The 60,520-nt window shown below is 51.0% G+C and overlaps 3 protein-coding genes across 13 annotated transcripts; 2 read left to right on the top strand and 1 right to left on the bottom strand.

The window, feature by feature from the left end:
• Positions 1-2,067: 2,067 nt before the first annotated feature.
• LOC147829052 (sperm motility kinase Z-like) lies at positions 2,068-15,816 on the bottom strand. Of its 3 annotated transcripts, none has more exons than XR_015449636.1 (2): positions 15,271-15,816; positions 2,068-2,829 (listed from the first exon to the last, which is right to left on the bottom strand). XR_015449636.1 is itself a non-coding variant. In XM_087207165.1 (2 exons), the coding sequence occupies exons 1-2, from the start codon at positions 4,490-4,492 to the stop codon at positions 2,652-2,654; spliced, it is 1,584 nt and encodes a 527-aa protein (XP_087063291.1). In that variant the 5' UTR covers positions 4,493-4,530; the 3' UTR covers positions 2,450-2,651. The 3 variants fall into 3 exon arrangements, 1 of the variants encoding a protein (XP_087063291.1); XM_087207165.1 differs by lacking the exon at positions 15,271-15,816 and adding an exon at positions 3,087-4,530 and having other exon boundaries at positions 2,450-2,829; XR_015449637.1 differs by lacking the exon at positions 15,271-15,816 and adding an exon at positions 4,537-4,628 and having other exon boundaries at positions 2,643-2,829.
• A 52-nt stretch (positions 15,817-15,868) lies between these two features.
• On the top strand, positions 15,869-40,075 carry LOC101698988 (coat protein complex I subunit gamma 1). Of its 2 annotated transcripts, XM_087207163.1 has the most exons (24): positions 15,869-16,043; positions 16,932-16,984; positions 17,423-17,503; positions 17,741-17,812; positions 17,939-18,018; positions 19,130-19,205; positions 19,374-19,466; positions 19,852-19,938; positions 20,394-20,551; positions 20,657-20,790; positions 23,872-23,939; positions 24,065-24,253; positions 25,244-25,339; positions 27,188-27,431; positions 28,451-28,526; positions 29,740-29,843; positions 30,279-30,404; positions 30,576-30,644; positions 32,580-32,722; positions 32,948-33,119; positions 33,581-33,678; positions 36,089-36,227; positions 36,441-36,539; positions 39,610-40,075. In XM_087207163.1, exons 1-24 carry the CDS (start codon positions 16,007-16,009, stop codon positions 39,738-39,740), a joined length of 2,625 nt encoding a protein of 874 aa, XP_087063289.1. In that variant the 5' UTR covers positions 15,869-16,006; the 3' UTR covers positions 39,741-40,075. The 2 variants fall into 2 exon arrangements, with proteins under 2 accessions (XP_087063289.1, XP_087063290.1); XM_087207164.1 differs by lacking the exon at positions 36,441-36,539.
• A 557-nt stretch (positions 40,076-40,632) lies between these two features.
• Positions 40,633-55,277, top strand: LOC147829051 (abasic site processing protein HMCES-like). Of its 8 annotated transcripts, none has more exons than XR_015449638.1 (8): positions 40,662-40,803; positions 41,314-41,512; positions 44,877-45,005; positions 45,721-45,864; positions 46,951-47,076; positions 50,508-50,787; positions 53,244-53,436; positions 54,678-55,277. XR_015449638.1 is itself a non-coding variant. In XM_087207167.1 (8 exons), the coding sequence occupies exons 2-8, from the start codon at positions 41,330-41,332 to the stop codon at positions 54,912-54,914; spliced, it is 1,194 nt and encodes a 397-aa protein (XP_087063293.1). In that variant the 5' UTR covers positions 40,662-40,803; positions 41,314-41,329; the 3' UTR covers positions 54,915-55,277. The 8 variants fall into 8 exon arrangements, 7 of the variants coding, with proteins under 7 accessions (XP_087063295.1, XP_087063293.1, XP_087063296.1 ...); XM_087207167.1 differs by having other exon boundaries at positions 50,508-50,689; XM_087207169.1 differs by lacking the exon at positions 44,877-45,005 and having other exon boundaries at positions 40,633-40,803; positions 50,508-50,689.
• Positions 55,278-60,520: the final 5,243 nt, after the last annotated feature.

Below are 60,520 nucleotides of genomic sequence, written 5' to 3'. Positions count from 1 at the left end.
TGTAAAAATGGCTACATCTCAGCCAAGTTGAGGTCCACCTAAGGAGTTAAAATCAGGAAAGTCTGACATAGAGGTGGATCTGTAGGAGCTTGTCATTGGCATCGAGGTCTTCCTGCCTCAGCTTCCCGAGTGCTGGGACTACAGATGTGCACCACCACACTTGGCTCTCTGCTGGAGTTTTGTTAAGTAATCTTACAGAGGAGAGAATTTACGAATACTGCCTTTGGGAATAATTCTAGTGAGACCCAGAGTTCTCACTCTGTCAGCTCATACTTAGGGTATGCAGAGAGGATTCTGAACAGGGCAGTGAACTAGCCTCCCTGGACAGTGTCAGGACGGGGCTGTGGGGACTTCCTTTGCTCTGGGGAAGCTTGGCACAGGGCCCCTGGGCCCACGGCATTCCTGGCAGCCCTCTGGAATGGGACTTCACTGCACACGTGCACCGAGGAGCTGTGCAGCTGTGTGCTTGGACCCTAGCTCACGGGGTCTGGATTGGGCTGCGCAGTCCAGCCCAGCAGTGTGTCTCAGGCTGCACCTGCTGCTCCCCCTTTCCTTCTTGCTCCTTCTCCTCTCTGTATCCCTTCGTGTAGTTATCATTACCTTTTGGCTTCCGAGGACCATAATTCAGGAAAACTTATTTAGCAACTGTCTCTCACCCCAGTGCCTCAGCTCTGCTGTGTGTCTTTCTCCGGCCCGAGTGTCCCCATCTGGGAATACAGCTCACTCTGTGAATAACGGCTTATAAGGGTAGTTAATGAAACATGGGCCAATTAAAAGTATTTCTCTCTCACACAAATATGAAGAACAAAAATTTAAACCTTCTGGGCCAGGGATTTAGCTCAGTGGTTCCAGCGCCTGCCTTGCAAGCGCAAGGTCCCCAGTTCGATCCCCGGTACCAAAAAAAAAAAAAAGTAAACCTTCTGCACCTTTTTCAGCAGAAGGCTTGTTCGTAGACACTTACGGTCAAATACTCGAGGTGATCAATGTGCCCACCCACCAGTAAGTAAACCGTGGTGGAGTCCTACAGCTACATGGCACCTGGGGTAAATCCCATATATTGAGCAGAAATTAAACCTATGGACAGGTGATTATATTCCATTCCCATAACATTCAAAAATAGGCTAATCTAAACAAAAGTGTGTAAATAGTTACATATGCAATGAAACTGGAGAAAAGGAAGAGAAAGGAAAATATGAAACTTGCCACAGTGGTTAGTTCTGGGTAGGAGTAGGAAAGGGTACCGGACCGCTATGGGGTGTTGTTCATGTTTGGTTTCTTCAGCTGGATAGAGAATGCAGTTGGCTTTATTATGTTTAGTATACACGTGCATCTGTCATATGATCTTAATTGTATATTTGCTAAGAATTTTTAACTAATTTCACTAGTGAAATGATAATTTATGAAAAATAATGTGCGTCTTGAAGAAGGAAATTGCTAATATCACAGTCAAGATGAAGGTCAAATAGGGAAGTGGAAGATAAAGCAGAACTTGATGCAAAAGACAAGAAGTGCAAATTAAAACCAAATTCTAAAGGCTCCTAACTTCCAGTATCTATGTAAGAGGCTCATTCTGGAAAGAAGAATATAGATGGGAGAAAGAACTAAATAAATAAAAGTTCCCACCTGGACACCTTGAGCTTTACACCTAGAACCAAGAGGAAGTTCTAAACTGGCTGTGGTGGCTCACACTTGTAATCCCAGCACTCTGGGAGGCTGAGGCAGGAGGGCTGCAAGTTTCAGCTCAGTCTGGAGAATTTCGTAATTTAGCAAAACCCTGTCTCAAAGCATAAAGAATGAAAAGGAGGTTGGGGCTGGGGATGTAGCTCAGTGTGAAGGCCCTGGGTTTAATCTTCAGTGCTGTAAAAAAACCCCAAAGAAAGTCTAATACGTTCTAGAAGGCCACAGATTAAAAGGGAATGTAGGGAAAGTTGGACAACAGGCAGGGAAAGTTAAAGGGCCTCAGTGAGGTTTCTGGCAAATAAAGAGTTAAACCCCTACTAGAGAGAGAGAGAGAGAGAGAGAGAGTAGCTAAGAAAAACAGAGAGAGCTGATGAGGCTCACTTCATACCAAGGCTAATGTAATTTGCTTTAATTGTCAAATAAGCAATTGTGTCACCCGAACAGAAAATCAGATAATGGTTTTGCGAATGTGTTCTTAGATTTGGATATTATAGATCCCCAAAATGCAGAACCCCTAAAATTTGATGGAGCCCAGGCTGCACAGGATTTTATTGAGCAAATTAGAAAAGTTCTGCCATCTACATCTGCATTTACGAGGTAACTCATTTCCATAGTAATTGTTGGAGGAGGAGTGCTTCTTAGATACATGATCCTTCCGGCGCTACTACAGATGTTTATGCATTCTTTAATGAAGATGGCTGGAAGTATTCATGGTCTATAATTACATGCTACACCGCCTAAACACATGGTGTAATCCCCTGCAGAGGCTGGTAGTCAATGACGGGTAAGAGGAGTATAGGAAATCACCAACCTAAGACAAAGCAAGAGTACTGTGACGCTCTTGACTCCATGACAGGTAAGGGAGTGGCACAGTCTATCTGCGTGATCAAGGGACCTTGATCATAATATATAAAACAGGGGGAGATGTGGCGAGTGGTGTGTGGAGAGCGGTGTTAGCCAAAGAGGCTCCGTCACAGGGCTTTCAGGCAGCCTCTGCTGCTCCTCTTCAGAGCCTTCCAGCATCGCCTCCCTCTGCTGCTAGGGGTGGAGGTGGGGCTGGAGGTAGAGCAGGAAGCCCCAGGGCCAGGCTTGCAGAACACCCTGGGAGCAGCAGGGATAGGCTGGCAGGACATGCCGGGAGTTGGGGTCCTGGGGATGGAAATGGGTGAACATCAGATGCTATTGTTGGCTGCGGTCACCCCCACCCTCCTCTGCAGTAGACCCCACAGCAAGTCCTCCTGTCCATCTGAGACTCTTCCCTATGACCATGACTCCCCCATCCCTCTGCCTTCCTCTCCTCCCTGACAATTGAAAAGACATCATCAGGACACAGCCCACTCACAGGAAGCTCTTGAACCTCCCTCCCTCCTTGAGGGTTGTCTGGGTCTCTGCTGGGTACTACTTACATTGGGGCCACCTTGTTTTGGTGGCACCCTGAGGGTGGAAGGCAGCAGCAGCACAGGGCTGTCAGGCAGCCTCTGCTGCTCCTCTTCAGAGCCTTCCAGCATCGCCTCCCTCTGCTGCTAGGGGTGGAGGTGGGGCTGGAGCTAGAGCAGGAAGCCCCAGGGCCAGGCTGGCAGAACACCCTGGGCACGGCAGGGATAGGCTGGCAGGACATGCCAGGAGTTGGGGTCCTGGGGATGGGAATGGGTGGCTGGGAGCCTCCACCACCCTGCCTTCCTGTGGGCTTCACCCCAGGAAATAAGAGGCCCATGCAGGTGACAAGTGCGCTGGCACTCCTCCGGGGGATGTGAGATGAGGGTGCAGGAGCTGTTGAGGGTGATGCTATTTCCTGTTCAGGGGCATCCTCATCCTCAGGTGCCCACACAGGCCTCACGCATATCCTTAAGGGCACCCCCTGGAGTGCCAGCCTCTGCAACAGCAGGAATGTGGCCATCTCGTTGTTGTACGCCTTTCTATTCACTGAGTGAAGGACCTTCGGCGGGTCAAATCCCATCCTGTCCATCAGGTGGAGGATATGAGTTTTTACGGGGATAGGGAGCTCAGGAGGACTGAGGGGTGGGACACCTTGGAGCCACTCGTGCTGCAGCACCTCCTGCACTGTGGGCCGCATCCTGGGGTTGGAGTGCAGGAGGTTCCGGATGAGATCTTGTGCATCCCGGGAGATGGACTGGGGGCAAGAGTACCTCCCAGATAGCATAGTTCGGACCATCTCTATTTTAGCCCCATTAAACGGGAGCTGCCCCGTGAGGATTTCATATAATAAAACTCCAAGGGACCAAACATCCAGGGGAGGGTCTTCATACCTCCTATGCAAGAACCGCTCTGGGGCACAGAATTTCTCAGTGCCATAAGCCATGGCCACCTCCTGCCCAGGGAGGAACCGGCATCCCGCCCCAAAGTCACAGATTTTGGTGTGACCTTTGGAATCTATGAGAACATTTTGGGGTTTGAGGTCCCCGTGTACAATTCCCTGGGCATGACAATAATCCACGGCTCCCACGATATCCCGAAATATCCCTCGGGCCTCCTCCTCCGGCAGCCTGTGGTTTTCAGTCCTGAGGATCCGTTGCTGCAGGTTTCCCCCCGTCACATACTCTAGGACCAGGTATACTTCGTTCTTGGTTTTGATGACCTCCAGTAGCTGTACAAGGTTAGGGTGCTCAAGGTCCTGCAGGATCTCTACCTCCGATGTAATGCAGGCTGCTGGCACCTTTGCCTTCTCTAACTCCTTCACAGCGACCAGCATCCCTGTGCCCCAGTGTTTGGCCAGGAAGATCCTACCAAAGCCGCCTTTGTCAAAGCGGGCCAGCACCTCACAGTTTTCCTGGTGGCTGTGACTGCTGGACATGTCGGTGAAGTCCAGCCAAGATGTTCCCTCATGACACTACCCACCCTGTAGATCTCGATGGAAACAGAAGCTCCACTCTCCACACCACCAACCCGATCACCAAATCACCACCAACACTCGCCGTCCAACTCCTAGGTCACCCACAAGCGATCCACCTGAGCCTCGGCCTTATATAGCTAACAACTGTGACCTCACACTGGGTTCTGTGAGGTAGCAGAACCAATGGGCCCAGGCAGATCTGGCCACACGCCCTAGGGCCACCTCACTCTTGCCCACAAGGACCCTTTGTTTGTCATAAAAAAGGTTACACAGTCCTTGCTTGTGTGGGTTATGGAGATCGACACGTAAGTTTTGAAAAATGAAAATCCGTAGGATGCTCCAAAATCCTTTTCCTTTCTGCTCTGAGAATCTGTGATACCTTTTGTTTTTAGAGATCTCATGATGTCTATGCTCAACATATCCAATTCCTTTTTCTTTAAATTCTTACTGGTCTCAGAGTGATGCTACAATTTCATTGCCATTAGAATAATGTAGTGTTCTGTTTATGAAACCTGTCGAGGCACATTAATGCCTATGAAGCTGACAGGAAGATACCTATCATAATCACTTCCCCCCAAAGACAAGAGCGAGAGACTGGGATGCAGGGTCAAAAGCTGATTCCAGCCAGCTTCTGCACAGAGCAGCATGCCACAGGGTGCATGAGGCTCAGGTCAAACCAAGGTTTCCTTTGACTCCCAGTGTGAATGGTGTCACCCACAGGTGCTTTGGGGGAAAGTGGTCACCTCAGGACAGCTGGGAAGCAAAGAGAAAGAAAGCGGGGGCTGGGGTCCCATTGTCTCCCCCAAGGACGTGCCCCCATTGACCTGCTTCCCCTAGCTAGGCTCCACCTCCTAAAGGCTCTCCCACCTCCCATCAGCTGGGATTTTACCAAGCTTTGGCCACCTGGGGCCCTTTGGGATCCAAATTTGGGTTGGCAGGCTGGGGAGATTTGGCTAGGGAGGGACATTAGGTGGGTTGGGGGCACAAACCCCAGGGATCACAGGCAGTCTTGGGGAGCTAACAGGCAGAAAGGGGCAGTGTCTCTTCTCAGCCCCCTCTGAACCTCCAAACACCCCAGGGGCTGGTCAGAAAGCGATTTCCAGCTCTCAGGGCACCATACCCCCCCACCCCCCCGAGCACCAAGGAGCAGAGCCCCACCCCCACCCCCGCACCAAGGAAGTGAGCCACTTGGGCTCCAGCAGCACCCCCCACCACAGCTGTGCCATTACTTGGATCCACACTGCAGAGTTGCAGGGGTCATAAAGAACATTGTTTTGAGCTCCAGATGACAGAGCAGAAGTGAACATCAGAGAGGGCCTCTCTGAGGCTCCTTGATGAAAGTTAAGGCCCACTGGAAAAGTGAGTCCGAAAGAATATCCCTGCAATATGGGCACACCAGACCACCTTAGTTGGGGGAGCAGTGGTGTGGACCAGAGCAGTGTGACTGCAAGCAGATCCCAGCCAGGGCTCCGCCCCGCCCCCATAGGCTGGGGCACACTGGCCCAAGCCAAGCGCACCTGGAAAAGACCTGCACAGGTGCACAAGCAACAGCCAGAGGCTCGCCCTAATACCACTGATATGTGCATGAGACCCTAGCCAGAAGCCTGCTCACACAGCAGGAACTGGGGTACAAAGCCCCCAGCCAAAGGCCCTCCCAGACAACAGGTACATAGGGGCCTTAGCCAGAGGCACACCTAGATACCACCCCAAGTGTACACAGGCCCCAGCCAGAAGCCCACCCAGATAACAGGTCAGCTCAGAGATCCAGAAGGCCGCCACTGAACCCAGGAATTAGTGTGCTGGTGGGCAGCCAGGAAAAGGCAGCTCAGTGGCTTGCTGAGAATTGAAAACCACTGGGTGAGCAAAAAGTTGCCTCAACAAGGGCACAGCAGGCTGCATCTGTTGAAATGAGAAGACTCGTAAATAAGTCTCAAAACCAGACTTCCAGATCACCTAAGGCAACCCCAAAGGGCAACAAGATGGAACAATCTGATACTCAACCACCTGGACTCCCTGAACTGGCAACAAAAGAGAATCTGGAAGAAAAAAAAACAGAGAGAGAGAGAGAGAGATTTCCAGGCCAGACCCCTGCAACTGTGATTCAGACAACTTGGGGTGCCTAGCAGTGCACACTGAAGGGGTTCTGGTTTGGGGCTGCATGGCGTGTTGCTAGGCCATAGCAGTTACCTCTAGAATCCTGGCTGGCCCTCTGGCCCATGGGCTGCTGGTAGCCTATTGTCTGTTCCCACAGGCATCGAGGGCCACGGATGGCACAGTAGCCTGGCAGCAGAACACTGGGCACATTGCCCCTCAGTGGCAACTGTGAGTCACTGAGCCTGTCACAGGGCTGGCTGGGGACTTGGTCTCAGTCTCTAGCCTGGGCCTATCTTTGTGCAGGGACCCCTGCCCACCAGGGCTCTCCTGGCTCCTCAGCACCTCTGACCTTCTGCCAACACAGCACCGATGGCCGAGGGGTGTGTCTGTGTTCCCTAGAGGCTTGGGCAGGGGGACCCTGGGGACAGGGCAGGCCATGCAGACAGGACACTGAGCCCCAACAAGCTGTGAAGAGTCTTTAAGACAGAGCGGAGTGGCCGCTGGGCCAGGACTGTGGGACTGCATAACTCTGTAATCATAAAACTCCCCTAGCCCCAACTGTGATTGAATGTGAGTAAATAGATAAAGATGCTTGTTAGTTCTGGGACACTAGATAAGATCTGTATCAGCCATAAGGTCCCAAAGTAAATTATTCAACTCTTTGTTCGAAAACTGATGTTCCAGGACACCACTATCTATAGAACAATCTACAAAACATCTGCTGACCATCAGTACATATCAGGCTAATTAACATACAAATGTAAGACCACCAACCTTTGTTCCCTCTTCTGTAAATTTCACCTGTTAACTTCCCTGCAACCCCCTATAAAAAGAGCGGTCGGACTCTGGGCTTGCTGTCTCTCTCAGCTACTTTGCTTTGGGAGTGCCGTCTGGCCAGACTAAGGTCTGTTTTACTTTCCAACTTGTCCGCAGTCAGTTCCTCGGAGCGTTTGGTAGGGCCCTTGGTCTTACATTTTGGAGGCACCGCTGGGATCCCTGGGTGTGCTTCACTACAGTCAGCTCCTCGGAGCATTTGGTAAGGCCCCTGGTCTTACAATGGTAAATTCCAGCCCAGCCTGGGCTACACAGGGAGTTCAAGGCAAGACTGTACCACAGAGCAAGACTCTGTCTCAAAACAAACAGGCCAGGCACAGTGGAACGAGCCTGTAATAGCAGCATTCAAGAGGCTGATGCAGGATTACCATGAGTTCGAGGCCAATCTGGGCTACTTAGTGAGTTCAAGGGCAGCCTGAACTACATGGTGAGAACTTGGCTCAAAAAAACCAAACCAAACTAAAAATCAAAAAACAAACACAGAAAGAGTGATGGGGTCTTGCTCTGTTGTCCAGGTTGGCCTCAAACTCCTGTGCTCAAGCGATCCTCCTACCTCAGCCTTCTGAGCAGCTGGAACTACGGGTATGTGTCACTCCACAAGCCACCAGCAACTCTGGGTCAGTTATCATCCAAGCCAAGTGGCACATACAATAGGTGCCTAAGGATGGTTTGTGTTTTGTTTTGCAGTGCTAGGGATTGACCCGGGTCCTGTGCTAGGCAAGTGCTCTACCTTCTGAGCTATGTTTCCAGCCCACTAGTGATGCTTCTGAACAAGAAATCAAGGTCACCCCAGTGGCCAGGTGTGGCGATGCACACCTGTAATCCCAGCACTCAAGAGGCTGAGGTAGGTGGATTGCCAGGAGTTTGAGGCCAGCCTGGGCTACATAATGAGTTCCAGGACAGCCTAAACTGCATAGTGAGACCCTGTCTCAAAAAATTGAAAAACTTCATTTTTAAACTATTTCTTTCCTTTGAGATAGGGTCCCACTGTGTAGTCAAGGCTGGTCCTGAACTCAATATGTAGCCCAGGCTGACCTCGAACTCACAGCAATCCTCCTGCCTCAGCCTCCTGAGTGCTGGGATTACAGGCGTGTAACACCCCAGGCAGCAAATTTTTAAAAAAGAAAAATTTAAACCCAGAAAGCTAGGTGTGAAGACAGTCTGTCCCTCCACAGCCATATGTCCTTTAGCAGTGGACACAGCCTTCCAGAGGGTCAGTTTTTGTGAAGTAAACAGCACAAAGATATTTCCCTGGCTTTTTCTCTGGGTAAGGTAGGGATAAAGTACATGCAGAGTCCTGTCCCCTCTGAGTCCCTGAGAAACACCAGCACTTGCATCACGACCTCCTTGCTCCAAATGGTCACAACTATTACAACCACCTCAACTATTACAATCCCAGCACTCCTGAGTGTGCATCACCACACCTGCCCACTGGGTGACTGATTTCTTGTTTAGAGAAACAAGTGGGCTGGGGACATAGCTCAAAGGTAGAGCACTTGTCTAGCACTGACACAGGGTGGGGTTATATTCATTACCTGTTTCCTTTTTGAGTCAGGGTCCTAGAATGTAGTTTAGGGAGGTCTTGAACTCACTATGTAGCCCAGGGCCTTGAACTCACAGTGATCCTCCTCTTCTCCTCCCTCAGCCCCCAGAGGGCTGGGATTGCAGGCGTGTGCCACCATGCCCAGCCCACATTTACTATTTTATCCTAAAGAAAAAAAAGTCTGAGATATTTATTGCTAGGGATGGAACCCAGGACTTCTCACACGCTAGGCAAGTGCTCTACCACTGAGCCACATCCCAGTCCTAATTTTTACTCATAGCTTCCACTGCATGGGCTCTGTTTCCCATGCTGTGTTTTCCACATGTTACACAACAGTGGTGTTCAGTAAGTTGAGTGGCTTCTAAAGTGGGTATGAGCCTGGAATCTCATTTTATGAGACTGGAAACTGCGCCGAAAGCTAGAGTGGTCCTGAGTCTCCCTGTTACATCCAGGGGCACCTAGGTTAGGCCCTGGGTCACTCATGGACAGCCAGACAAGAGGGCTTCGGGCATCTTCACGCTCCGCTGCTGCAAAACTAGACGTAAAAAGAGAGTTGGTGCCCCCCTAGTGGGCACAAGGGGACATCGCAGGGAAGGACAGGGAAATTCTCAGTATACGCCTAAATTCTTTTCCCTCCGGAAGGGAATAGGAGGTAGTTTAAAATAATCTACACTAATTTTTAACGCTACATTTTTATAGAGATGCTCATAGATCTAGATGCAGTTATAAGAAGTAATGCGGAAAGATCTTGGTACCCTTTGCTCAGTTTCCTCTGATGACAACATCTTTCAAAACTAGAGTATGTACTGGGGGAGATGGCTCATCCAGCACTCCTGAGGTCTCGGGTTTGACTGCCAGTGCTGAAGGGAACAGAAAGGTCTAATTCTTTCTTTGGGGGGTTTCTTTGAGATAAGGTTTCACTATGTAGTCCAGGCTGGCCTCAAACTCATAGTGATCCTCCTGCCTCAGCCTCTGAGTGCTGGGACCACATGCCCTGTGCCCTTTCTTCCTTTCTTTTTTCTTTTTTTGGAGACAAGGTCTTGCTGTGTAACCCAGGCTGGCCTTGAACTCATGGAAATCCTCCTGCCTCAGCCTCCCGAGTGCTGGGGTTGCAGGCATGCACCACCACACCTGGCCATCTTTTTCTTTCTTTCTTAAAGAAAAGTCTAATTTCATGTTTTAATTCCAATGAACATGTCAATAACTCTCCCCCCTGGCATCTCCTTTCTATTTTTTTTTCTCTGCAGTGTTGGGGTGAACCCAGGACCTCCTGTGTGACAGGCAAGCATTCTACCACTGAGCTGCATCTCCAGCCCTGAATTCCACTTTTCTGTTCCCTGTACTGGGGATGAACCCAGGGCCTTTGCATTGAGCTGTATCCCCAGCCCTTTTAAAAATTTTTATTTTCAGATGTGATCTCACTAAATCCCTAATGCTAAAGTTGCCCGGGCTGGGTTTAAACTCGGGGTCTTGCCTCAGCCTCCCAGAGTGCTGGGGTTACAGGCATGTGCACCACGCCCAGCTTGAACTATACTTTTATTTTTATTTATTTATTTACACCCTCCCACACACACATGGGATCAAACTTAGGATCTTGCACCTTTGAGGCAGGCGTTGCACTACTGAGCTAAATCCCTGGTGGGTTGAACTCTATTTTGAAATGGACACATGTGACCAAAGGGTCCCAGGACTGTCACCAGATGAGATACGGTGCTGCTCCCCTTGCTGTAATTCTGTGGTGTCTCCTGGAGTTTCTATACCTGGGGCCCACCAGGCCCCCAGCCCCTCTGCTTGTTGAAAGTACGATTATAAGGGAACTGGGAAGGGTGGAGAGAGACCCTTCTGGGCAGATACAAGGCCCAGCACAGCGATTATAGAAACAGCACAGGAGGCTAGGAAATCTGGAGGTGTTTTCTCAGGGCTCCACCTGCACGGGGGCACCTGCATCACAGGCACCAGGAGGCCTCTCCTCTGGGGCTGAGCCACCCACAGGGCTCAGACTGGCCGGCTCTGGCAGTGGGGACAGCTGATGCCCAGGAAAAAAATCAGTTCTCAGGAGACAGCCTTGAAGGCAGGGCCAACCAGGGGCTCAGTGTGGGGCTTACAGAAGCAGAAGCAAAAAGGCTGAGACAAAATGGGAGAGGCTGTGAGGAAGGAAGACTATAGTTGGGAAAGATGTTCAATAACATCAAATGCCAAGGAGACCAAGGAAGAACAAAGCATCCCTGAATGTCCCAATACAGGCGCTGTGAACTGGCCCAGTGCTACTCAGCAGACATGGGGACCCGGGGGTGCAGCTTCCCAGGAAGGGGTGGGGGACAGAGCAGCCACATGGATGTGATTAGTGGCCACAACAGGAGACCTCTATCTGTGTGTGTTCCACGGAGCAGAAAAAGAGCCGAGTATTTGAGAAAGGGCTCTTCCCTAAGACTGCAGCCAAAGACAGACGAGGACATTGACAGAAAGGACCACGGTCATGTTCCCAGCCCGGGGTCAGGGCCGAGGCTTGGAAGGACAGCAGCAGTGGGCCAAAGCAGGCTTCACTGGGCTGGAGGAAAAGAGCCCACCACGGGGGTCTCGAGCTAGAGCCAGCTCTCTCCTGGGAAACTGGGGGCACACCTGTGATCCCAGCAATTGGGAGACTGAGGCAGGAGGATCGACACAAGTCAGAGGTCAGCCTATGAGTTTAAGACCAGCCTGCACTCCAAAGCGAGACCCTGTCTCAAAAAAGAAAAAAAAAGAAAAGAAAACAAAAGAATTGGCTGAAGCTCATCTCAAAAACCAAAAGCTCTAGACCGTGGCGCGGTCACTTGCTCGGGACAACCCTAGATGTCCACACGCAAGGCCTCTCTGGGTGCAGACACCCACTCCTCGTGTTCTGTTCTGGAGACTGAACCTAGGGCCTCTGCAGTGAGCTACACTCCCAGCTCCTCTTTCATTCTGGGACAGGGTCTTGCCGACTCAGCTGCAGAGGCTAGGCTTCAATTTAAGGTCTTCCTGCCTCAGCCTCCCAGACTGTGGGGATGATAAGCATGTGCAACCAGGCCTGGCTTAGCTGCCTGCTCTTCCAATCCAATGTTACAGACCCGGAAACGAGACTGACAGACTGGGGATCCAGAGCACTTGGGTAGCTATACAAGGTCCTGGGTTCGTTTCCCAACACATCAATAAGTAAACAGGAATTTTAAAAAGGACTGCTTTTAAATATGGCTGATTTGTGTTTTGTTTTGTTTTCTGAGACAGGGTCTCGCTATGTAGTTCAGGTGGCCTGGAACTCATGGGGATCCTCCTGCCTCTCCCAAGTGCTGGGATTATAGACCGATGAGTCAGGCAGGGATATTAGAGGTGGTCAGATAGGCCAGGCCCTATCTGAAACACCACAGCTGCACCGGAGGGAGACATATCGGTTGGAAACTGGGCCTCAGGATAAAGACAAGCTGACCCAACCTGCACACTTGGTCAAAGAGCAAGCACTGGGCCTAGTGAAGCCGAGACAGACATCGGCCACCCCGGTGGGTGACCAGAGACCTCTGGACCCAGCACTTCCTAGGAGAATCTTTGTCTTTCCATCCACACTTGTCACGTGACTTGTCTCCCTATTGGACACCATTGGCTAAGCGACTGCACTTGTAACCTTATTGGATGGTCAGGGCTGTGGCCCACATTGTACCCTCTGTAAAGTGGGGTCCCCGGATATCCACTCAGGACCCCTCCTGCCCCTCAGGAGCCTTCCTATCATTAAATATCTTCTTACTTTAAAACAAAAACAAAAAACTAGAGTATGGGGCTAGGGATTTAGCTCAGTGGTTTCACAGCCTGCTGTGCAAGCACAAGGACCCGAGTTCGATCCCCAGTACCAAAAAACAAAACAAAAAAACTAGAGTATGTAGAGCATGGGAAAAGAATGGAAAGTCCAGGAATAACCCAGACATTGATGGACAATTGATTTCAACAAGAACAACACACAAGGGCCAGGGATGTAACTCAGTAGTTTCACTGCCTGCTGCGCAGGTGCAAGGACCTGAGTTCAAACCCAAGTAACAAAAAAAAAAAAAAAAAAAAGAATGACACACAGTTCAATGCAGAAAGGAATAACCTTTTCTTTTTGGGGGGAATAATCTTTTCAACAAATAGTGCAAGGACAGCTGAAGTTGGACCCCTACCTCACACTATATAAAAACCCCAAAGCAAAATAAGAGCTAAAAAGCATAAATCTCTCAGAAGACAACATAAGGTAAAACTTAATGACCTTGGCTAAAGCAGTGATTTCTTAGGTATGACACCAAAAGCCCAAGCAACAAAAGACAAAACAGACAAATGGAATTTCATCAAAATTAAAAGCATTTGTACTTCTGAGGACACTATCCAGAAAGTGAAGCATGTGGGTAAACACACACACACACACACACACACACACACACACACACACACACATGCACACCGGGCATGGTGGCACATGCCGGTAATCCCAGCTATTCGGGAGGCTGAGACAGGAGAATCACAATTCCAGGCCAGCCTGACTCCATAGCAAGTTCAAAGCCAGGCTAGACTACATAGTGAGACACTATCTCAAGAAACTCAAACCTGAACTAAACAAAAAAACTTGTATATGAACATTTACAGCAACATTATTCACAAAGAGCCCCAAAATGGAAATAACGCTATGTCCATCAATGGATAAACTATGATGTAGCCATAAAATGGAATATTATTCAGTTGTAAAAATGAAATATAGAGTCATGCTACAGCAGTAGATGGATCTTTTTCCCTCAGTACTGGGGACTGAACTCAGGGCCTTTGCGCTGAGGGACATCTCCAACCCTTTTCCTTTCATTTTTTTTTCAGGGTTTGGGTGCTTTAATGATTGGATAAAAGTGTCAGGATTATAATGGAAAAAAATAAAGGAGGTTTCAGTCCTCGTTTCTACCCTGTCACAGCCCAAAGGGGACTGGCACCATTAGAGACCATGGCCACAAAGTGAGGAAGGGCTCTGAAGGGGCTAGCTGGAGGACTGGAGGGACTTCCACTCCTCGCAGTACATCCTTTCATTTTTTAATGTAGAGATAGGGTCTCATTAAGTTGCTAAGTTGCCTGGCTGGGCTCAAACTTGCAATCCTCCTGGCTCAGCTTCCCAGAGTGCTGGGGTCACAGTCATGCCCCACCACGCCTAGCTTTTTCTTGCCCTTTCTGTAACCTGTGTTTCTACAAAGGACATAGGAATTATAATGAAGAATGCATACTGCATTTAAAAATAATAAAACCCTTATAATTATTGGGTAGGCCATATTCAGAGCCAGAGCAACAGCCCACTATTCTCACGGTCAGAAGTATGGAGTAAAAATTGCTCTTGGTAGTCTTACAGAATTAATAGAATCCTATAAAAGGATATTTTGACCCAACACAATCATCTGTATGTCATCATCTTAACACAATTCAAATATTCAGTGTTCTTTTTCTTTTTGGTACCAGGGATCAAACTTGGGTCCTTGAGCTTGTGCAGCAGGTGGCAAAACCACTGAGCTAAATTCCCCTCCGCTTTTTTTTTGATAGCCTCCTGCTAGGTAGGCCAGCCTGGCCTTGACCTCACTATGTAGCCCACATTGGCCTGGAATTCAGGGGCAATCCTCCTGCCTCAGCCTCCTGAGTGCTGGTATTACAAGGATGTGCCACCACTCCCTGCCTAACATCCCTTTATTTATTTATTTATTTATTTATTTATTTATTTATTTATTTATTTATTTATTGGTACTGGGGATTGAACTCGGGTCCTTGTGCTTGCAGAGCAGGCGGGGGAACTACTGAGCTAAATCCCCAGCCCCTAACATCCCTTTTAAAGGGTCTGGAATATTTAGTCCGATGTCTATGCCATAATTTTCTTAATTATACCCTTTCGATGGACATTTAGGGTTTTTCCAACCACCTTGCTGCCAATCTTGGCAGCCGCAATTCTGTTTCATTCTGTTGAATAATTTCCTTCTTCTGAGGTGTGGGGTTATGGATGATCGGTTTTGGTCATTTCTGGCTCTTGACAAGTTCCCGCTGGGACAAGATCCACTCGCTCCCAGCCTCAGGCTCTATCAAGCCAGACCCCTAAAGGCTGTCGCTCCTCCGTCGCGGCTGTCACCTGGGATCCCCGATCCAGCCCCGCCTCTGCACACCTAGCTCACCAGTTTTGCCAGTTGTCCCCTCCCCAGGCAAGCTAGTGTTTGCGCATCGCAGCGCCAGGCTATCCCGACTCGGCCCCGCCGTCGCCCTGCGCCGCGCTTACCTCAGCCTCAGCAGTCCCGCGTGGGTCCCCAGGTGGACAACCCGGGGCGACGCGTTATTGCCCCGTGGCCGCCGGCTCGCCCCGACGCGAGGCTGATCCTTTCCTTCAGGAAGCTTCTTGGACATTAATAAATAGGAAGCATGTGCACCAGGAGCAGGTGTGACAGAGGCTGGGCAGAAACGAATTAGTACAGCAGTGCACTGCATTCGTTCACTCACTGAGCAACTATTACAAGCCAACATTACCCACGGCAGAGAACAAAAGACAGCGGAAGCAAGAAAGTAAAAACATAGGGTGTTGATGGTGACCCAAGCTTGGAACGAAAATCAGGCCGAGGAAAGGGACTGAAAGTGAGGCGCTGCCAGGAAGGCCTCCTGGATAAGTGACAGTAACGACAGGTGACATTATCTGAGTGTCCAATGTGGGTCAGGGGACTGTGTCCCTCACGTTGGAGAGCCCTTGCATCAGGAGTGCATGAGAAGTGGAGATGAGTCTCAGGTCACTGCGGGGTCCGAGCCGCGGAACACCATCCGCCTCAGGGCCGACAGGGTTAACGGAGACGCTAGCTGCAGCGGCCTCTTGTGCGCAGGCGCGGGGCTTGAAGGGTGCAGGCGCAGAGCGCAGGGCGACGTGGCCGCCAGAACCCGGAAGTAGCCCGGGTGGGACGGGAGCCGGAGTGTTATCCGCCGCGTAGCTAGGTCTCCGTGCCGCTGCTTGCGCCCCTGCCGGCATCACGATGTTGAAGAAATTCGACAAGAAGGACGAAGAGTCCGGTGAGGGGCCCGGGAGCCCTGGGGGAGGCAGGCCGGTGGCGCAGGTTCTCCAGCCCTCCCCCGGAGCCCTCCTTCGTGGTCTTTGTCCGAACGCGGGCGCTGAGGCCCAGCGACGGCCAGAGACTTGGTTCGCAGCTGGCCTAGTAGGCTTCTGGGAGCCCCAGAGAGCCCCGCTGCCTCCCACTCGTGAGCTCCAACCGGGATTTGCTGCGTGGCCTTGTGCGGGGCATGCGCCTGTGTGGGCCTCAGTTTACTCATCTGTCAGGAGGGGCCCGGGCTGGATGCTCCTTGTTCTTTTTCTGTCCGACCTTTTGGTGTCTGCCCGGCCTGCGTTGGTGCTGGCCACACTGGGGCGTAATCTGTGCTGTGGGTGACAAGCGTGGCTCTTCATTCATTAGATCAGAAAATAGGTTGCGCGCCTGCTGAATGCCAGGCTCTGTAGGTGTCCAGATCCTGCAGCAGGACAAGAGAGACACAGGGTTAGAATGGCCACTAGTGCAGGAGACAGATATCAACCAGGTAATTGCACAGGTAATTAGTTACAAATTGGTGTCTGCAGTAAGGGAAATTTGGTCACAGGCAGTTGGTTGGTACCCAGGGACTCAAGTATGGGTTGCATGAATGACTGCAGAACACGGCACTTGAGAGATACAGAGGTCTGTGCCAGGACTTACGGTTGAGTGTGAGTGGTTTGGGGCAGAGTGGAGGCCCCTGGCAAGAGTGTGGTAGGATCCGTAGTCAGACTGTAGATCCTTGAGTGCCATTCAGGAGGAGTTTGAACTTTCTTGGGTAGAGAATGTGGACAGCTTTCCCTTCCCTGTGTCTGGGGAGTTTGGAAATTCAGGGTCACCACCTGAAATCAGTCTCCTTGGTTCTCCTTGACTGCAGGTGGAAGTTCCAATCCATTCCAGCACCTGGAGAAAAGTGCAGTACTCCAGGAGGTAAGTGACCTTTGCTCCTCTGTCCCCACCGTGGATGTTCACCAACAGTGCAGGCAGAATATTGACAGCTTCCTAGTGCTGGTCTCCAGAGCAACTGGGGAGAAAGCCTTGCCAGAAAACACAGGAAAGCTTGGTTCCAGCAGAGAGTTTATTAAGCTTGTTTTTGTTCTTATTTATCATTTCTCTTTCCACTTAGAAATGTTTGCTAAGCATCTGCTAGTCAGTAAAGTCAGCACATCCCTAAAAGTTAAGGAAGATTTTTAGGAATTATTAATAGATTAGTTAAGAAAAACAAACTCTTTCCTTGTGAGATAATCTTGTATAGGCAAGTGTATTTATTTCCTGTGTGACTTCTCAGATCCTGAAGTACCTGGGGGGAATCAGTAGAAGAGAAATGTGCTGAGCTCAGAGCTAATGCCTTCTGTTGCTTCTTCTTAGGCCCGTGTCTTTAATGAAACTCCCATCAACCCTCGGAAATGTGCCCACATCCTCACCAAGATTCTTTACCTCATAAACCAGGTAAGTGGGTGAGGCTTGGAGCAGGGGAAGGTGGTGCTGGGGTGTCGGGAAGGGTGCATCATTGGGCTGTTTGACAGCCTCTCTGAGGTTGTAGCTCTTGGTCCCACAAGCATCCTGCTCTGATTCGCTGCCTTTGATGGAGCCCTCCAGGGTCTGAGGGTCTGACCTAAGCTGATCTTAGGGGAAGAAGCAGGCTGATCTTTCTCCCAGGCTGAGTTTCTTTCTTGATCCCCACAGGGGGAGCATCTGGGGACCACTGAAGCAACAGAGGCCTTCTTTGCTATGACCAAGCTTTTTCAGTCCAACGATGTAAGTGTCCTAACCCCAGCCTTCTTGCAGTGATGTGGGTGCCTTCACCTAGGCTGGTGGTTTCTTCTCCCACCTCTGGTGCCCCTGCTGAGCAGGCTGATAGGGCTTTTCCCATCTCTTTCCCAGCCCACGCTCCGGCGGATGTGCTACTTGACCATCAAGGAGATGTCTTGCATCGCAGAGGATGTCATCATTGTTACCAGCAGGTGACTCTTGGGGCCATGGGAGGTGGCTCCATGGCACCTGTTGACAGACTCTTTTTGTGTGATGTGTACAGATGTAGAGGCTTTCTGTTGACATTGGGCCGGGTGCCCTTTCCTCCGTTGTCTGTCATCCTGCAATCACTGAAGGCACCCATGATGGCCTCCAGAGTGGGCCATTTCCCTTTGACTTCCCTGGCCTTGACTTGGGCGCAAACCTTTCCTTCCTGTGATTCTTCTTAGTCAACTGAGCCAGCCTGGAACTTTTTTGTTTTGTTTATTTGAGACAGAGTCTCGCCATGTGTTTCAGGCTGACCTTGAACTCACTGTGTAGCCCAGGCTGACCTCAAACTCACGGTGATCTGCCTCCCTCAGCCCCCCAAGGGCTGGGATTGCTGAAGCCTGGAACTTTCACAGAGACTTTAGTGCGTGCTACAGAACAATACAATAAAAACAGTCACAGAGAGTGCAAGGGCTATATGAATAGGCCTGCTGACTGGGTACTGCTTTCTACATTAGGCTGAGTGATTCAGGGGACAGATGTCCCTGATGTATAATCCCTGCTTGTTCAAGCTCGGGTTCCATTCTCATTTTTTGTTGCCACAGGGGTTTGTGCAAGGGAAGGGCCCGCACATTCGCTGGTAGATTCATTTAGAAAATATTTACTGAGTGTGTATCAGTTTGTGTGGAGCTTTGGGGATACGGCAGCAAACAAGACAGCTGTGGTCTCCACAGCCCTAGAATAACAAGGAGTTAGCCAGGCTCCTGGGGGCTTGTCTGTTCTGTGCCCAAGAAGCCACAGAAATAGAGGAGTGAGTGAAAACAGAGGAGCAACCTGGTCGGTTCTAAGTTATAAAAACCCCTCCAGGGCCGGGGATTTAGCCCAGTGGTTCCATCGCCTGCCTTGCAAGCGCAAAGACCCAAGTTCGATCCCCGGTACCAAAAAAAAAAAAACAAAACCCCTCCAACTGCCCTTTGGCTGGGTGGGACGAATAGAGGGCCAGCGAGAGCTGGGAGACCTGTGCAGCAACCCAGCCAGATGTGGTGGTAGGGGAGCCGGAGAGGACTGGGCCAGCCTCAGCACCCCACACGTCACTGTGTCCCCTGTCCCCCGCAGCCTGACAAAAGACATGACCGGGAAAGAGGACAACTACCGGGGCCCGGCCGTGCGCGCCCTATGCCAGATCACTGATGTGAGTCCACGCCCTCCTGTGTCCTGCACACACTTCTGGTTGTCCCCTGCTCCTTGGGTCAGGGTGTGCAAGAGCACCCAAAACAGTTGCTACCTTCCTCCCTGTACTCCTCTGTACCACACAGCTGCACTCCTGAGGGTCCCCACCTCCCTGCTCCTGTCCCCACAGAGCACCATGCTGCAGGCCATTGAGCGCTACATGAAGCAGGCCATCGTGGACAAGGTGCCCAGTGTCTCCAGCTCTGCCCTGGTATCTTCCTTGGTGAGTAGCTGCAGCCAGGACCTTTGGGATAGGAGGAAAACAGAAGAAAGTATCAGTCCGTTTCCAGTGTGTGTGTGTGTGTGGGGGGGGACTGTTCTGTACCCCAAGTCTGAGGGTCCTGCCTATCTCCTCAGTGAAGAGAGCCTGAGTTGCTCAGCAGGGCCTTGGTGCATGCCCTTGAGCCACCCATGGGGTGACAGGCTGTTGAGTTGGGATCTGGCAAGAGGTCTTCTGCTGGCCAGGGAGCCCAGAGGGGGGTTAGTTTGTCCTCGGAACCAGGATGCTGGGAGCTAATGGGCTACATCTGGGAGAGGTCCAGGGCCCCTCCCCAGGGTGGGCAGCAGGTGGCTGTCCTGGCTGCCCCTTACCTGCTCTGTGCCCACAGCACCTGCTGAAGTGCAGCTTTGACATGGTCAAGCGCTGGGTGAATGAGGCCCAGGAGGCAGCATCCAGTGATAACATCATGGTCCAGGTAAGGTGCGAGGGCAGATGATACTGAAAATACTCAGGGAGACCTGAGGTGGTGGCACATGCCTGTAATCCCAGCGCTCTAGGAAGCTGAGGCAGGAGGGAGAAAAGTTCCAACCCAGCCTAGGTTACTTAGGGACTTAGCGAGACCCTGTTTCAAAATAAACAGTTAAAAGAGGGGTGCAGATGTAGTTCAGTGCAAAGGCCCTTGGTTTAATCCTCAGTACCATGGGGGGAGAGGGGGAGTGTGGTGCATGAATTTAATCCTAGTATTCAGGAGGCTGAAGCAGGAGGAGCACTTGAGTCTGAGGCCAGCCTGAGCTACATAGTAAGTTCAAGGTCAGCCTGAACTACATAGTGAAAATCTCCTGTCTCAGAAAACCAAAAAAATAAAGAAGTCTGAAGCCCAGAGACATACAGTGACTTACTTGTATGTCCCCGCTATCGCTGTCCCCTAAGTACCATGCGCTGGGGCTCCTGTACCATGTGCGGAAGAACGACCGCCTGGCTGTCAATAAGATGATCAGCAAGTTCACCAGGCACGGCCTGAAGTCACCCTTTGCCTACTGCATGATGATCCGCGTGGCCAGCAAGCAGCTAGAAGAGGAGGACGGCAGGTGATCAGTCCACCTCCTGCTGCTGGAGCCGGGCTTGGTCCTGTCATGCGGAGCTGTCCTCAGCTTCTCCTTGCCGCCACCGCCCCCCCCACACTTCTCTTACAGTCGAGACAGCCCGCTGTTCGACTTCATCGAGAGCTGCCTTCGGAACAAGCACGAGATGGTGGTGTATGAAGCCGCCTCGGCCATCATCAACCTGCCGGGCTGCAGTGCCAAAGAGCTGGCCCCGGCCGTGTCAGGTCTGGGAGAACATTCTGGCCATCACTCGGGAGCAGCCCTGGGCCAGAGGCCAGAGATGGGGGAGAGAGGAGATGCCTTTAGTAGGCTGCTGGCTGCGGGGCGTTAAGCCAGAACCTGGGCTGGGGATTTAGCTCAGTGGTTCCGGCGCCTGCCTTGCAAGCACAAGGTCCTGAGTTCGATCACTGGTACCAAAAAAAAGCCAGAACCTGTTCGGCACCTGCTCTTGGCCGGAGAATGTGTGGGGACCTATCCCCGGTGTTACTTTTGGAAGTGGGCTATTTATTTTTGGGGGGTGGGTACCCAGGAACAAACTTGGGTCCTTGAGCTTGCAAGGCAGGCGCAGAACCACTGAGCTGAATCCCCAGCCCAGGAAGTGGGCTATTTTCAGGTCCATTTTATACCAAATTGCTGAGGTGAGCCAAGCATGTTGGCACACACCTGTAAGTGAAGCTCTGTGGGAGGCTGAGGCAGGAGGGTCATAAGTTAGAGTCCAGCCTAGTCACCAAGTCTGCAAGACCTGTCTCAAAATAAAATAAATGAAAGGGGTTGGGGTTGTAACTCAGGGTGAAGGCACTGGGTTCAATCCCTAGTACTTCAAGGGAAGAGGGCTCCTGGGAAAGCCAGGACTGGGCGGTCCTAGGTGAAGAGGGTAGCAGGCCAGCCATGGTTCCAAGCCAACCCTGGAGCCAGGCAGCTGGGTTAGAGTCCCGGCTCTGCCCATCACGGGGGCGACCTGGGTGGTCACCCATCTTCTCCAGTCTTCAGGGCCCCCTCACTCTGCAGCGCATTTGACAGTCATGCCTGGCATGCAGGGTCGTCAAGGTCGGCACAGATGGTGTAGCATGGTGTCCAGCTCCAAGGCAGACACAGCAGACTTGAGTGTTTGTGGCTGCTCACAGAGAGCGGGAAACATGCAAGAGGCATTCAGGCTGGTGTGGACAGCAGGTGAGCTGAGAGGGTGGAGAAGCCCCCTTGAGGGGCTGGGCCTGGATTCTGCGGGCAAGAGAGAGGGGAGACAGCTCGAGCCAGGACCCACAGGTGAGAGCAGAGATGCTGAGGTTGGAGAGTTAGATTTGCAGGTTTTAAGGCTTTTATATATTTATTTTGTTTTGAGGGATTTTTTGGAGACAGGGTCTCCCTATGTAGTTCAGGCTGGCTGGAACTCTTGCCAATCCTCCTGCCTCAGCCTCCCCAGTGCTGGGATTACAGGCGTGTGTCACCACACCCAGCTAGACCCCCATGTATTTCTAGTAATCCCCGCAGTGATGTTGTAAACCCAGTCAGGCCGAGAGATGGGATTCAGGTTTGGAGGGAGGTCTCCCTGCCCCCTTGTGAACAAGCACAGAAGGAACAGGTGAGTTCACCCACTGCTCTGTGTGCTCATCCATATCCCCTGTCTCCAGGGTAATGGAAACCATAAAGTAGAGCTTTCAAAATAAGGATGGTCCTATTTAAGTAAAGAAAAATTTAAAAAAATACGAGATAATGGAAGCCAAGTGATGAATAAAGGGATGAGGGAGCCCCTGAAGATGGCAACCCCAGGTTTTTGGGGTTTTTTTTTGGTACCTGGGTTCGAACTCAGGTCCTTGCACTTTCAAGACAGGTGCCGGAACCACTGAGCGAAATCCCTGGCCAATGGTAACCCCAGTTGCCATGTGGTTAAGTGAAAACTTTAGCTCTGAGCTTCTGGGAACAGGGCAGAGAGGATTTGCTACCTGATGCAGCTCTCCTAGAGATGGAAAATAAACTGGTCTTTTGTTTATTTAGCCATACTGGGCATTGAACTCAGGGCCTTTGCATTGAGCTACCAGCCCTTTTCATTTTAAGACAAGGGCTTACTAAGTTGCCCAGGCTGGACTAGAACTTGTGGTCCTCCTGCCTCAACTTTCCAGAGCTGAGATTGTAGGTGTGTGCTACCACACCGAGGTTTATTTGTTTATTTTGCAGTGCTGGGAATCTTACTGAGAGGTACTCTTATCACTGAGCTGCCTCTAGTTTTGTTTTTTTGTTGTTGTTTTTTTGGTACCAGGGATCAAACTCGGGACCTTGTGCTTGGGAGGCAGGCAGCGGTTGATCTTTTTAATTTTGAGCAGGGTTTGCCTAAGTTGTCCAAGTCTAGGTGTTGTGGATGAGTGAGTTTGGACAATAGGGATGGGCCACACTCTGTGTCAGATTCAAGCTCATTTATTACAGCTGGCGGCCGAGGGGAGCTAGCGCCCAGAAAGGTTCCTCGGCAATGGGAAGCAGTTTGATTTCTCCTTTTAAATCATGATTTCAGTTGGGGAGGGCGCAGGGGAGAGCAAGCAGAATCTTACAGAACCAGAACCGTGCCAGGTTAGTGGGGGGTGCAAGGAAGTTTCATACATAGTAGGTGAGCTACGAAGCATCCTGAAAGTGTAGCAAGTTTACTGCCAAGCAGGATGTGGGGGTTTTGGGTGCTTTTTTTTCTTTTTTGTGCAAGCACTTTGTTTAAGCGCAGCTACAAAATGGCATTGAGGCACAAGATGGAGCCGGGTTGTCTATCAGATAGTCCCAAACTTGCAATCCTCCTCGCTCAGGCTCCCAGGTAGCTGGGATTACAGGTGAATCACAGTGCCCAGCTATACTGGTGGCTTCAGAGAGGACTTTATTCCTCCATTCCCAGCACCATGGGGAAGCCCTGCTGCTTCCTTGTGGATACTGTGAGAGAGGTGTGAAGTTTGACTTCCTAGTGGCTAAGAGCCCAGGCTGCAGATGTGGCCAGCCCTAGGTTCTAATCCTGCACTGCCACCAGCTGGCTGCCAACCTCAGGGCACTTTAGCTGCTTTACCCCTCCTGCTTCAGTCTCCTTCTCTGGAAGGAAGCATGGTAGTTGCTGCTGCCCACTCCAATGTGAGGAACCAGTGACACAGGGCTGGCAGCAGCTGCCCCTGGTGCCTGGCCTAGAGCTCGGTAGGCACAGCTGGCACCCGTCCCTGGGAGCCCGGGGCTGTGCTGGCAGCTCGGGCCATGCTGGGATCTGAGCTGAGCTCAGCTGTGGCTCAGAGTTGCCCTTGTTCCTGCTGTGCAGCTCCCGATATGTGTCCCCTGCGTCCCCATAGTGCTCCAGCTCTTCTGCAGCTCCCCCAAGGCTGCGCTCCGCTACGCTGCCGTCCGCACCCTCAATAAGGTAGGGGTACAGGTTCGGGCAGACCCAGTCCCTATGATCCTCGGGACACTGAGACCAGACTCAGCCCTGCACAGGGAGTGACAGATGGGTGCTACCCTCTTTGTCCCTGTCCTCCCCCCAACCAGGTGGCCATGAAGCACCCATCCGCCGTGACTGCCTGCAACCTGGACCTTGAGAACTTGGTCACAGACTCGAACCGCAGCATCGCCACACTGGCCATCACCACACTGCTCAAGACGGGCAGTGAGAGCAGCATTGACCGCCTGATGAAGCAGATCTCGTCCTTCATGTCGGAGATCTCGGATGAGTTCAAGGTGCTGTGCCAGGCTGGGAGGGCTCCAGGCCTGCTGCCTCGTGCTGCCGGGGGACCTTCAGCAGGGATGTCACCCTGTAGGTCTTCAGCCCTGAGAATGTGCACAGCCCCACCTCCCGCCCTCTTCCACTCGGCCCTTCTGGGATAGTCGGGTTCACCGATTCATTCTTTAAGAATTTATTAACCACTGGCTGTTCACTGTAGAGTTTGAGGAGAAGGGAACACAGCAGTAAATAGGACAGGGACCTGCTCTCATAGAGCTTCCTTTTGGGGGGCATGTAATCCCAGAACCCAGGAGCCCAAGACAGGAGAATTGCCAAGTGTGAGGTCCACCTGGGGTACATAGTGAGTTGGAGACCAGCCTGGAGAACACAGCCAGACTGCTCATTGAAAAGTGCTGCTTTTCTCTCCAGTGGATAAGCATCAAGTAAACAAATGAGCGAGCTCGAGCTTGGCCTGGTAGCACACACCTGCAACCCTAGCACTCGGGATACAGAAGCAGGAGGATCACCACAGATTCAAGGCCAACTTGGACTATGCAGCGAGACCCTGACTCAGAAAACTAAAAAAGGACTGGGGATGTAGCTCAGTGGCACCGTGCCTGCTTGGCAAGTGCAAGGTCCTGAGTTTGATTCCCAGTACCCCCCCCCCAAAAATTTTTTTTTAAAGCCGAACGAGTGAGCTAGATGATTTCAGGCAAGGGGCATGCCACAGAGAACCTAAACCTGCAGTCACTAAAGGTTGCTGGTGAGGAGAGCAGGGCTGGGGAGCCTGGATTCTCTTCTGGGGAGACCAGGTCTGCTGTGGGTACCCCTTTGTGAGCCACCTATTTGGTGGCTGGGGATCACAGGCTCCCCAGCATGCCAGTGTAGTCCTGTCTCTCTGCCCTAGTGTCACGCCCAGAACTGGGCCCTGCCAACAGGGAGGTACTTCCTTGGCACTCAGGAAGTGACTCACAAGGCTACTCTCACACTGGTCTTGTCTGATCCAGGTGGTGGTTGTCCAGGCCATCAGTGCCCTGTGTCAGAAGTATCCTCGCAAACACGCCATCCTCATGAACTTCCTGTTCACCATGCTTCGGGAAGAGGTAAGGCTGGGGCTGTTGGGGACCTGCCAGGTGTCCTGCAAGGGCAGGAAGTGAGCTAGCTGCTGGCTGCGTGCTCCATGTGGAGTGAGAGCTCCTCTTTGTGGGTGTGCCTGGCTCACCCCATTAACCAGCTGTTTACCTGGTGCCTGTGGCCCTTTAAACACCCATGCATACATGATGTAAGCATAGTCACAGTAATGACACAGTGACTCACCAGCCTGCCATTGCTCAGGTGCCCGGAGGTGATGCTTGTTGCTGAGATGATAAAACGCATGTTCTCTACTGGTGGAGTTGAGCAAAGAAATATTTGGGCTGTTCTAGGAGCTCCCGGGGTGGTGTCTTATGAAACTGGCTTTAATAATGTGACATGGGTGCTGTGTTAGTTCCTCACATGGATTAGTGATTGCACTTGTTAATGTCTCAGCAAGACCCATTCATTTCCCAGGAGCAGAAGCAAATTTTCACAGGCTAGATTTGGCCTCCAGCTAAGTGGTTCCCCTGCCCTGCCCCAGAGGGGTCAAGGATCCAGCACTAGAGGAGCCATTGCCCTGGGTGTCTGGGGTGTCCAGGGGCACCAGGAGAGAGGGGACCACTGACACTTCCTAAGCCCTCAGCTCCTGGCCTGGCTCTTCAGAGACAGTAGGCAGTGTGCGGTCCTGTGACCCTCCACCCCTGTTTGTTCCTGAGTTTTAAGTATGGCTACTAATTCAAAATGTTTAAAACTGTACACTCTGTGAGGTGGAGGGTGTTGCTCAGTTCTGAACACATTAGATGGCTTTAGCACAGGTGTCATCTACAGCAGAGCTTCTGGAGACCAATAACATGGCCTAGCTGTGAGACTTCCCAAATGCATGTTTTTCTAAAGTCACTTAAGACCAAGCGAGCTGAGCGTGGTGGGCACACCTGTAATCCCAGCACTTGGGAGGCTGAGGCAGAAGGATCACTGCAAGTTCGAGGCTAGCCTGAACTACCTAGCAAGACCCTGTCTCAAAAAAAAAGATCAAGTAAAGCCAGGGAATTTATTTAGTTTTCCTTGGTAACGGTCTGCTGACATCAGATTCAGGAGGGATTTCCTCTTAGGATGGTGCTGTCAAGCCAGGACCACCACCCGAAGTAGTTCCTATTGCTAAGTTACATGCTTCGCACCTCTGGCCTCTTAACTTTCCCCCTCTCATTAACATCTACTGTGCACAACCCTCGCCACCATCCATCTCGTGATAGTGACAATTTCAGCTGCAGCTCTGTCCTTGTTAACAACTAGCTGTGCGTTCCCCTCCTCCCAGGCCCCGGGGTTGTCGTTCCATTTTCTGTCCCTGACAGAAAGTGGCATTGGACAGGACTGGTCTCTTTCTGCCTGTTTTAGTTCACATAGCACCATGTCCTCCAGGTTTATCCAGGTTTCAGCCCGTGTCAGAATGCCCTTCCTTCTTAAGGCCTGGTGGGTATAGACCACAGGTCTGGATCTTTTCAACCCTGGGTGGGCACTCAGGACACTTTCACCTTCTGGTTGTTCGGCTCTGCTCTCAGCTCAGCAGGGTGCACAGCTGGAAGTAGAATTGCCAGGTCAGTGATGATTCTGTGTCTGATATTTTGGGGACCTGCTGTGCCATTGTCTGCAGCAGCTATCCCACCCATTCTGTCTGGGTCTCATCTCAGTCAGGAGGAAAAGTGGGCTGTGAAATGTTCCCATTAAACTCTTCCTGTTAGCAGCAGAAGAGCCCAGTCCGAAGCTAGGCCAGAGGCCGAGGCCCAGCGAGCCAGTGCCTCAAGGCTCCAGTGTGGCCTGGTGTTCCTGGTCCCAGGTCTGGCCGGGCTCTGGCTTCAGGCTCAGCTCTGTCCTTCCCACAGGGTGGCTTTGAGTACAAGCGTGCCATTGTGGACTGCATCATCAGCATCATTGAGGAGAACTCAGAGAGCAAAGAGACAGGGTTGTCACACCTGTGCGAGTTCATTGAGGACTGTGAGTTCACGGTGCTGGCCACGCGCATCCTGCATCTGCTGGGCCAGGAGGGGCCCAAGACCAACAACCCCTCCAAGTACATCCGCTTCATCTATAACCGTGTGGTGCTGGAGCACGAGGAGGTCCGGGCAGGTGCGTCTGGGTGCGGGCAGATGGGGCTCCCGGATCCTTCTCCACTCAAAGGAGTGGCCCTGCAGAGGGACCTGCATGGTGCATGTCCTCGCATCACAAGCTGATTTCACATCATTGTGGAAAGGAGTTTAGATGTCATCTAGTTAAATGGTAGGGATGTAACCTCTGTAATTTGTTGACTCTTGTCCTCTTTTTTTAGAAGTATCTTTTTATTCTTTTTTTTTTTCTTTTTTTTTTTTTTTGGTACTATGGATTGAACTCAGGACCTTGTGCTTATGAGGCAGTTGGCGGAACCACTGAGCTAAATCCCCGGCACTCTTTTTATTCTTTTAGGCAGGATCTTGCTATGTAGCCCAGGCTGGGTGCAAAGTTGGGATTGCCTGCCTCAACCTACCAAGTGCGCTGCCGTGCCCTGCTTGACTTTTTTTTTTGATACCAGGAATTGAACTCAGGGCCTCACGCTTGCCAGGCAGGCACTGCATCACTGAGCCATAGCCCTGGCTCTTTTGTTTTTTGAGCCTGAGTCTCACTGTATAGTTCAGGCTGGGCTTGAAATCACTATGTAGACCAGGTTGGCCTTGAACTCACAGCAGCCCTCCTGCCTCAGCCTCTCAAGTGCTGGGATTACAGGCATGTACCGCCATGCTGTTTGCAACCATCCTTTACTTAACCTTAATTTTGTTTATATTTTATTTTCCTTTTATGCCATTCCATTAGGCAGCTTTCCTTTTAGCAGCTGATACTCACTAAGTACTGGTCATTTCCTGGTTTGTATGGACCTAAGGCTTGATTGCGAATAGGGGCTGTTTGGAAACTGAGAAGCCTGACATCATAGGCCGCTTCCATGGCCTTGTCGCAGTTGGTGTGAAAATGGTTCCTGGGACCCTAGGTTGGGAGCCACCGGCAGTGCTGGCTCCCTGCCCCTCGCAGTAGATGTGGTGTGTGGGGTCAAGTGGTTCCAAGGCTAGTGTGGTGTGGCGCCACAGGGAGCTCCTAAACCACCTTTGCTTTCTGTGCAGGTGCCGTGAGTGCTCTGGCCAAGTTCGGAGCCCAGAACGAAGAGATGCTGCCCAGCATCCTGGTGCTGCTGAAGAGGTGAGTCTGGGCCCACCCTGGGACAGTGTTGGCTTGCGCAGGCAGCTTTCCTTTATCTTTTAACGAAGAGGGGAGAAAATGAGAGCTGTTGATGATATGAAAAAATAAAATAGAAAAGCAATGCGTGAATCCCATCACCCACAAGTGACTATTTGTGGTTTGTTGTTTTTTTGGTACCGGGGATTGAACTCAGGTCCTTGCGCTTGTGAGGCAGGCGGCGGAACCACTGAGCTAAATCCCTGGCCCTCACAAGTGACTATTTGTAACTGGAGTGTTCCATTTTTAAAAATAGCTTTATTAGCGGGCACGGTGGCACACACCTGTAATCCCAGCACTCCAGAGGCTGAGACAGGATGATTGCCATGAGTTCCAAGGCCAGCCTGGGCTAACTTAGCAAGATCCCAAAAGAATAAATAAAAATTTAAAATAAATAAATTTAAAGCATTTCTTTCACCCCAAAAAGAAACTTTCCATTTTATAGCCACTCTTTCCCCTCCAGTCTCTCCTGTCTGCCTTTTATCCATATTTTTAAAGTGAATTACTTTTGTAGCATGCTCCAGTACTTTAGTCCTATTTTCTTTTTCCTCCCTTTCTTTCTTCCCTCCTTCCTTTTTTTTTTTTTTTTTTTTTCTTGGTACTGAGGATTGAACCAGGGCCTTGCATATACTGGGCAGGCACTCTACCACTTAGGTGCCTCCCACCCCTTTTTATTTCTTATTTTGACAAGGCCTTGTTATGTTGCCCAGGCTGGCCTCAAACAATCCTCCTGTCTCGGGCTCCAAAGTAGCTGGAACTACAGGCACATGACACCATGCCCAGCTATTCCTTTCTGTTACCAAATGTTTCACTCTGTAGATAAATTACATTTGGGTTATTTCTGTTGTGGGGCTGTTATCAGCAACACTGCTGTGAATGTTCATATCCAAGTTTTCACATTGCACATGGGTTGTCCTGTCTCTTGGGGAAGTGCTTGCTGACATAGGCTGTTGGAGATAGAAGTGCCACCCTCACTGGGGATGGAACCCAGGGCTTTGCACCTCCGTTGAGCCACACCCCTGGCTCCTGTGTGTGTTGACGCGCAGGTTCAAGTGTTGCTAGGTCCCCCCCAGTTTCAGGAGACCTACTCCCCCCACTGCCCCTGGTGACACCCTGCAGGATCCTTCCTGCTGTCCCTGCCAGGCCCCGTCAGGAGCACCTTGTGTCCTGGCTGCAGGTGTGTGATGGACGATGACAATGAAGTGAGGGACCGAGCCACCTTCTACCTGAATGTCCTGGAGCAGAAGCAGAAGGCGCTCAATGCCGGCTACATCCTAAACGGTGAGTCTGGTGGCATCTATGACCCTCTGCTCCTTGGGCAGAGGAATCTGAGACACGGCTGAACTTGTCTGGCAGCCACATGGCATTGCCATGACCTTGGGGGACACAAGGTCATCAGAGTGGAAACAGCCTAGTAAGTGGGAACACTTGTCATTAATAAAAACTTGTGGGGCCAGGGATTTAGCTCAGTGGTGTGCTGTGCCTGCCTTGGAAGCCCAAGGTCCTGAGTTCGATCCCCGGTACCAAAACCAAAAACCAATAAAAACTTGTGTCTTCACACCAGTTTACCTTTGATAAGTCACTTGGTATCTGTGTTTATTTGCTGAGCAGAGGTTGAAAGTGTTAATCAGTTTGCTCCTGTTCAGACCACTCCCCTCCTCCAGTCCTCTCGCCTTCTGTTGTACTGTCAGGTGACCTCTCTCCGCTGGCCTCTAGGTCTGACCGTGTCCATCCCTGGGCTGGAGAGAGCTCTGCAGCAGTACACCCTTGAGCCATCGGAGAAACCCTTTGACCTCAAGTCTGTGCCCCTGGCCACCACACCCATGGCTGAGCAGAGACCAGGTGAGGGTGGGCTAGATGGTTGCCTTGGCTGCCAATCCTGGAACTTCGCCAGGGTGGGCAGGGTCATCACTTTCAGGAGTTGGAATTTATACTGTGGGTAACACCAGCGGGCCAGCACCCCTGCCTCCTGTGCCCGGAGTTGTTGGTCACCCTGTGTGTCTACTCCTGCAGAAAGCACCCCCATCACAGCCACCAAACAGCCTGAGAAAGTGTCAGCCACCCGGCAGGAGATCTTCCAGGGTGAGTAAGAGTGCCCCAAACCAACCACTGGGGTCAGTATGGGGTCCGCTACCCTCCAAGGCCTAAAATACTGATCCCATGGGCCAGGTAGGGTCTCCTCGGGGATTAAAAGTGAGCACTTTAAGGTAGACATGGTGCCAGACACCTGTCTTCCAGAATTCAAGAGGCTGATGCAGGAGGATTGCCACAAGGTTGAGGCCAGCCTGAGCTTTTTTCATTTCTTTCTGTTTTTGTGAGCCTTGAGCTATATAGTGAGATGCTGTTTCAAAAAAAAAAAAACCCAGGGCCAGGGATTTAGCTCAGTGGTTTTGCCTCCTGCTGCACAAGGGCAAGGACCCAAGTTCGATCTCTAGTACCGAAAGAAAAAAAAAAAAACAACTTTAGAGACCAGGGGTGTAGCTCAGTACTAGAACACTTGTCTAGCATGCGCAGGGCCCTGGGTTCAATTCCCAGTACCACAACTGAGAACAAGAGTAAGAACTTGATGGGGTCTCTGGTTTGTCAGCACCTTTGGTGTGCCAGGAGGTTGTGAGGTCCAGCTGGTGTCTAGCTCCAGCAGAGAGTGGTTGGCACAGGTAGAAGATGGAACATGCTGGAATTAAGGTACAGGGGAAAGTGGCTTGGAGCTGCTTCTGGAGCCTACCCCACCGGGACTCGGAGACTGTGGCACATTTTAGATTCCCTGTGTTCAGTCCACACGTCCATCCTCCCCTCTGGGCCTCAAATGTGCGGGGCAAGTACCCTCACTGAGCTCTAGTGCCTGTCAAGGCTCCTATCGTGAGAGGAGAGACCATATTGAGGTGCTGAGCTCTTGTTGCACTTCATTGCTCCATCCTGGGCTTGGCTGCACCTCCTTCCGGAAGCCTTTCCTGCTCTCTCTAGCGCCTTACTTCCATCTACTCTGATCCTCTGTGAGCTGAATAGTTCTCCCTGCCATCTGGCTGTGTTGTGCATCTGTCATAGCAGTGGCCCGCCTTCTTCTTGGTGCCACCAATCACCCACAAACCCCCCTTTCTCCATCCCGTTCCAGAGCTGTGTCTCCCGTTAACACATTCCCTTCCACACCCAGACAGCGGCCTGAGATGAATGGGGTGCTTGGTGTCCCGCTGCTGCTCCAACACAGGACCACAAGCCTTGCAGCTTAACATGGGTGGCCCGTGGCCATAGAGCAGGGGAAAGCACAGCTGGCATTGTAGGCTTGCATGTGTGTGTGTGTGTGTGTGTGTGTGTGTTTTGATCCAAGGTCACATTAAGTAGTCCAGGCTGGCCTTGAACTCACAGTGATCCTCCTGCCTCAGCCTCCTGAGGGCTGGGATTCCAGGCACAAGTGACCATACCCAGGGCTGTTTGTCTTAATTGGACAGTGTTAAGGGCTGACTTGTTCTTTGCTGATTGTGTAGCTATAGCAGTGTGCACTTCATCTTCCTAGTCTTTTCCTGGTCCCTACTTTTCTTTTCAAGAATCCTTGCTGTGTCTCTAAAGGCAAAGGAGCCTCCAGCTGGGGTCAGGCCTAGGACAGTTCTCCCTCCTGGCTTTGCTTCTAAAGTCTTCCAAGGACAGGGGAGGAGAGGTCCCTGTGGGGTACAATTTGAGCAAGTGAGCAAGATGCAGACTGTTCAGGAAATAGCAAGTAGCCAGTGCTGTAGACACCATGTGTGTTTTGGGTAGGTGGGAGACCTTGAGAATTGGCCGTGGCCCCTGAATAGAAACCATCATACCTAGATGTGGTGGTGTGCACCTGGAATCCCAGCACCCTGCCAAGGCAGGAGGATTGCAAGTTCAACTTGTGGGATCTGTTTTAAAATTAAAAAGGACTGGGAATGTAACTCAGTGCAAAGGCCCTGGCTTCATTCTCCTGTACATGTGGGAAAAAAAAGTATTCTTAAATTGGCCTGGGGGTAGAAAAGCTAAGCGCATGTGGCTTGTGGGTTTCAGAGCAGTTGGCAGCAGTGCCAGAGTTCCAAGGGCTGGGGCCCCTCTTCAAGTCCTCTCCTGAGCCTGTGGCCCTCACTGAGTTGGAGACGGAGTACGTCGTCCACTGCACGAAACACGTCTTCACCGAGCACATGGTGTTCCAGGTAAGCGGGGCAGGCTGACTGCTGGGGTGCCAGGTCTGGGATTCCGTAGGATCCTGGCACTCCTGCATGGAGTTGACAGCAGGGTTTGTCACTAGCAAGAACGTCCCCCAAACCTCCTGACCAAGGACCTCGCTGGGGACACAGGGAGGGACACCGGGAGCCGGGGGCAGCTCCAGGATGAGGAGAGGTGGGAGCAGGGTCTCAGCTCCCCTGTCTCCCGTCCAGTTTGATTGCACGAACACCCTCAACGACCGGATGCTGGAGAATGTCACCGTCTACATGGAGCCCACCGAGGCCTACGAGGTGCTCTGCTATGTGCCTGCCCGCAGCCTGCCTTACAACCAGCCTGGCACCTGCTACACACTGGTGGCACTGCCCAAGGAAGACCCCACAGCTGGTGAGCCCCTCAGATGCCACACAGCCTCCTGGGAGCCATGGGAAGAGGTTGGGACAGAGCACTGTGTCCTAGGTGGTCTCGCTCCACCCCCAGAGCAAAGTGCCGCTGTCCCTTTCCGACGGAGGAAGCCAAGGCCCCTGCTAAATATCTGGCCCGAGTTCAGAACCCAGGCCTGCCCAGTGCTCTCATTGTACCATGAGGTCTGAGTCAGTCACAGCACATACACAGTCCCATTCCACACACCCCAGTGAGCCTGCCAGCTTCTTGCTGGTGGCCCTGGCTGTGACACGGCCGTTGCCGTTGTTTGGCATCTCTTCTCTTGTCCTTCCTTGCCCTGTAAGTGGCGGCCCCTGGCCAGCCCGCTGGGGTCCAGTGGCGTGTTGCTGCTACTGCCGGTGGAGCAGAGGCCTGGAGGGCAGGCTGGGGACACCCTAACCAGCAGCCAGCCTCTCTTCCCACAGTGGGCTGCACATTCAGCTGCATGATGAAGTTCACTGTCAAGGACTGCGACCCCACCACCGGGGAGATGGACGAAGAAGGCTATGAGGACGAGTATGTGGTAAGAAGTGGTGTCAGGGGCCACAGAGCAGCTTCCTCCAGCAGCTGCTCACCAGACCAAGTTCTCTTCTTGCTGGTTTTGGCTTCACAGCTCTAGTTAGCCAGGCGTAGTGGTGCATGCCTGTAATCCCCACAGTGTGGGAGGCTAAAGCTGGAAGATTTCAAATTCAAGCCCAGCGTGGGCAACTTGGGGACCTAGCAGAGCTCTGTCTCAAATCAAAAGGGCAGGGGACATAGCTCAGTGGGAAGGCTCTGGGTTCAACTCCCAGTTCTGAAGGAAAAAGGAAATAAAAAGATTTCTTTTTTAAACTTGTAAAAATGCATACTCATCTGTAAAAGAAATTTGGCAAATTAAGAGCAAAGTATTAAGAAATGGAAACATAGGCCATAGTCCTTAGGCGTCCTTTTAAAGGGGGAAGTTCCATAACTGAGGTTCTGTACTTTATAGATCCTGCGATTTTCACTTAAAACTGTGGTATATTTTTGTACCATTACAAGATACCTCAGAAACACTTCTGATTTGTCTGTTTAGTGCTGGGGATAGAACACAGGCTGAGCCACACCCCCAGCCCTCGGATTTTAATGGCTAAAACACCCAGGCCAGGGATATAGCTCAGTGGCACCATGCTTGCCTCGAAAGCCCAAGGTCCCAGGATGGATCACTGGTACCAAAAAAAACCACCAAACCACCCTATCATACACACAGATCATAACTCACTTAACCTTTTGTTCTTAATGTTGGACATTTGGGCTTCTCAATCTTCACTGCCTTTTACAAAGCTGCATTAAACATGTAGGGTATACATTTTCATCTGCATTTCAGTTTTGTTTTGTTTTGTTTTGTTTTTTGATATAGGCCCTCGCTATGTAGTTCAGGCTTCCCTTGCACTCACTAGGTAGCCCAGGCTGACCTCGAACTCCTGGAGATCCTTCTGCCTCAGCGTCCCATCACATTATTTCTTTAGGATAGATTCCTGTTGGGTCAGAGGGTGAGCATGACTTCAGGACTTCAATTCCTATTGTCACGCTACTTTCTAGGTAAATTGGACCCATCTGTTTGGCGGGCAATTGTTGCGTATCCTGAAAAGCCCTTCCCATGCCTGTTCTCCGAGCTTGCAGGGTCCCTGGTGCGGGGTCCCTCTGGAGTGTGAGCAGGGGCCTGGCCCAGTGCCACTGCAGTGCAGATCATGGTGTTTAGAGACAGGGACCAGCAAGCCTCCTCCTCAAGGGACAGCCACTGTGGAGCACAGCTGACTTTCACCCCATGTCACCCTGGGGCCATAGTTGAGGGTGCCACACGCAAGCCCACGTGGCCCTCAGACTCCGCTCCTTGAGAGCTGGGCCTGGCTTCCTTCTGCTGCGGGAGCTGGGCCTTGCTTATGTCCACCCCAGATTCCACCTTCAGGGCTCCCTGAGGGTCTGTGTGACAGGACCTTCAGTAGCTGCAGTCAGTCCATGGTGGTGGCGGGGTGGCCACTGTCAAGTTCCTAGTGGAGGCCAGGGATTTAGTTCAGTGGTTCCGATGCCTGCCTCGAAAGCACAAGGTCCTGAGTTCGATCCCTGGTACGAAAAAAAATTCAAAAAACAGTTCCCAGTGGAGATGTAGCCAGGGGTGCCAGTATGTCAGGCCCAGAGATCACAGTTGAGAGCAGAGGGAGAACCTGCTGAAACAGAAATGGCCACTGCTGGGCCTGGTGGTATACACCTGTCATCCCAGCACTGTAGAGGCTGAGGCAGGAGGAGCGCCATGCATTCCAGGCCAGCCTGAGCTACATAGTTCAAGGCCAGTCTGGACTATATACAAGACCTTGTCTCAAAAAACCAAGAAAAAAAAATCGCTGCTGCTCTGGAACCTTATGTGGTCCCCCCGGAGAGACAGGCACAGGAGGCAGACCTGAGTATCCTGTGTCTCACAGCTAACAACTCTAGGACGAGCAGGACACTGGTAGATTGACACTAGGGGTGAGAGAGTTTCGTGTTGAAGGAGCACCACTTGGCTCTGAGGGCCACTGCCCTGGCACACTGCTCTGTCCCCGGAGCCTGCCATGCCTCAGTGCCAGGCACACACACCTGGGCACAGGTGGAGAGTTGAGGACAGTGCCCAGGGGTGTGAGGTGCACACAGAGAACTCCATCCCCTGGAAATAGTGTCTGACTCGAAGGAGTGAAGGGAGGGGAAGGGGAAAGGAAAAACTATGAGAAAAGAAAAAAAAATGGAAATGAAATCTATGTAAATAGGGAAGGGTGGAGGGGGTGAAGAGCGCACAGGTAATGGGGAAAAAAAATAAGCAAGATACATCATGTACAGGTACAAACACCCAATGATAAATGTAAATGAATTGTATACCTAAAATGTACCAATAAAAGAACTAAAGAAAAAAGAAATAGTGTCTGACTCCACCTTCTTCCCAGCTGGAGGACCTGGAGGTCAATGTGGCTGATCACATCCAGAAGGTCATGAAAGTGAACTTTGAAGCTGCCTGGGATGAGGTGGGGGACGAGTTTGAAAAGGAGGAGACATTCACGCTATCCACCATCAAGACGCTGGAAGGTAAGGGCCCAGCTGCTGTCTCCACCACCTGCCTTCCAGACCCTCGGGCTGCTGATGGCCTCCTCTCCTTCCTGCCTGAGCAGGGCCACTTCCCTGAGCCTTCAGTGCCCGGGTACAAGATTTAGGACTGAGAGGCCCACACAGGCCCTGGGTTTGGTCTCCAGTGCCACAAAAACAAGCTACTTGGCTGAACTCTGCTGTTTTGTCCAACAGAGGCTGTGGGCAACATTGTGAAGTTCTTGGGAATGCATGCGTGTGAGAGGTCAGACAAAGTGCCAGAAAACAAGAACACACACACACTGCTCCTGGCAGGTGAGCAGCACTTCCAGGGGGAGGGCTGGGGACCCCACTGGGGACACGAGGAGTCAGGGTCCACTGCTTCTAAATCTTGCACACTTGTAATCCTAGACTTGGAGGCCAAGACAGGAGGATTGCAAGTTCAAGTCCCACCTGGGCAACTTAGACCTTGTTTCAAAATATGGGCTGGGGAGGTGACTCAGTGCAGAGACCCTGGGTTCAAAATCCAGTACCACAAAAGGCCTGGGGATTTAGCTCAGTGACACCACGCCTGCCTTGTAAGTGCAAGGTTCTGAGTTTGATCCCTGGTACAGAAAAAAAAAAAAAAAATCCAGTACCATAAAAAAGGGGGAAAAAATTCACAAAGTATAAAAAGAGACCTGTGACAAGATGTCCCCCTTCCCTACCTTTGTTGCCACCCATCTTGCAGGTGACACTGTTATAAACTGCCTGTGTATCATCTGGTCATTTTATGGCTATAAAAATACAGGAAGCTGTAATCTCAGCTGCTTGGGAGGCTGAGGCAGGCGGACTGAAAGTGTCTGCCCAGCCCGGGCAAATTATCAAGACCATGTCTCAAAATAAAAAGAGCTGGGACCGGGGCTTTAGCTCAGTGGTTCCACTGCCTGTCTTGCAAGCACAAGGTCCCAAGTTCGATCCCTTGTACCAATAAATAAATAAATAGATAGATAGATAGATAGATAGATAGATAGAGCTGTGGGTTAGCTCAGTAATAGAGTGACTGCCTCATGTGTGAGGCCTAGGTTCCATCCCCATAACTGCAAAAAGAAGTTAATAGGAATACATTTCCATTGTGAAATTCAGATGTATAAATGGTATACAATGTTCTGCACTTGACTTTTTCACTTTATAGTGTGCCTGGGGACGATCCTTGTCAATATGTAGAGCTTTCTTATTCTTTCACCTCTTAATTATGGTTAAATATATATAACAAGCTAGGCATGGTGGTGCATGCCTGCAATCCCATCCTTCTGGGAAGGTGAGGCAAGAGGATCATACTTTTTGTTTTTTTGGTACCAGGGATCGAATTTGGGTCCTTGCGCTTGCGAGGCAGGTGGCGGAACAACTGAGCTACATCTCCGGCCGTCAAAATTTAAAAATACACATAAAGGGCTGGGGATATAGTTCAGTGAAAAGGTTCAATAACCAGTACCACAAAAAGGAAAAAAGAAAAAATGTAAATTTTTTTGGAGGGTGTTACTGGGGATTGAGCCCAGGGCCCTTGCACTGAGCTATATCCCTAGCCCTTTATGTATATTTTATTTTTTGTTTTGGTTTGGTTTTTTTGGTACTGGCCATTGAACTCGGGACCTTGGGCTTTCAAGGCAGGCAGTGGAACCACTGAGCTAAATCCCTGGCTCCCTTTATATATATTTTAAAACAGGGTCTCACTAAGTTGCTAAGTTGTCCAGGCTGGACTTGAACTTGTAATCCACCTGCCTCAGCCTCCCAGACTGCTGCGATTACAGGCGTGTGCCACCACACCTGGCTAAAAAAATTTACTATTTTTAAGTGTACAATTTAGTGCATTAGGTACTTTCACACTGTTGTGTTACCATCACCAGGATCCATCTCCAGAACTTTTTCATTATCCCAAACTGCATGAATCCCTAATCCCTTTTTATGACAGCCCAGTAACCCATTGTATAGATGTACTGTATCTCATGGAATTGCCCCCTAGTGATGGACATTTAGTTGTTACCAATTTTTTGTTATCGCCAATGATGCTACGACTAATCACTCACACTTATTTCATATGTGCACACTGAGAGTATCTGTGTTAAATTTCCCAGGACATGACTGGGTCAAAGTGATTGACATTTCTCCTTTTGATAAATAATTCCCAGTTGTCCTTAAGAATCATATGCCTTTCCTTCGACACTGGGGACAACAGAAGATAGCATCAAACTTTATGACTTTTGCCGGTATGGGTGAAAAATGTTATCTTCGTGTAGTTTTAATGTCCATTTCTTCTGTTTGGAATGAAGTTAGCCATCTTCCATTTGTATTTCTTGTTCAGTGGTATGCTTACTTTTCCTTGTCTAAGTGTCTATTGGCATGGTTCCTCTTTTTGTTTGTTTGGAGATAAGAGTCTCGCTGTGTAGCCCAGGCTGGCCTCAAAGTCATGGCAATCCTCCTGCCTCTGCTTCCCAAGTGCTGGGATTACAGGCATGTGCCACCACAGCCAATTCTGGTTGCTCTTTTTTTTTTTAATTAATTTTTTGGGGGGGACTGGAGATTGAACTCAGAACCTTGCACTTTCGAGTCAGGCGCCAGAACCACTGAGCTAAATCTCCAGCCCTGGTTGCTCTTTTCTAACAATAGGCATTTGGGGCCAGGGATTGAGCTTAGCGGTACAGCGGCTACTTAGCATGTGGGAGGCCCTGAGTTGGATCTCCAGCACCATCAATGGGCATTCAAGCATCTCCGCTGAGAAATCTTCAGATGTACACAAAGATGGAAGAGTGTAACGAACCCCAGAGTTCATCCCCCAGCCTCCACATTAGCAGCACCTGCACTCACCCGCCAGCATTTCACATGTGAATATTTCAGCATCTGCACTTCTCTTTGAGATAACGATGCTGTGTGAATAGTTATACGTATAACACTTAGTGTAAGGAAATGGGACTTTTTAAACTTTGGCTGAGTGTTTATATTCAGGGTTGGGCGGATGTCTGCTCACAGCTGACAGCCTCCACCCCCATCCTTTCTGGACACGTTGAAGCAGCTTGGTCCCCTGGGCCCTGCAGCCACCTGCTGTGCGGTTTGTCTTGGTGGGACTATCCCTGTGTGAGCGCCTCTGTCATATCAGGCACCAGCCTTAAACGTTCCATGAATTCATTTGAGCTAGGCAGGAGCTGAACAATGGTATCCTTATTCCCTCCACTCTGTGGTTGCAAATCCTGGGGCTCATTGAAGCCAAGTGGCTTGCGAAGGCCCAGCTTGGGGACCTTACCCCACTGCTCTCCAGTGCTGCCTTCATCAGCTGCTGCAAACGGCAGCCTCAGCCAGGCCTGCAGCCCTTCTGCCTCACACAGCCTTATCTCTCTCTCTTCCCTGCCAGGCGTGTTCCGGGGTGGTCATGACATCCTTGTGCGCTCGCGGCTGCTGCTTTTGGACACAGTGACAATGCAGGTGACAGCCCGAAGTTCAGAGGAGTTGCCAGTCGACATCATCTTGGGATCTGTGGGCTAAGAGGCCCCCACAGAGGCCCATCCTCCTCCCCAACACTATGCAGAAGTCTCGCCTTTCTTTAGCACGAGTCTGGTGGAAACCCCTTCCCCAGCTTCTGTATTCAGACACAGACGAATCATTATGGCTTTTGTTTTGAATTCTGTACCCTCATTCAGAACTGCTGGAAGGTAGCTTTTTAAAACAGGATTATTTTAGGTTTTCCTAGATCATGCTGTCTTGCCTGTGAGGGAAGAGACATCACAAATGAATAAAGTTCATACCTCTTCTTGAATTTATCCCCAAAGAAACATATCCCCTCCCTATATAATAAACAAGCATGTATTTATGGACTGACAGCTTCTTCTGCAGGCTCATCCTTGGGGCTCCACCTTCCCGCTCCTGTCCCCTCTACACCCACAGCCCTGCCCAGGACCCAGCCCCTCGGGTGCCTTCACGGCCGTCCTCTGTAAATGATAAATGAGGGTCCCAGTGGTCGGGGGCTAATGCCCGGGTTTCTGCCCCGTTAGTTGGGTCCAGTGAGTGGCAAGCCAGGAGTGGCCCAAATACACCGGAAGTGCCTGTTTCTAAAACGGGAGCCTCCTCGTGGTCAGGAGGATCCCAAGTTCAATCTGGTGGGACCCTGGCTCAAAATAATAAAAAGATGAGGCAGCTCTGCAGAGGCCCTAGGATTCTACTCCGGTACCGGTACATATGCAGGGTCAGCCCTGGGACATTGGGATTGTTTGCCAGCATGGGAGAGCCGAAGGTCTCGCTCTGGTGCTCAATGGTTTAGGCGACTGGTGTGGACCAGCAGTTTCCCCTTTTCTCCAGCTGGCCCACCCTGAACATCCACGTGGGGGGGTGGGGGTGTTAACCTCGCCAGTCTGAGACGCTCCCGGCCACTTGTCCCTGCAGGCGCTGTCTCGGGTAGTTCCGGAAGGCCCTCGGCCCCGAGGGGCCGCCCCGCTTGGGGGCGGGGCCTATCCCGGGGCCGGGCCTGGCGCCTGAGCGAGATTGGCAGGGTTGAGAGCGCGCCGCGGTAGTGAGGGAGGCGACACTAGGCTGGCTCCCCGGCTGAGAAAAGGTGAGACGACGCGCGGGCGGTGCTCAGTTCAAGGCCGGGTTTCGCGAGCGGGAAGGGGCACTGAGGCCGGGGCCTTGGGGCCGTCCGCGCCCTCACGTGGGTCGAGCCGCTCTTCACCCCCCAGACCGAGCGGGACCGGAAGTGGGGTGGATTGAGCCACCACCGGGCCGGGGCGCGGGCTCCCGTGTCACAGGGTCCGAGCTTGGAGTTGGCCACTTGGAGTCGGTCGGGGACCCTGCTTTCCACTTCCGCGCCTCGCGTGTCGCCGGACCGGGCGCCGAGGTGGGGAGCAACACGAGCAAACCCTGCCAGGCGGGAGCTCTGGGAAGTTTCCAGAGAGTCGCGGCGGTGCTGCGGATCGGATCCCAGCACAGGCACCTGAGGCTAGAGGATCGCCGCCAGTCGAGGCCAGCCTGGATGCATAGCGAGACCCTGTGCAAAAAAACACAAGAAAAAGCCCCAGCGTCGGAGGCCCGGGAGCGCTCCCCTCCCTGTGCTTGCTGATTGCAGGGCGAGCGCGGCGACGATGTGTGGGCGGACGTCCTGCCATCTGCCCAGGGACGCGCTGACCAGGGCCTGCGCCTACCGCGACCGCGGGGGCCGGCAGCGGCTCCCCGAGTGGAGGCAGCCCGAGAAGTACCGCCCCTCCTACAACCAGAGCCCGCAGAGCTGCAGCCCGGTGCTGCTGTCGCGCTTGCACCTGGAGAAGGTAACGGACACTCCCAGCGGCCCGTTGCCCCCGTGGGTCAGGGTACGCCCAGCCTCGGGATGACGTGTGTCCTGGTCCCTACTTGAGGGCCACCCTGAGCCCCGCGGAAAGAAGTTTTAACCTTGTTTGCTAAGTTGAGACGACTCCGTGTTCTTCGGCCATTTTAAGTGTAGTTCCTGTAACACCCTTAATGCGTGCCCAGTTTATGAGCCTTAAATTTGATTTGTTTTAAGACAACAGCTTTCACCTCACTTATCATCGGGATCATTTAAGTATCCTAAAAGAAAATTACCCCCAGCTGTGGTAGCACACGCCTGTCCTCCCAGCACTCTGGAGGCAGAGGCAGGAAGATCACCTTGAGTTGTAGGCCAGCCTGGGCTACAGAGCAAGACCCCATCTCAAAATAAACTTTTCTTTCTGTACCCCTTTACCAGACCAGCTGAAACACCAACTGAAAATTTTAGCTGGTGTGTCAGCACACACCTGTCATTCCAGCTACTCAGGAGGCTGAGGCAGGAGTATCACTAGTTCCATGCCCACCTGGACTACATTATTGAGTTTGAGGCCGGTTTGGACTACATAGCGAGACTGAGGCGCTGCTTCAGAAAACCAAAACAGGGAGAAAAGAAAAAGACAAGCTAATTAAAAACACTTGATATTTTTTAAGCACTGAAAAATTCTGTTCTTTTTGCTCGTGTTATCAGCCTTTTTATTTTGTCTTCTACTAAAACTAGAAAGACATGTATTTGATTTGGTTATCCGAAAATTTTTTTTCCTCTTTAGATACTGGGAATTAAATTTAGGGCCTTCACACTGAGGTATATCCTCAGCCCTTTTTTAAAATTTTGACACAGGATCTCTAAAATTGCTAAGTTGGCCAGGCTGGGCTCAAGGAAACTATCTTGCCTCAGCATCCCAGAATGCTGGTCACGTAGGTGTTCACCACCATACCTGGCTTGGTTTATCTGAAATTTAATTGTATTTATTGTGTTTACAGTATTTATCCTTGTAGTGTTGGAGTGTCTATTAATTTATAATAAAGTTTAAGTTCTTTTTCTTTCCTCCTGTTCCAGAAAGCAAAAGTTTCTCTATGTCTTAAATATTTTAAATGCTTTTGATAATGTTTTTCAAAGTCATGATTGGGCTGGGCATGGTGATGCACGCCTGTAATTCCAGCTCCTGGGAAGGCTGAGGCAGGAGGTCTCTCAAGACCCAGTTTGGCAACTTGGCAAGACCTTGTCCCCCAAAATAAAAAGGGCTTAGGATGTAGTTCAGTGTGGAAGCCCTGGGTTCCATCCCCAGTACTGCAAAAATAAATGATTTTTTAAAAATTTTGTTAAAAGATTGCTGTTGTTTCTTAATTTGATAACTATTTGATATTTTATTTTTCTCAAACTTGTAAATTTTAAGGCGAAATTAGAAGCATTTTAGCAGCTCATCCAAATTCTTAACGGCCAGCATTTGTGTATGGGTTGCAGCATTTGCATTTGAAACCACTGATTTGCAAATTACTTCCTCTTTCATTTATCTGCCCCGTTGCTGCCCACTGTTCCCCTCGGGAGTCCTTTGGGGGAGGAAAGATGACTAATATTGAGAAGTATTTTCAGTATTTTGGCTTCTCACACATTGTATTTGTTGCCCTCACGATTGGGTTTGGTTTAAATCGCTCAGGGAGCGCACTGAAGTCAGAGGTGACAACAGAACCAGTGAGGACCAGGTTTCTCAGCCTTGGCAGGCACTGTTGACCTTTTGGGGCCTGATAATTGTTAGATGTGGGGTGCTGTGCTGTACATTGTAGAATATTTAGCAGCCCCCCTGGCCTCTACTCCTTGGATACTAGGAGCACCTCCAAGTCGTAATCAGAAATGTTCCCTGGCATTGCCTGAAGTCTGTGTGATGGGAGGGGTGGGTCAGAGTTACCTGGTTTGGATGAGGTCAGAAGAGGGGCCCTCAGAATGGAGAGGGGAACCTCAACTTACCCTGAGGAGTGGGTTCTTGGGGTTTTGTTTTTGTTGTGTTTTGAGTCAAGGTCTCACTATGTAAGCCAGGATGGCCCAGAGGTCATGGCAATCCTTCTGCCTCAGCCTCTTCCAGTGCAAGGATCACAGGCATTGGCCAACACACCTGCCTCAACCCTTTGTGTAATTTTATCTCTTATTTTCTTTTATGCTGCTGGCAGGGACCCTTCGGCTTGGCAGGCATATTTGACTTTGGAAGGGAGAGGACTTAGTAAATCTCTGTTTTCACCCATTTCTCAAATATACAGGCAGTGTTTATAGTTCTTCAATTCCGTATTTGCATATTCACCTACTCTAAAATGTATTTGTAGCTCCAAATCTATACTAATGATGTTTTCACAGTCATGGGTAGACACAGAGCAGGGAGAAATTTGAGTAGCCTGATTATATTCACATTTCCAGGTGAATAGAGCCAGCTCTGTTTCCACTCTTTTTTTTTTTTTTTTTTTTTTGTAATTTTTATTTATTTAATTTTTTTGGTACCGGGGATCACACTCGGGTCCTTGCTGTTTCGGGACAGGCAGCAGAACCACTGAGCTAAATCCCCAGCCCTAAATTTCACAGGTTGGTTGGTTTATTTATTTATTTATTTGGTGCCAGGGATGGAACTTGGGTCCTTGCGCTTGCACAGCAGGCAGTGAAACCACTGAGCTAAATCCCTGGCCCTGTTTCCACTCTTAACACTGCAAACAAGTGGTGTCTCTTTTGTGGTCAATCTAGTGCTATGTTTATTACATTTCTGTGCTTTTTGTTTGTGATTTCACTGTTTGAAAAGACTCCCAAGCCTACCTAGTGGTGGATGCCTGTTAATCCCAGCACTCTGTGAGGCTGAGGCAAGAGGATCGCAACTTTAGCCTGGCCTGGGAAATTTAGCAACTTAGTAAGACCCTGTCTCAAAATAAATAAGAATGGTGGCCGGGGATTTAGTGCAATGGTTTCGCCACCTGCTGCACAAGCACAAGGACCTGAGTTCAATCCCCAGTACAAAAAAAAAAGAATGGACTGGATATTTAATTCAAGGCAAAGGTCCTGTGTTAAATCCCTAGTACCAGGTGGGAAAGGGACCCCCAAGCATAGTGCTAAAGTGCTGGCTAGTGTCCGTAGCCATGAGGGACCTGGAAGATGCCTTGAGAGGGAGAATATTAACTAGGTGAGCTTCTTTCAGGCCGAGGTATGTGGTCTTGTTAAATGTAAAGTAAATGAATCAGTGATACAGATCAAAGAAGGTGTCTTTAAGCCAAGCAAACAAAAAACAAGTTATGTATTGACTAGTTCTTTGTTTGGTTTTTGGTGTTATTTTTGTTTTATTTTGAGTTTGTTTTTGAGACAAGGCCTCACTCTTCCAGATTATCGTGGAACTTACCATCCTCTTGCCTCAGCTTCCTGATTCTGATTACAAGTGTGTACCCTCATCCCTGGTAATCTCTTCATTCAGACAAACTAGGCAGAGTAAACCGCCTTGTCCAGTGGGAAAGGTATGAACGATCCTGGGGGTCAGCTTGTAAGTAGACCCTCCTAAAAGTAGCATTCTCTGGCCTGCTATTAACTCTTCTACACAAAGCTATGAGTGCTTTGTTCAGTGCTGGGATGGAACCCAGTGCTCTGAACATCTAGGTAAGCATGCCACCGCTGAGGTACATTCTTATATTCCCTTTTTAAAATTTTTGAGACAAGGTCTTGCCAAGTTGCCCACGATGGCCTCAAACTTGCTATCTTCTTGCCTCAGCCTCCCACTAGCCAGGATTGCAGGCCTGTGTCACCTACATGGGTGTTGAAAGCTGAGGCCACATGAAGTCTGTCTGTCCCAAAAGCACGGATTAAAAGTATACAGGAACTTCAACTCTTTGTGTTCCCTCCCTGTCCAGGAGAATGTCCTAACATCCCAGTACACAGGATTGCTAAAGAATTCAAGTCATCTGTATCATGTAAACCATGACATTTGTTTTTCTTTTCCTGTTTTTTGTTTTTTTTTGGTACTGGGGATCAAACTTGGGACCTTGTGCTTTCGAAGCAGACGCCAGAACCACTGAGCTAAATCCCGAGTCCTACAATTGTTTTTAAGTAGACTTCTTTTGAAAAATTGTGTGCAGTTTGTCTTTTCATACTAATAGTAATGTGATGCATGTGTCTGTTTGGTTTTTCAGACTTCATTGTATCTCACTGGTCAATCTTAACCTTTTTCTGTGACAGGATGCAGACTCATCAGAGCGGATCATTGCTCCTATGCGATGGGGCCTGGTCCCCTCTTGGTTCAAAGAAGGTGACCCTTCCAAGCTGCAGTTCAACACCATCAACTGTCGCAGTGATACCATCCTGGAGAAACGGTCATTCAAGGTAGGTTGCCGGTCTAGGGAGAAGGCACATGCTCTGGTTGTTTTTTTGGTACCAGGTATCAAACTCAGGCAGGACCTTGCACTTGTGAGGCAGGCACAGCACCACTGAGCTAAATCCTCGACCCTTGTTTCATTTTGGTTTTTGCGGTACTGAGGATTGAATGCAAGGCCTTCACTGAGCTATATCTCCATCCTTTTATAATTTTCAGTTTGAGACAGGGTCTTGCTAAGTTGCCCAGCCTGGGGTCTAACTTGTAATTCTCCTGCTTCAGCCTCCCAGAGTGGTGGGATTACAGGGATTACAGGCATGCGTCACTACTACCAGTGCTAACATAGTGATTTAACTCAAAACGGTTCTCTCCTGTTGTATGGATATACTTGTAAGCAGATGATAGCTGGGGATGGATGTCCATATGCCATCTAGGCTGGGAGGGTTAGGGCTAGAATAACTGGAAGCCTTTCCCATGCCTAGCTCGAGGGTATGGGGTCAGCAGGCTCTGACACGGCAGCTCACGCATGGAGCTCATGACCCAAGAAGGCAGGATGGGTGCTGTGGACCCTCCCAGGGCAGGGTGGGAGGGAACATTGTGGGGTATGGATACTGGGAAGTGTGCATGGTTAAATGGGGGCCAACGCTGGACACCAGCTACCAAGTGTACCTGCTTATTAGAAAAGAGCCACTTGCTTTTATGTACTTTATATCTTTTCAATATCTGTGTAATTGAATGGTGACTGTACACACAAGGAAGCCAGGTTCAGTGGCTCAGACCTACAATACCAGCTGCTTGGGAGGCTGAGGCAAGAGGATTACCAAGTTTGAGCCCAGCCTGGGCAACTTTGCAAGACCCTGTCTCAGAATAAAAAGGACTAGAGGATAGTTCAGTGGTAGAGCACCTGCCTAGCATGTGTTAGGCCTAGGTTGCATCCGCACTACTGCAAAGAAAACAAAAAAAGTGAGATACAGAGAACTCTCTGTAAGTAACTCCTGGGTCACACCATGACTGAGATTTTAACTCAGTTACCTTAATGCCATCGCTGAAACACGAATGTGTCACTAAGGCCATACCTTGCCTCTCTTTTCTTTCAGGTGCCTCTAGGAAAGGGGAGACGCTGTGTTATCTTAGCAGATGGATTCTATGAGTGGCAGCGATGTCACGGAACAAACCAGAGACAGGCGTACTTCATCTATTTCCCCCAGATCAAGACGGAACAGGTATCTGGAGCTGAGCGCACAGTATACCTGTGGGAAGGACAGCGGGCCAAATCATGCTGTGTACCACATGACGATGTTTCCATCAGTGATGCACCGTGTATATTACAGTTCTGTGCCGTGTAGCCTGGTGTGTAGCAGGCTCTACTGTCTATACCCTGTGGTGCTCACACAGCGCTGAAATCACCTAGGATACATTTCCCAGAAGGGCCCAGCAGTGATGCTTGCAGTGATCCAAAGTAGGACATTTTTTTCTTCCCTCATAGAGGTGGTTTTGTTTTTGTTTGGGGTGGGGGTTTTTTTGTTTTGTTTTGTTTTGGTACCAGGGATCGAACTCAGGTCCTTGCGCTTGCACAGCAGGTGGTGAAACCACTGAGCTAAATCCCTGGCCCATTGTTTTTATTTTTTTGAGACAGGGTCTCACTATGTAGTTCAGGCTGGCCTTGAACTCACTGTAGCGAAGGCTGGTGTGGAACTCATGGTGATCCTCTTGCTTCAGCCTCCCCAGTACTGCAATAACAGGTGTGTGGCACCACACCCTGTATGTTGTTTTTTTTTCAGGCAACAGCTTCACTGAGATACAGAAAATAGGATGTATTGTTTTAAGTTTAAACCATTTATTATAGTAAAAGACACATTGCCATGAACTCCCCTCAAAATACTTCCCCCTACTTCCAACACTTCCTAAAGCAGTTTTCAAAGTCCTCTTTTTTGAGTGTCTAGTCACATTGCTGTGGCTGCCTTAATAACCTGAATCAATTCAAATCATTTACCTTTCAGGATCATTTTGACTTTGGGGAAGAGCTAGAAATTTCACAGTGCCAGATCCAGTGGATAAGGTGGATGAGGACTCTGTCACGTTTTTACAAATATGCCTTTTCATTGGATGGCACTGGGCAGCAGCATTGACTGTATTTTTGATCATCCCAAAAGCTAATGGTGAACCTACTATGTAGCCCACCATAGCCTCAAACTTGTGAATCTCCTGCCTCAGGCTCCTCAGGCCTGGTATTGCAAGTGTGCACTATGCCCGGCTAACACTTGAAATAAATAAATCAATCTATCTTCCTTCCTTCCTTCCCTCCCTCCCTCCCTCCTTCCTTCCCTCCTTGCCTCCCTCCCTCCCTCCCTTCCCTGGGATCAAACTCAGGACCTTGTACTTGCAAGGCAGCGGCACCACTGAGCTAAATCCCTGGCCCTCTTTCCTTCCTTCCTTCCTTCCTTCCTTCCTTCCTTCCTGGCCCTCTTTCCTTCCTTCCTTCCTTCCTTCCTTCTTTCTTTCTTTCTTCCTTCCTTCCTTCCTTTCCTTCCTTTCCTTCCTTTCCTTCCTTTCCTTCCTTTCCTTTCCTTTCCTTTCCTTTCCTTCATTCCAGCACTGAAAACTGAACTCTCAGGACCTTTGCACATGTAGCATTCCCATCCCACCACACACACACACACCCACCCCTAAATTACCCAAGCTAGGCTCAAACATGGATCCTCCAGGCTCCCAGAATGCTGGGATTACAGGCATGTGCCAGCATACCCAGTTGTTATTTTGGTTATGGTTTTTGGGATTTTTTTCTTTTTCTTTTTATAAGAGCTGAGGACCAAACTCGCAGCCTGGCACTTGGTGCACCACTCCCTGTGATTCTAATTATATAAGTGCTAAGTGTTTTGATATTGCCCTGCAGTTCTCAGATCTCTCTTCTGTATTTTCTTCCTGGGGTTCAGTCCGGGTAGTTTTCATTGACCTTAGTTCAGTGTGTTTTGTTTTGTTTTGTCTTGTTCTATTTTAGTAGTAAAAGTTGAATGTAGGACCTTTGTAATGAGCTACATCTCTGGCCCTTATTTTTTTATTTTTTTTGGTACCAGGGATCAAACTCGGGTCCTTGCACTTGCAGGGCAGGCAGTGGAACCACTGAGCTAAATCCCCGGCCCTATTTTTTTATTTTCGAGACAAGGTCTTTTACCTAGAGTGGGCTCGAACTTTCAATCCTCCTGCCTCAGCCTCCCAGCACACTGGGATCACAAGCATTCGCTACCACACCCAGCTTTGATATTATTTGATTGTTGTCAGACATGACATGTAAGACAGAAACTGAGATAAATAATACTTACTTCTGGGAATTCGTCTATGAGTTCAGTCTCACTGAGTGGGCCTGACTTGGGCTTTGGCTGAAATCGTGCTTCCGCTTCTTTGGTGGTGTGCTTTGTCAAAGGTAACTGCAGAAGGCTGTTGCCATAGTCCTGCTGCAGCTGTGGACCCCCTGGGAGCCTGGCCTTGGAAAGGTCTCCTCCACTCTCTCTCTGCCCGCATGTCACTTGGTGCTCGCTGAGCTGCAGACGACAGTGGTTCTTTGTCATGGTTCGATCCTAGGCAGACCTGGGTCGCAGGCCATCCGTCTCTGGCTTTCTCGGTCCCCTTGCTCCTTTCCCTGAGTAAGTCTTGCCTGCTCCCCGGATACCCGGGGTCACCACTGTGCTGGGCAGCATGTTCCTCAGTACATCCTCCTACAGAGGAGCCCCACTCTTTGGCCTCCCTCTGGCACATTGGGAAGCCTGTGGCAGCGGCCTACAAGTGTCTGTGCTCTGCTTGCTTGCTTTCCTCGCTTTCCTCTCTTTCCTTTCTTGCCTTACGCTTTTTTTTTTTTTTTTTTTTTTGGTTCTGGGGATCGAACTCGGGACCTTGTGCTTGAGAGGCAGGCGCCGGAACCACTGAGCTAAATCCCTGGCCCTTTCCTTTCTTTACCGAGGATCGAACTCAAGACCTTGCACTTGCCAGGCAGGTGTAGTGCCACTAAGCTATATCCCTGGCCCTCTGTGCTCTGTTCTTAAAAGTGGACATAATTACCTCTGAATCTTTCTGCTGTGTGAAGGCCCCATCTTCTGCCTTTTGCCACCATCAGCTGGCATCTTGTGTTCCAGCTCCCCTCCAGGGCCCCATCTTTCCTTACCGTTTAGGCTTACTTGTTGCCCAGCAACTTCAGCTCTCTGATAAGTTTGAGAAAACCCATGATTCTGTAAATTCTATAGCTTTTTTCCTTATCATTAAGATGAGAGGGACACTCTTCACAGCTGTCTGTATTGTAAGTCTTAAACAGAATCTTGCCTAGTAAGTAGGAGTTGCGTGATGAGAGGGAAGGGTGTAGGGACATTTGGGCAGAGGGCGCCAGGTCTCGTAGGTCCTTGGGTTACGGCAGCTGGACGGTACAGATTAACATCGTGGGACTCAGTGGCGCACACTCACCTGGTGTGAACAAACACCCAGCCAAACGTGCGTGCCAGCTGCAGTGGCCTGCATGCTGAGCGGCGGGAGTTTTATGCCACCAAGCCTCTTTTCCTCGCTGGCAGTGGGTTGGGGGATTAATAGTGATGGGCAGAGTCAGCACACTATGGAGTGTGGAGCAGTGCCCAGGATGTGCATAGACCTCACCTGCCCACTTCGCTTGCAGCCAGGCAGCGGTGAGGCTGCAGGCAGTGCTGAGGATTGGGAGAGCATCTGGGACAACTGGAGGCCGCTGACAATGGCAGGGATCTTTGACTGCTGGGAGCCGCCCGAAGGAGGAGACCTGCTGTATTCCTACACCATCATCACCGTGGATTCCTGCAAAAGCTTGCATGACGTCCACCACAGGCAAGCTTTTCTGTCTCCAGTGCTGGGGATTGAACCTGGAAGTGCTGAGTCACAACCCCAGCCAGTGTTTCCTCACTTTACTTTGAGACAAGTTCTCGGTAAGTTGCCCAGACTGGCTTCAAGTTCATAATCCTCCTGCTTCAGCCTCCCAGGTGGCTTAGCATTATAGGTGTGCATCACCATGCTTGGCTAAAGTCACACTTAGTGTCCCTGGATCCAAAAAGATGCAGATGAGAGTCTGTCCTCTGTGCTCTTGGACAGGTAGCTTTAAAGAAACTAGCCAGAGGTGGTGACGCACACCTATGATCCCAGCACTCCAGAGGCTGAGGAAGGAGGATCATTACAAGTTCAAGGCCAGCCTGAGCTGCATAGCAAGACCCTGTCTCAAAAAAGAAAAGAAACTAAGCTGTTTTATAAATAGTTAGAATCAGTTTGGTGATTATATGATACATGACATGCATTTTTAAAAGTCACACTGCAGATGAGCTCAGTGGTGCTGCACCTGCCTTGCAAGCATAAGGTCCTGAGTTCAATCCCCATTACCCCCCCAAAAAATCACTACAAAATTGTGGAATAAAAATCACATAAAATCTATCAGGATTTCAAAGATTTTAAAATAATTTTAGGGCCTGGAATTGTGACTCAGTCATAGAGCATGTGTTTAGTATTCATGAAGATCTGGGTTCAAAAAATTTATATATACCCAGGCGTGGTGGCACGTATCTGTCATCCCAGCACTTGCAAGGTTGAGGCAAGAGGACTGCTATGAGTTCAAAGCCAGCCTGGGCTACACTGAGACCCTGTCTCAAAAACTAAAACAAGAGTTGAACATTTGATCCAGTTACTAGCTTCCTCCATTTAATTTCTACATCATGACTGGAAATGTTTTTATTTATTTTGTATGTGTAGTGCTGGGATCCAACCACTTGGGTGCTTTTTTTTCCCTCTGTCCTGGATGTACTGAGGGTAGCTCAGGCCTGGCACATGCTAGGCAGGCACTTTGGTACTGCGGTGGGTCTTGGCCCCAGCCCTGGGAATTCCTGTGGGCTGTTTCTGTCTGTGCTGCAGCTTCTCCTGACAGCAGAAAGCACTGTCCCACAACTACTTGCACTAAAAGAAGCCAATTCTGTAGTGTTTAAGGTCTTTATATAAAATAGTGCTTTCTCTTTGTAAGAAAACGGTTTTAGCTTTTTTTTTTTTTTTTAAAGAATCTTTCCATTGCTTCTGCTCCTTCAGGCCTGGTCACCTCAGCTTCGCAGGGCTTCTTGAAGCAGCTCCAGCCATGGATGTTTCTTTTATTTTTGCAGTGTTATCACTGCTATGGATTCCTTTATATCTGTTGCTCGGGAGATAATCACATGATCTAGGTTTTCTTTCAAGATGCTTTATTATTTCAAGCTTCTCTGTGTTTAAAATGTTTCCATTTGAACATACACCAGGAAGTTCCCAGGTGCTAAGGGGTAGCACTCAGCCTGGGACCTTCCTGGCGTGCAAGCGCAGGCAGCCTGGTTCTGAGGCCGTGTGTGTCTCTCAAGTCCCTCCCAGGCTCTCAGCTGGGGCCCTTCCTATGCTCACCTCGGTTCACATGCGTGAAATGGAGCAGAAGCACATGCAGAATTTGCATTTTGCTCTGCCTGCTCCCCAACACATCAATCACACTGAACAGATCTGCAGTTTAAAAGAAAGCACTGGCAGAACAGACTGTACCTGTGTGATGCCTTTACGGTTACCGCCAGCTCCGAGCACACGCCTACGTGAGGTTTTGCTGTTCTCTTGTAAAGAATGTAACGCTGCACCTACTAGGATCACCTGCTTAGCCTGGTCCTGAGCTATATCTGTGAAACTACACTGTCCTGTGGTGTAGTTGTTTTGTTTACTCTCCACCTGCCACCTTTTTAAAAAAATTTTTGAGCCAGAGCCTCTAGCTTCCCAGGCTGGGCTTTAATTTGTGATCCTCCTGCCTCAGCCTCCCAGAATGCTATAACATTATTTCATATGTTGTTAAGAAAGGTAAAGCACTTTTGGCTGGGTGTGGTGGCCCACACCTATAAGCCCAGCACTTGGGAGGCCAGCCTAAACTACATACCAAGACCCTGTCTCAAAACAAAAAAGCACTGCTAGTTATTGCCAAGTAATGTATAATAAAATGCGAAGATGCTATTTATCATAAAATGCATCCAAAGGATTTCCTTTCCTTTGAGACTGGGTCTTGGCCTGTGCCCAAGCTGGCCTTGAACTCCTGAGCTCAGACAATCCTGCGTCAGCCTCCCAAGTGCCCAGCTAGCCCTTTCTTACTGTACGCTTTCACAGGTGGTGAGGCCGGAAGCAATGGTTGATAGACAGTTTTCCGGGATCTGTTGTCCCTTCATTCTAGGCTGGGGACTGTAGAAAGCCCACTCATTTGTTAGCATGGGTGCTGGTGTGGCCCTGCTCACTGTGTCTCTGAAGCACAGAGGAGACACAGTCCCGGGCGCTGCCCTTGCGGCGACTGCTGTCAGCTGGCTCAAGTCTGTGTGTCTCCTTCCCCTCACTGTACCGACATCCCATCCCGCAGGATGCCTGCCATTCTGGACGGTGAGGAGGCCGTGTCCAGGTGGCTGGACTTCGGGGACGTCCCCATGCAGGAGGCGCTGAAGCTGATCCGCCCCACAGAGAACATCACCTTCCACCCCGTCTCCCCTGTCGTCAACAACTCGAGGAACAACACCCCTGAGTGTCTGACTCCCCTCCACTTGGTGGTCAGAAAGGTAGGGGCCCGTCATGTCTCCCAGGCTATGGCCTTTCCTAGTCATGGCTTTAACCCCTAGAAGCTCTCACTCTCCCTGGTCATCTCCAAAAGAGCTCACTTCCCTATAACCCCAACACTCTGGAGGCTGAGGCAGGAGGATCCCTGCGAGTGCGAGGCCACCGTGGACTATGTAGCAAGGCCCTGCCTCAGAAAATCCCCACAGTCACAAAAAGAAGTTGCTTTGGAACTGGGTACAGGGCTGCACACCTGCAATCCCAGCTACCCGAGAGGCTGAGGCAGGAGGCTCACAAGTTCAAGCCCTGCCTGGGCAATTCAGTGACGGAGAGCCCTATCTCAAAATTTTAAAAGGACAGAGTTCAGTTCCCAGTACTGCCCCCCCCCCAAAAAAAAGAAAAAGGAAGAAGGGAAACAAAAGGAGGCATTCTTGTGAACCTGATAAATGAGGTTCTCTTGAGGGTAACTGAAGAAGAAATAAAAGCCCTCGGCCCACTGGCTTCTGCTGTCTCTTCCATACCTGCTTCTGCGGCCACAAGGTGGAAAAGCCCCTGTCCACCTCCTCAGAAGCACCTGTGCCATCTCAGACTTCATAGGACCCAGGCTGTGGGGAGGGAAGGTGGCAGGGCGGAAGGCCCGCAGTGGGGAGGGACTTCTACGCTTAACATCAGCCCCATAGAGCTGGGTGTGGTGGCACAGGCCTGTCATCCTAGCCATCAGGCTGAGGCAGGAGGATCCCCAGTTTGAGGCCAGCCTGGACTACACAGTGAGACCCTATCTCAAAAAGCAAATAAAAAAGCAGACCCCAGTGACATTCAGGGGGACGGAGCCGAGCTGTGTAGAGAGACCTGCGGAGCTCATGCTCAGAGCGGTGGTGCGACGGAGACCACAAGGGCTGCTGCCCTGTCCCGTTTCTCTTACAGTTGCTTTCCCCTTACTCATGATCACAGTCATCCTTTTTCTTTTGTCTCAGTTCTCTGCAAACTCCTGCCACCCTGACACTTTTTCCTCTAAAAATGGACCTGTGTTCATTTTGCATCAGACACTGCCCAGTTTCTGCATGGACCTTACCCTGCGAGGGCACGTTGTGCTAATTCAGAACCTTTGTGCTCAGGGCTGAATCATTTCTCCGTTCTCTGCTGTGCTTGGAGCGGCCTCCAGTGCCTTGCGCCCCTTCCGGCTCCTGGCTGAGTCAGCCCCTCCCAGAAGCTGGAGCTGGGTGCTGTGAACTTTTCTCTCTCTTAGGAACCCAAGGTTAGCGGCAGCAGCCAGAAGATGATGCAGTGGCTGGCCACAAAGTCACCCAAAAAGGAAGACCAAGAGACACCCCTAAAGGATGAGACCAACACACCCCAGTGGTCCAGCCAGTTCCTGCAGAAGAGCCCGCTGCCCGCCAAGAGAGGTGGTGCGGGCCTCCTGGTTCGATGGCTGAAGCAGGAGGAAGAGGAGGCGCCCGCGGCCAAGCAGCCTCACAGTCAGTAGCCGGCCCCGGCCCTGGACACTTCAGGGGTGTGTTCGCGTGGGAGGCGGCAGCACAGGCTAGATGACAGTTGCGGCTCACCAGGAAAGCAGCCACTTTGGCCTTGAGCGGCAGCTGTGGGCAGCGGGAAGAGGGGCTGCCTGCTGCCTGTGCCTGAGGGGCCGGAGCCCTCAGCCTACCCTGCTGCTCCCACAGGGCTGTTGCCTGCACAGCCGAGGGAGCAAGCCCAACATGTGGGCTTGGCTTGACTTTGGTTTCCCTTGAAGTGTAAAAATGTTATTTTTCAGAAATGTCAAGACAATCACGTAAGAAAGGGAAAATGTGATCCTCCACTTGTCCTAGAAATAAATAAGGAAGGCATAAAATTGCTTTTTTAATTATGGAAGTTGGAAGTTTAGCATCAGCATCCAAAGTAAACAACAACAGACATTTACCGTGCAGTTTGGATTAGTTTGATTGGGGTTTCCCAGAGGGGGTAAGAATATTTCTTCTGTCAGTTCCCATCACCAAAACAGTAAAAAGCAGCAAAAAGTAAACCAAGCGGTGGCTGAGACCTGGGAGGATGCCACCTGTAGTGTGTCTAGGCCACGTGGGGCGGCCCTTGCTGGGGACATGCACTGCCCTTCCCTGCAGCAGAAGTCAGGCTTCTCTGTTCCGCTCAGGAATTGCTTTCCTTATTTATCTTCTTTTTACTTCTTGGGGCTTGCAGAAGAGCACCCCTTATTATGTAGCACAAAGTATATACTGTCACAATCTCATTTGTTATTCCTTTTACTAAAATAGTTCAAATCAGTGTTTTTAACCACACTATCAGAAAGCTCTGTTTCTCTGCACAAATTGAAGCGGTGTGCCAAAAGGCCAGAGCGGGCAGGAGGGGTGGCTGCACCACTGTCATCTGCAGACGAGTGTCACTGCCCGTCCAGGACCCAGACCAGATGTTCCAGTCTGTTCCTAGAAAGCAGCACAGATACTGTGCACCCCCCCCCCACCCCACTATGAGAAATAGGCACCTCCGCCATTCTGCAGCCATACATTGATAGGAATTTGTTTCTTTAAACAAAAATCAGTAGTAATGTATTTTCTTCCTCAACAGGTTTCAAGGGGGAAAAAAAAGGTCACTTTTTTCTTTCTCTGGTGTGTACCTAATAATTTTTGGATAAAAATGTCCCACTCTGGGCCAGGGATTTAGCTCAGTGGTTTCGCCGCCTGCTGCGCAAGCGCAAGAACCTGAGTTCAATCCCTCATACCCAAAAAAAAAAAAAAATGTCCCACTCTAAAAACATATGCTGTACAGATTCTGACTCCAGGATAGACCAAGCCACCGGCCTTGCCTGGGCTGGAAGGAGAACTCTGTCACAATGGGAACAATAGAAACTGAAGCCCTGCGAGTGAACTGCCCTTTGGGTTCCAAGGCCAGGAGTCAGCAGCAAGTCAGCACTGGGAATGAAGGGGCCTCTGAAAAGCCACCCCCACCCCAGCCGTTGGGAAGACTTTCCTAGAAAGGAAGGCATCACCCCGAGTTGCAGACCCCTAGGATCCGTACAGTGGACAACCCTATTGGGCTGTGGCTTTGTAACTGCCACCTACACCCAGGCTCACAGTGGCTGCTGGCTTGTACCAGCGAGTATGTTCGAGGTGTAACTATCACAGACATGCTGTCCTTGAATGTCATCCCAAGGTGGTGTTGGCTCTGTGGCAAGCAGGAGGGGTCTCAAGGGAAAGCTCCCTGGCCCCTCAGGGATGGCTGTGCCCCTCTGGGCTATTTTCCAAGCCCATTTGCAGGTCTTGGGAACCTTACTGCTGTGGCCAAGCCATCCTGATCCAAACGACTCCCATGGGCTCCCAGGGCTGGATTCCCACCCAGTGTGGACCCACGGCCCTGTAGGGGCTGCTAAGCATGGCCAGCCTGGCTGCCCACTTGGGCAGGCAACACCCAGTACCATGGCCAGCAGACGGGGATCTCACACCTAACAGCAGCTCCCTGACAGTCCCTGAGGTACACCTGGGCACACAGCCCAAGGCTTTCCCAAGAGTGTACAACCCAAGGCATGATGGCAAACACAATACAACCCCTCAGGAGAGGCAGGGAAGCCTCCCATCCACCCTCACATGGTTCTGTCCTTCACCTTGGCTGACATGAAGACCATGTTTTTGGGCTCTTCAGCTCTTGCTACACGAAGCTAAGTACCTTTGGGAGAGGGCAGCCAGTGGTGTGGGGACTGAACAGCAGTGAGTGGGTACCAGGGCTGCTACAATGGTGTGAACGGTGTCACCAAGGTGGCGTGTCCCTCTCCCAGGTCCGGGAGTCTCACCTGGAAGGTGCCACAGCATCACCTACCCCTCTGGGCCTGTCTTCCTGTCTCCTCCCTCTGGTTTACAGCTCCCAAGCTGGGAAAGAGGCCAGAGGCCAGGAGCAGGGCCAAAAGGAACCTCGGGGACCTCACTTAGCCACCAGAGGCTGAGTAGCATGCTGAAGGTCACACAGCAAACTAAAGCCGGAGCCAGCTCAGGCTTCTCCCTTCCGCGGAGAACAGAACTCAGTGTGGGTGGCCTTGCAGCTGTCCTTTGGTTTGGGGTGCAGTCAGCCCTGGGGAGGCCACTTGACCCCTGACCCAGCCATGGCCCAGCTCTGCCTGACCAGAGACAGAGATGGTACAGAGTGTTGGAAATGTCGAGGTGAATACTGCACACAAGCAGCAGCTGCTATTGACCTCCAGGTATAGGGGCACCCTGAAGTCCCAGGACTGAAGGTCAGAAGAAGAGCAGCTTCCAGTCAGCCTGGACACAGTGACTCCTCCAGGATACAAGGCCCTGGCCATAGCAGGGGGCAGAAGCCAAGTGGGGCCATCTAGGGGCAGAGGGCGTGGTGAGATGGCCTTACTGCGGATGGACCCCCGGGCAGATCTGGCCTGGCATCCCCTTGCTCACTGCCAGGGAACAGAGGGACTGAGGCTGTCCAGGACGCCGGGCTGTAGGAAGTGGGCGGGTGCTTCTGTTCCCAAGTTGGCTGGTGCAGAGGTGGGAGATGGAGGGCTGGTCGTTGGTGTCACTGTGGAGCCAGAGCGGCCAAGTCCTATGTACAACTCACCATGGAGAGAGATGGCAGGGCCGAGGTCCAGGCAAGGCCAGGCCCCGAAGGTGCTGGAGCTGGTTCCAAGGCAGGTGCTGCTGGATGCAGGGTTTGGAGCACGCTGCACATCTCCTGACGATGGCCTCCTCACTCAGGTCCTCGCAGGGTCCTGGAGCAGCCGATGCAGGTTCTCGTGCATCTCCAGGACCTTCTGGCGCACACCACCAGAGCTGGAGCCCGGCTTCTACCCTGCTGAGCTGGAGCTGGGGGACAGGTGGGCGGCCAGGGCAGCTCAGGGCGCGGCAGGTGGGGTGTGCTGCAGGGAGTCGGAGGAGAACCCTTTCCGGAGCCTGCCTGCGTGGGAGGAGCCTGTCACCTGCCAGCGGCTTCACCTGGAGCTCCAGCTGCCTGGCATCGGGGCACGAGGGGAGGGGTGGTGCAGGCCAGGCCGGGGAGGCCTCTGCGGGGCTGGGAGGTTGTCCTGAAGCCGGCGGCTGCTCCCGCCCTGCCGGGGGTGGGGGGTTGCTCCCGCCCTGCCGGCGAGGGCCTTTGCTGCCCGGAGCAGCGGCACCAGCTCCTTCCGCGCCTCGAGCTCCCGGGAGCAACTACTTGTGCCTCTCGTGCCCCTTCCGCCGGTCATCGTCGAGGAAACCACGGAGCTAGCTGGCGCAGTTCCTTAGTCCTGCAGCCGCCGAGCTCCAGCATGGGGCTCACCTCACCTGCCGCACCAGCTCTTCCTCCGAGTGGCTGTCACCGGCAATCCCCCCGCCCCAGCCCCGGGCAGAGAGGGGCGGGACTTGCTTTCTTCCTGAAGGGTCTCCAGGTCACCCTGCTGGTGCTCAAGGAGCCAGGGCACCAGGTATCACTCAACACTGCTGCGCTCTGCGCCTGGTCTCTGCTGTCCTGGGAGGGAGTGATAAGAGGACGCGGCGCCGCTGGTGTCCACGGCAGGCGGGGGCTGGTGCGGGCCCGGCCGCTCGCTGATTTCCACCTCTCATGGGTGAGGAGCTCCCTGCGGTTCTTTGGGCGAAAGTTTATATTGTGCCGGGGGCCCTGAGCTGTCCCCCCTGGAGGATCCATCCTTCACCTCTCCCACGGGAGGTGCCACCGGGGACTGGTGCCTCCCTCCTCCAGGAGTCCATCCTGCCTGACTGTCGCGCTGCCTGCTGTGACACCCTTTTTGTGTCACTACCTCCCTCTAGCCCCTCCGTGTCCACCGTGCGCTGTGCGGACATTGCTGTGGGTGGTGGTTCGTTTTCCCTTCGTACTGGAGATTGAATTCAGGGACTTCACACTGAGCTACATCCCTGGTTCCTTTTTTATTTGGTCACTAAATTCCCCAGGCTGGGCTTGAATTTGCATTCTTCCTGCCTCAGCCTCCCAGAGTGCTGGGGTTACAGGCATGTGTGGGAATCCACTTAGAAGGCTGAGGTGGAAAGATCTCGGCCTGGGGCCACAGAGGAGGGTCGGCAAGTTAGGCCTCCTTTGGCAGCATTCCCGAAAGCTGGCAGCTGGAAGTCTCAGCGAAAGAATCGACAGACAGCTGAGATCTAAGTGAGACAAAATGTATGCCTGGGCACACTCTGCCAATTAGAAACAGATGAACCTTCCTTGAACCTGACTCCACAGGATTGCTTGCTCCCTTTTCTAAGTGAGGAGCGCCAGCACCGCCAGTCCCGGCCTCTTTGTCCACTAGAGGCAGGAGTCCCCTGGGACCCTCTTCTGGAATTATCTATGTGTCTTTTGTCTTTCAGCCTCTTCACCCCCTCCAGCTGGCTGCTCCTAGCAGGCTGCTTTCCTGCAGGCATGCACCACCAAACCTGGCAGGTGATTCTTCTTGGTATTGATCTGATGTACAAACACATCTGCTTTAGTATCATTTCAACTTATAAATCCATATCCATTTCTGACCTGAACCGTTTGACCGTGCCAAAGACTTTGGTGGCAAGAATTTTTTGCTCCGTCTTCATTCCCGGTGGTGGCTGCAGAGTCAGGGTCTACCCTCACACTACCACCTACCCTGTCGTGAGGGGGCCTGGGCTCTTGGGCAGGGTCCTGCAGGAGGGTGGTGGCTGTAGCCTGGCCCGCCTCCTCGTGCCACCCCGTCTGCTCTTGCTCGGGCACCTTGGTGACACTACGTGGCTTGGCTGGTGGGCCTGGCTGGTGATCCGACCTTCTTTTTTTTTAAATTCTTTTTTTTTTTCTAGTACTGGGAACTGAACTCAGGACCCTGCACTTGCCAGGCAGGCAAAGCGCCACTGAGCTACATCCCCAGCCCCAGATCTTGAGTTTCTGGCTATGCTCTTGCTCTTGAGCTCCCATTTCATCTTAGCATCCCTGGTCGGCTTTTCAGTATGTTTTACTTAATAAACTTAAGGCTACATTTTTTTTTTTGGTACCGAGGATTGAACTCGGGTCCGTGCGCTTGTGCAGCAGGTGGCCAAACCACTGAGCTAAATCCCTGGCCCTAGTCTACACTTTTTCAGGGATTTTTTCAATTTTTTAAAATTACTACTGTCCATGTTTGCAGTACATAAG

Source organism: Heterocephalus glaber, unplaced genomic scaffold (assembly GCF_053883595.1).
Source record: "Heterocephalus glaber isolate CG9 unplaced genomic scaffold, H.glaber_assembly_v1.0 deba00000768, whole genome shotgun sequence".
Taxonomy (NCBI): Eukaryota; Metazoa; Chordata; class Mammalia; order Rodentia; family Bathyergidae; genus Heterocephalus; species Heterocephalus glaber.
Note: the sequence above shows the minus strand (reverse complement) of the source record. Positions and strands in the feature narration are given on the sequence as shown.

Coding starts and splice junctions, on each gene's coding strand:
- LOC147829052 (XM_087207165.1), bottom strand. CDS start 4,492: ATGTCCAGCAGTCACAGCCACCAGGAAAACTGTGAGGTGCTGGCCCGC. Junction 2,830..3,086: donor CAAAACAAGGTGGCCCCAAT/GTAAGTAGTACC, acceptor TTCCATCCCCAG/GACCCCAACTCCCGGCATGT.
- LOC101698988 (XM_087207163.1), top strand. CDS start 16,007: ATGTTGAAGAAATTCGACAAGAAGGACGAAGAGTCCG. Junction 18,019..19,129: donor GTCATCATTGTTACCAGCAG/GTGACTCTTGGG, acceptor TGTCCCCCGCAG/CCTGACAAAAGACATGACCG. Junction 30,645..32,579: donor CCGGCAGGAGATCTTCCAGG/GTGAGTAAGAGT, acceptor TGTGGGTTTCAG/AGCAGTTGGCAGCAGTGCCA.
- LOC147829051 (XM_087207167.1), top strand. CDS start 41,330: ATGTGTGGGCGGACGTCCTGCCATCTGCCCAGGGACGCGCTGACCAGG. Junction 47,077..50,507: donor CCCAGATCAAGACGGAACAG/GTATCTGGAGCT, acceptor CTTCGCTTGCAG/CCAGGCAGCGGTGAGGCTGC. Junction 50,690..53,243: donor TTGCATGACGTCCACCACAG/GCAAGCTTTTCT, acceptor CCCATCCCGCAG/GATGCCTGCCATTCTGGACG.